General features: G+C 46.5%; 1 protein-coding gene across 1 annotated transcript; it reads left to right on the top strand.

The window, feature by feature from the left end:
- The first annotated feature begins 31,409 nt into the window (after positions 1-31,409).
- UPB1 (beta-ureidopropionase 1) lies at positions 31,410-65,547 on the top strand. The gene is made up of 10 exons (XM_010376309.1): positions 31,410-31,770; positions 39,373-39,544; positions 41,390-41,477; positions 49,378-49,472; positions 51,954-52,115; positions 53,845-54,014; positions 59,224-59,305; positions 60,822-60,864; positions 62,564-62,718; positions 64,675-65,547. Exons 1-10 carry the CDS (start codon positions 31,661-31,663, stop codon positions 64,756-64,758), a joined length of 1,161 nt encoding a protein of 386 aa, XP_010374611.1. The 5' UTR covers positions 31,410-31,660; the 3' UTR covers positions 64,759-65,547.
- The last annotated feature ends 6,136 nt before the right edge of the window (positions 65,548-71,683 follow it).

Raw genomic sequence — 71,683 nt, 5'->3', positions numbered from 1 at the left:
CATCATCATTTATTATCAAGTATTATGCACTGTATATAATTGTATGTGCTATACTTTTATATGACTGGCAGTGCAATAGGTACGTTTACACCAACATCACCAAAAGCACGTAAGTAATGCGCTGCAATAGGATGGTATAATGGCCATGACATCACCAGACAATGGGAATTTTTCAGCTCCATTATAATCTTATGGGACCACCATTAGATGTGTTATGTGGCACATAACTCTAAAACTCTTTGGCCTGGCATTGAAAACCCAGTTCAGTCTGGGCCCAGTTAACCTCTCTAGTTACCTCCTACCCTCCTTATTTAGATGTCTTGTTCCAACCAAATCATCCCCAATCAAACCTTTCAAATCTCCAGTTCCCTAACTAGAATGCTTACTATGCCTTATTTAAATCCTATCCATCCGGCAGGTATGGCAGGCAGCCTCTAAGATGGCTCCCATGATCTCTGCCTCGTGGTATTCACATCCTCGTATGTGGGCTGAACTTGGTGACTCACTGCTGATAACAAGAATACAACAAAAGTGATAGGATATTGCTTCTGAGATTAGGTTGCAAAAGGAATGTGGCTTCCATCTTGGTCATGCTTCCTCTCTTAAACCTCTCACCCTGGTGAAGCCGGCACCAAGTCTTGAAGCAGCCCTGTGGAGAAGCTTGTGTCAGGAGGGACTGAGGCCTACCAACAACCACTTTAGTGAGCTTGAAACTGGATTCTTCTCTACCCTCTGATGAGCCTTTAGGCTGAGAGCTTGACTGAAACCTCATGAGAGACTGAGCCAGAGGCACCTGGCTGAGCTACACCTGGATTCTGACCCATAGAAACTGTTGGATAATAAATGTTTATTCTTTTTTTTTTTTTTTTTTTTTGAGACGGAGTCTTGCTCTGTCGCCCAGGCTGGAGTGCAGTGGCCGGATCTCAGCTCACTGCAAGCTCCGCCTCCCAGGTTCACGCTATTCTCCTGCCTCAGCCTCCGGAGTAGCTGGGACTACAGGTGCCTGCCACCTCGCCCGGCTAGTTTTTTTTTGTATTTTTTAGTAGAGACGGGGTTTCACCGTGTTAGCCAGGATGGTCTCGATCTCCTGACCTCGTGATCTGCCCGTCTCGGCCTCCCAAAGTGCTGGGATTACAGGCTTGAGCCACCGCGCCCGGCCAATAAATGTTTATTCTTTTAAGCCACTAAGTTTTAAGGTAATTCGTCATGCAAGAATAGACACTAGGCTACGCGTGGCAGCTCACACCTGTAATCCCAGCACTTTGGGAGGCTGACGCAGAAGAATCCCTTCAGCCCAGGAATTCACAACCAGCCTGGGCAACATAGTGAGATCCTATCTCTATTAAAAAAAAAAAATAGACAACTAAAACACAAAGTGGAGCAGTATGTTACACAGCAATAGATAACCGATATACAAGACCAGTTCAAGTTGCTCTCCTGAATTTTTCTTGACCTAGCTTAGCCCAGAGCAACCTCTGCCTCATGTGAACTTGATGTAGAACTGTTCTCATTGGTCATTTTGTACAAGGGCAATATTAGTTACCTTCTGTCCTCTGTGTCTCTTGTCTTTTCCAAGTAACCTGAGGTCAGTAGCTGCTTAAATTTCTTGTATGTCTCTGGAGCAAGTGTTTGTACAAGTAGAGAAAGCAGTAGGCTTTGAGAGGCTAGAACTGTGTCTGAAGGGTCTTTTCATTCATGTTTGGTGACTGACTGAAAAATGACTTGGTGGTGGGAAATCAAAGTGTATGTTAGAAGAGGGACCACAGCTTAGAAGAGCTGATTTTTGATCTTCATCAAAATGAGGCTTCAGTGGCAAATACTAACAGCCAATCCTTCTTGTAAATTCTTTCTGTTGATTTCCTTCTTATTGTGAGGAGTTTAACCTTCTGTTGGCAGTTGTGTTGTGACAAGCAGCAGAGAGGGGGTGTCTCTGGGACACTGGGGTCACTTCAGAGGAAGGGAAGTTGATTGTTTTCTCAGGGCCCCTTCTCTCACGTTTATTCTTTCCAGGGCCTCTGTAGCAGGACTGTGCTGAAGCCCATTTCCTACACGTAGCACCATTTATTTAAAACACACACTACATATACACAACAGACCAAATGCAAAGGAAAAAAGGGAAAAAAGGCTGCTGAAGACCAGAGTCACTAAAAGTTCAGGCTAAGAATAGACAAGGAACTCTGAGAGCTGCTCAGCTATGTGACCTCCTGCAGGGGCTTGGCAAGAAGCCCAATTCAGCTTTGTTTTTTTCTGTGCTTTTACAAAGAAAGAGCACTAGCTTGGGAGTCAGAAGACCTAGGTATCGGGCTTTGCTTTGCCAGTGCCTCTTTCTGTGGCCTTGGGTAAGTTTTTCCCCTCTCTGGGCCTCAGTTTCCCATTTGTAAAATAAAAGGGTAAGACTAGGTTCCAAGAGTTTCCAACTCCAATGCTGAGAGGATACAGAGGAAAATAGAACGCTGGCTAAGGAACCAGTAGACTTGCCTTCTTGTCCCAGCTCTGCCACTGACCTGACCTCTTTGGGCCTCTGCTTCCTCATCTATAAAATAAGGTGCTATATTCATTCATCCAGTCCTTCAACAAATATTTCTTGAGCACCTACTATGTGCCAGGCTTGGTGCTGGAGATATGATGATGAGTCAAGCCAGACACAGTCTATGTTCTCATGGAATTTCTAGTCTATTGGGGGTGAAAGGGAGGAGGAAAAGATGAACCGTAATCAAACAATCACATAAATGAAGGTGTAATTAATGCCAGGGTAAGAAAAACAGGGAAGGGTCACACTTGGTTCTCAGCAACTGAGGGATAGCCACAGTGTCCACCAATTCCAATGTTCTGTGACCTAGTATGTTGCTCTGCAGGGAGGTGCAGAGAAGCCTTTGGAATAACTCATATCTAAAATCATAGGGTTTTTTTTCAGAAAGGCACAGCTCAATTAATCCAAGCAACCAACAACCATCTATTGGGGACCTTCTAGCAGGAATCAATCACCCACCTCTCGCCTCCCTGGAGCTTTACAGTAGTGGGCAGAATGGACTCATAAATGGATACAGCTATAAAATGCCTCACATCATTCTCTGATGGCTAATTACATGTTTCAAATAATAATGTATATAAGAATTAGGTAGAAATTGGATGTGGTAGGGCAATCAGAGAAATTTTCTTACAAGTAGAAATTGAGATAGACCCTGAAGGTTTGCTGCATAGTTTCAGATAAACAGAAACAATAATATCAGGGCACAGTGGGCCCATTCCCTCCTACTAGACAGTACAGGTGCATGGGACATATGAGAGATATTTGGCCAGGCGTGGTAGCTCATGCCTGTAATCCCAGCACTTTGGGAGGTTGAGGCAGGTGGATCATGAGGTCAGGAGATCAAGACCATCTTGGCTAACACGGTGAAACCCTGTCTCTAGTAAAAATACAAAAACTTAGCCAGGCGTGGTGGCAGGCACCTGTAGTCCCAGCTACTCGGGAGGCTGAGGCAGGAGAATGGCGTGAACCCGGTAGGCAGAACATGCAGTGAGCCAAGATAGCACCACTGCACTCCAGCCTGGGTGACAGAGCGAGACTCCGTCTCAAAAAAAAAAAAAAAAAAAAAAAAAAATCTCAAGTAAGAGATTCCTAAATTTCATTTTGGGGCAGGGGAGATTCAACCCCTACTTGTTTTGTCAAAGAGCAAAAGACCTCTTCTGTGACCTACTCTAAATCCTGTCCCTTGGATTAGGAAGCCTGCTACTGATGGGATTCCTGACTTGGGGTTGCCATCTCACCTCAATGAATCTGTTATCTCAGTTGTAAAATGAAGGGGTTAGATGATACCCAAAGTCCCTTATAACACCCACAAAGATGGCTAAAACTTCATTCTTTGTAAGAATTTTTATTACTTTATAATAAAACTGGTGGTTGCTACTATGGAGTATGAGCTGTGCGATCTTAGGCAAGTTACTAAGTTTTCTAAACTTGTTATACTTTCTTTTTAAAATTCATTTTAATTTTAAAATATTTTATTTTCCTTTATATTTTTGAAACAGGGTCTTGCTCTATTGCCTAGGCTGGAGTACAGTGGTACAATCACAGCTCACTGCAGCCTCAAACTCCTGGGCTCAAGCAATCCCCTCACCAGCCTCCTGAGTAGCTGGGACTACAGGCATGTGCCACCAAGTCTGGATAATATAAAAATGTTTTTCGTAGCAATGAGGTCTTGCTATGTTGCCTAGGCTGGTCTTGAACTCCTGGGATCAAGTTATCCTCCTGCGTCGGCCTCCCAAAGTGTTGGGATTATAAGTGTGTGCCATCTCACACTTATATTTTTAATTTTAAAAATTAGTTTTAAAAATAAAAAATGTAATACATATGTACTATTTTTAAAAAATCAAATACTATAAAAGACTACACTATGGTAGTTAAAGTTTCTGTTTGGGGGATGAAAACATTTGGGAAATAGTGGCAATGGATATACAACATCATGAATGTAATTAATGCCAATGAATTATATACTTAAAAAGGGATAGGCCAGATGTGATGGCTCACACCTGTAATTCCATCACTTTGGGAGGCCAGGGTGGCAGAATCACTTGAGTTACTTGAGATTATGGAATCTGAGACCAGCCTGGGAATAGTAACACCCTATCTCTACAAAAAAAATTTTTTTTAATTAGCCAGGTGTGGTAGCGCATGCCTGTAGTCCCAGCTACTTGGGAGGTTGAAGTAAGAGGACTGCCTAAGTCCAGGAGTTCAAGGTTACAGTGAGCTATGATCTGCCTCTGTACTCCAGCCTAGGCAATAGAGTGACACCCTGTCTCTTAAAAAAAGGAGGGGGGCAAGGGAGGGAAAGGGAAGGGTTAAAATCGCCAATTTTATGTTATATATATTTAAACCATAATCTTTAAAAGTAATAAAATATACCAAAAGTAATTCACTCATATAAAGTGAATTATACACTTTAAATGAGTGAATTATATGGTTTGTGAATTATACCTCAGTAAAAGGATATTCTCCATCCCAACCTAAAACTTCTGTCCCCTCCTCAGAGGCAACTATTTCTTAGCTTTCTTTCTAGAAAGAGTCTAGGCATAAACAAGTACATCTGAAAATCTATCATACTTTTTCTTTTCATACAAATGAAAGGAAGTGATACACCATTTTACACTCTGCTTTTTTTTACTTAATCTCTCTTAGGTTATTGTATATCAGCACATGCAGATTTACTGCTTTCTTTTCCACTTCTACATAGAAGCCCACTGGAAGGACCTATCACACCTTGTTTAATGAGTTATCTGACTGATAAGTATCTCGTTTCTAGTCTTTTTTTTTTTTTTTGAGACAGGGTCTTGCTGTGTCACCCAGGCTGGACTGCAATGGCATGATCATGGCTCACTGCAGCCTCCAACTCCTGGGGCTCAAGCAATCCTTTCACCTCAGCCCCTCAAGTAACTTGAACCACAGACAGGTGCCACTATGTCTGGTTATTTATATACTTGGTAGAGATGGACTCTCACTGTGTTGCCCAGGCTGGTCTTGAGCTCCTGAGTTCAAATGATCCTCCTGCCTCGGCTTCCCGAAGTGCTGGGATTATAGGCATGAGGCACCATGCCTGATACCCATGGTTTTAGGCAGACGCACGAATACATCATCTATAGGATAAATTCCTAGTTCTGGTGTTGCAGGGTCCAAAGGTTAGCGCATGCTAAGTATTACTATTGCCAAACTGACTTCCTTAGAATCTATACCAGTTTACTCTTACCAAGAATTCATTCACTCACTTTTTTCATTCAACCAACACTGAGTACCTATCATGACCCAGGCACAATTCTAGGTCTTGGGGACACAGCAAATGAGCAATAACAGTAGGAATAAAAAGATAAAAATCTATTCCCTAATGGAGCTTATAGTCTCACAGAGGGAGAGGGCAAACCAAAAAGTAAAATATGTAACATCTTAGGTGGTAATAAATGCTATGGTTGGCCAGGCGTGGTGGCTCACACCTGTAATCCCAGCACTTTGGGAGGCCGAGGCGGGCGGATCATGAGGTCAGGAGGTCAAGACCATCCTGGCTAACACGGTGAAACTCCATCTCTACTAAAAATACAAAAAAATTAGCCCGCCGTGGTGGTGGGTGCCTGTAGTCCCAGCTACGCGGGAGGCTGAGGCAGGAGAATGGTGTGAACCTGGGAGGCGGAGCTTGCAGTGAGCCAAGATCACCCTGGGGGACAGAGTGAGACTCCATCTTAGAAAAAAAAAAAAATGCTATGGCTAAAATAAGGCAGAGAAAGGAGTGTTGGCCATGGGTAAGGGCTGGTAATTTAAATAGGATGGTTAGGGTATAAAAATTCTAAGCCTCAGCTTCCTTATCTGTAAAGCAGGACAATAATAGTACCTATGCTGGCCAGCAGCTGTGGCTCATGCCTGTAATCACCGCACTTTGGGAGGCTGAGGTGAGTGGATCGTTTGAGGCCAGGAGTTCAAGACCAGCCTGACCAACATGGTGAAACCCTGTCTCTACTAAAAATATAAAAATTAGCTGGGCATCGTGGTACACACCTGTAATCCCAGCTACTCGGGAGGCTGAGGCAGGGAAATTGCTTGAACCCAGAGGCGGAGGTTGCAGTGGGCCAAGACAGCACTACTGCATTCCAGCCTGGGTGACAGAGCAAGATTCCATTAAAAAAAAAAAAAAAAGCCGGGCGCAGTGGCTCATGCCTGTAATCCCAGCACTTTGGGAGGCCGAGATGGGCAGATCACAAGGTTAGGAGATCGAGACCTGTCCGGAGCCGTGAGGCCCGGAAATTGCCGCGGCCTCTGTTGCTTAAGCTCCGCATTGTGGAGACAAGATGGCGCACTTCCTGGTTCTTCATCATCAACTTTTCCCCTGCGCGCGAACTTTTCCCGCCCACGCGTAGATAACCTCCCGCGCCCAGGAAAGACTAAGTCTACCGAGCATGTGCCTGGTGACGTCTCTCATTATTCTCCTCCCCGCCTGCTCTGAGCCCTTCCTCTTCCCTGCCAGCCTATATAAGGCATTGCACCGCCGCCATTAAACGAGACTTGATCAGGATACTGTCTTGTCTCCATTTCTTGTGTCTCTTGTCTCTCTAAATTCCCACCCCCTCCTCCAAGGTCTGTGTTAACAATCCCGCTGGACGGGACACAGAGACCATCCTGGCTAACACAGTCAAACCCCATCTCTACTAAAAATACAAAAAATTAGCTGGGTGCAGTGGCGGGCACCTGTAGTCCAGCTACTCAGGAGGCTGAGGCAGGAGAATGGTGTGAACTTGGGAGGCGGAGCTTGCAGTGAGACGAGATTGCGCCACTGCACTCCAGCCTGGGGCACAGAGCAAGACTCCATCTCAAAAAAAAAAAAAAAAAAAAAAAAAGTGCCTATGCCATGGGATTGTTGAAAGAATTCAATGATATTGTCTGGTATATAGTAAAAATTTCCTAAATGAAAGCTATTCGTATTATAAACAACTTTATAGCTACGGAAAGTGTGGCCCAGGAATGAACAGTTTGCCTACAGTTTCAGGGAAAATTAGTGGTTGGGTAAGAACCAGAACCAGGCCTCCTGACCCTCCATGCAGTACACTTGCAAATATACCAAGGGATCAAAAGCACTAAGACGCCATCCTTCTGGGGCTGCTAACAGGCAATGTGGTTTTTAGCTTCAAGAGTGTTCTGAGAATGTGATTTTCAACATGCAAAAGAGGGGAGGGGAGATGTGAGAGTACACAAGGTTCATCAAGGAGAAGCAGGCCAACTTCACTCAGGCCTAAGGCTGAGCCTGCTGGGGTTTGCTCACAAGATAGTCAGATCCAGGATAGTGTTCTCAGCCAAAGGCAACAAGCGTTCTGGCTGCTGCTGGCCCATCTGCTCTGATGAGACTCTCCCAAACCCTGGACTCCCATTGGTTTCATTCCAAGGAATCTCCTGGAGGAAAGATAAGCAGCAGTTAAGTCACAGCTGTAGAAATAAGATTTGGAGGGGCACTTTTATCTGTTTGGCCGAGTTAGATTTTCAAGCAGGCCAAATATGTGGTGGTGGTGGTCTCTCAACTCTCTCTGTGCCGATTTTCCTCACCCCATGGCACCTCCTCTCCCTATCCACAGCCAGATACTCACTGTTTCCCCAGGCCTTCTGCCTACCCAGAACTCTTTCCTTGTGTGGGTTCTATCCTTCCTTTAGCCCTATCCTTTCTTCAGTGAGCGTTTCATTCCCTCCATTCCTCCTAACCCCTACTTTGGAAATACATATTTTTAAAAAGGCGAGACTTACTGGCTTAACAGAGTCACTATGGAACAGGATTCAGGGAAGTCAGTGTTCTGGGCTTGACCTCTGTTAATGAGTGGGTGCCTATATGACCTTAGGAAAACCAATTACCTTTTCTGGGCTTCAATTTCTTCATCAAAAAAATGTATGTTGGCTGGGCACGGTGGCTCACACCTGTAATCCCAGCACTTTGGGAGGCCAAGGCGGGTGGATCACCTGAGGTCGCATTTCGAGACCAGCCTGGCCAACATGGTGAAACCCCATCTCTACTAAAAATACAAAATTAGCCAGGCATGGTGGCTCACATCTGTAGTCCCAGCTACTCAGGAGGCCGAGGCAAGAGAATCGCTTGAACTTGGGAGGCGGAGGTTGCAGTGAGCCGAGATCACACCATTGTACTCAAGCCTGGGCAACACGATGAGAATCGGTCTCCCCCCGCAAAAAAAAAAAGTATATCATGGCTGGGCTTGGTGGCTCATGGCTGTAATCCCAGCTGTTTGGGAAGCCAAGGTGGAAGGATCACTTGAGGCCAAGAGTTCAAGATCACCCTGGTCAAAATAGCAAGACCCTGTCTCTACAAAAGAGAAAAAAAATTAGGCGTGGTAGTTGTACATCTATAGTCCCACCTACTCAAGAGGCTGAGGTGAGAAAATTGCTTGAGCCCAGGAGTTAAAGGTTTTAGTGAGCTATGATTGTGCCCACTGCACTCTAACCTGGGCAACAGAGGGAGACTCTTTCTCAAAAAAAAAATTTTTTTTAGATGTATATCATGGCATTTCAAGTACCACAGTGTAGATTTTTCTGCAAAGGGCAGATCCCAGTGATCCACCTGAAGACAAAAAGGTATATAGAGAAGTAGGAGGGCCAAAGGGAGAAACATTCAGAGTGGAGGTGCCAAGGCCACTAAAATGCAGTTAAGAGGGGTGTAATACAAGCCAGTGTTTGTTGAATGGCATCCAGTATTCAGTCCTGTGGCAGCCATAAGGAATTCACACCTGGGTGAGAGATTTAGGTTTAAAATCAATTCTTATATTGGGTAGACCTCAATGCAGGGGAAATTCCAGACCAACTTTGGACCATGGCATCTCTACTCTTAAGAAGGGAAACATAAGAAAGAAAAGGCTCTTTGTCCCAGATCACTAGCCCCTCTGTTACTTGAACATCATGGTGTAGATCTGGCCATGAGGTTTCTCTGCAAGGCTAGAAAGAGGAAGATTGAGAAACATTTAATCAGGTTGATAAAAAGGGTTCTTGAACTCAAATTTGAGGAAGGACCTAAGAAGATTTCAAAAGATGTTAGAATTATAAGCAAATTATATGGATGTTTCCACTTCTGTTTAAACTGTGGACAATTACATTAACAGATGGAGCTTCTACTGGGGCAATCTGAGCAAACTTAAAAAAAATTAGTGATTATCACTAATGTATACTATCTTTCAAGGTGGCATCCATAACCTTATTTTTTATTTTATTTTATTTTTGAGACGGAGTTTCACTCTTGTTGCCCAGGCTGGAGTGCAATGGTGTGATCTCAGCTCAGCGCAACATCTGCCTCCCGGGTTCAAGTGATTCTCCTGCCTCAACCTCCTGAGTAGCTGGGATTACAGGCATGCGCCACCACGCCCGGCGAATCTTGTATTCTTAGTAGAGACGGGGTTTCCGTCATGTTGGCCAGGCTGGTCTCGAACTCCCAACCTCAGGTGATCTGCCTGCCTCGGCCTCCCAAATTGCTGGGATTACAGGCGTGAGCCACCGTGCCCGGCCATCATCCATAATCTTAATTTCATCCACAGAGAAAGGTAGAGAGCACCAAGGGGAATTGAGACATGAGATTCTGAACTCTGAAATAACCTGATAGTCACTACATCATTGTTTCTGCCTGGAAAAACAATTCAGACCCGAAACTTTTCTTATTTGATGCCCTGCAGTGGGGTTGACAATAAACTCTCACAGGCTTGAGCCTTGTGGCATCATCAGTACAGGAGAAACAGTTGCAGACATTTTGGGTGAAAAATCAACCAAGCCTGCTTAGACCCCTCTGCCTGCTAGGACAAAAATATAGTCAGACTTCCAGAGTCAGCAGTGCATCCTAGCAGAGAAACACTGAAGGAAAGATGGCACTGTTTTCACAGAGTCTTCAGTGACTTTCCACTGAGCTGTGGGAAAATCTGACAGTTGACTGTAGCTGAGTCATAACCCAGAGGTCCTGACCACTCAGATCTTTGAAGATTCCTTTCATTCCTTTCCCAAATGGGGAACCTGGCAGACTCCAATTGGTTAATTCCATTTACCTCCTGTTCCTTGCAACTACATGTAGGTATAGAGTAGTGTGCTCTCAGCGGTAGCAAAAGGGTATCAGAATAACAGCATATACACTTTGTAATTATAATAGCTTATATTTATCTTCTACTTACTGTGTGTCGGGCACTTTCTATAGATTTATTTTTTCATTGAATCTTTACAACTGCCCAGCAGGATATTTACAATTATTATCCCTAGTCTACAGATGAAGAAACTGAGGCTCAGAGAGGCTAATAATTTACCCACAGTCACATAGCTTGGGTGTGAGGTGCTGAGGTTTAACCTAAACATTCTAACTCCAGAGTTTGTGCTCTAATTACTATGTTGTACTGTGGCCGAACACCAGCATGGATATCCCAAGCTCAAAGGCACTTCAGATACCACAAATCAATCAATTTTCCAGCTGAGAAAACAGGCCTAGTGAGATTATAGGAATCACCTAGTGACAAAGTCAGGGTTCCAGGCAGATCTCTTCACTCCAGAGTTCTACACTCTCTCCACTGCATCAGAATACTTCAGGTTCGTAGCCAAGCATGTGGTGCACACTTGTAGTCCCTGCTATGATTGCGCCACCGCACTCCCGCCTGGGAGACAGAGTGAAATCCCATCTCTAAAAAAATAAAATAAAATAGAAAAAGAATGCTTTGGGTGCTCTCCATCATCTTGAGAATCTGGAGCTTTTCTATATCTTATCCCTTATTCTTTAGGGAATGGAACTTAATTTTATATAAACATAAAATATTTTCACATAGTTTTTCTACAATATACTGATTTCCCAATCCTTCTCCCCTCAACTATTTTACATAGACTTTTTTGAAATGGCATCTTACTGTGTCATCCAGGCTGAAGTGCATGGCGCAATCTCAGCTCACTGCAACTTCCACCTCCAGGGCTCAGGTGATCCTCTGCTACAGCCTTCTGAGTAGCTGGAGCTATAGGCACACACCACCACGCCCAGCTAATTTTGTGTTTTTTTGTAGAGATGGAGTTTAACCATGTGGTCCAGGGTGGTCTTGAACTCCTAGGCTCGGCTCAAGTAATCCACCTGCCTCGGCCTCCCAAAGTGCTGGGATTACAAGCATGAGCTACTGTGTCCAGCCTATGTAGACTTTTAAAGGGCATTTTAAGTTCACAGCAAAAGTGAGTGGAACATATAGAGCTATCCCACAGACCCCCTGACTCCACCCACAGCCTCCCCTGCTATGGACATCCAGCACCAGAGTGGTGCTGGATAACAAGCAATGTGTTACAACTAGTGAACCAACATTGACACGTCATTATCACCCAACGTCCATATGTTTGGATTAGGGTTCACATTTGGTGTTGTATATTCTATGGTTTTAGCAAATGTATAATGACATGTATCTATCATTATGGTATCATATGGTACTATTTCACTGCCCTAAAAATCCCATGTGCTCTATTTATTCATCCCTTCCTCCCAAAGCCCCTGACACCCAGTGATCATTTTACTATCTCCATAGTTTTGCCTTTTCCAGAATTACATATAGTTGGGATCATATAGTATATAGCCTTTTCAAATTATTTCATTTAATAATAAGCATTTAAGGTTCTTCCATGTCTTTTCATGGATTCATAGCTTGTTTATTTTTAGCACTGAATAATATTCCATTATATGGATGTACCATATAGTTTATTCACTGATTTATCTACAGAAGGACATATTGGTTGCTTCCAAGTTTTAGCAACTGTGAATAATGCTGCCATAAACACTCATGTGTAGGTTTCTGTGTAGACATAAGTTTTCAACTCCTTTGACTAAATACAAAAGGACAATTGCTAGACCATATGGCAAGAGTACGTTTAATTTTATACAAAACTGTCAAACTTTCTCCCAAAGTAGCTGTACTGTTTTGACTCCCACCAGCAATGAATGGGAGTTCCTGTTGCTCCACATCCTGATCACCATTTGGTGTTGTCAATGTTTTAGATTTTAGCCATTCTAATAGGTGTACAGTAGTATCTCATTGTTGTTTTAATTTGGAATTCCCTAATGATGCACGATCTTAAGCATTTTTTCCTACGCTTATTTGCCATCATCTTTGGTGAGGTGTCTGTTCAAATTTTTTGCCCATTTTTTTTTTTCTTATAGAGATGGGGTCTCACTATGGTGCCCAGGCTGGTCTCAAACTCCCAGCTTGAAGTGATCTTCCCACCTCAGCTCCCCAGATGCTAAGATTACAGGTGTGAGCACAAGCCTGGTCACCTCCCCCCTTTTTTTTTTTTAGACAGAGTATTGCTCTGTTGCCCAGGCTGGAGTGCAGTGGCGCATCTCGGCTCACTGCAACCTCCACCTCTAGGGTTCAAGCAATTCTCCTGCCTCAGCCTCCCAAGTAGCTGGGATTACAGGTGTGTGCCACCATACCCAGCTAATATTTCTGCATTTTTAGTATAGATGGGGTTTCACTATGTTGGCCCGCTGGTCTCAAACTCCTGGACTCAAGCAATCCACCTGCCTCAGCCTCCCAAAGTGCTGGGACACCATACCCAGCCTTCAGTTACGAACTTTTTTTTCTTTCTCCTTTTTTTTTTTTTTTTTTTTTTTTTGAGACAGAGTCTCACTCTGTCGCCCAGGCTGGAGTGCAGTAGTGCAATCTCGGCTCACTGCAACTCTGCTTCCCGGGTTCAAGCGATTCTCCTGCCCCAGCCTCCTGAGTAGCTGGGATTACAGACAAGCATCACCATGTCCAGCTAATCTTTTGTATCTTTAGTAGAGACAGGGTTTCACCGTGTTGGCCAGGCTGGTCTCAAACTCCTGACCTTGTGATCCGCTTGCCTCAGCCTCCTAAAGTGCTGGGATTATAGATGCGAGCCACTGTGCCTGGCCCCAGTTATGATTTCTAGTAGTCAATTATCGAGTGTTTCCTGATCTCTGCATAATGCCCTCCTCTACCCCTCCCTTTTAGGAAATGACCAGTTAAGGCTCCAGTATGTTCCTTTAGTTCTCATCTCTAGGGAAGCTTTCCATCTCTAGGTCTTACTGTGTGTAGTTTATTCCTTATATCCTGCCTCCTGTCATGGGGACAGTGTCCCTATTCCTCCCATGCAGTTTGTCCACAGTGACCTTGGCCCCACTAACCTTTCCACCCTCTTCTGTATCCAGACCAACAAATTATCCCCTTTCTTTAGTGAAGGATTAGAGATGAATAAGAGCCTGGAAACAGCCACATGTAGTGGAAAGAGTTTAGTTTTAGTAGTCAAACAATTCTTGACTCCTCTGGGCAAGTTAGTTAACCATGCTGTCTCATGCCCAGTGGATAGGACACTCCTGCTTTAAGGTGATAATGAAGATCAAACATAAAACATGTGAAGGGGTTAGCCCATATCCTAGAACACAACAGATACTGCTTTCTCTCTCTCTTCTGGCCTTTTTCCCACTTCTCACAAAAAATGTTCAAGAAAGCATCATTTTTAAAAAGCCCAGGCCAGGCACAGCAGCTCATGTTTATAACTCTAGCACTTTGGGAGGCTGAGGCAGGAGGATTGCTTGAGCTCAGGAGTTTGAGGTCAGCCTGGGCAAGATCTTGAGACCTTGTCTTTACAAAAAATTTAAAAATTAGCCAGGAGTAGGTGACATGCACCTGTGGCTCCAGCTACTCAGATGGTTGAGGCGAGAGGATCACTTGAGCCCAGGAGGTCGAGGCTGCAGTGAGTTGTAGTTGCACCACTACACTCCAGCCTGGGTGACACTGCAAGACCCTGTCAAAAAAAAAAAGGCCCTATTTCATCTTCAAAGACCCTTTCTTGCCCCCTATTCAATTCATTCTTATCACTATTTACTGAGCCAAGGACCACCTTTTCAATACTCTCACAAATGCTGAATTCAACACATAATTACAAATTGGTCTCACTGCAGCATTAATACTGCTGGACACTCTGACACTGGGGGCCTGCTGATTCCTGCATCTCCTCTAACTTCTCTGTACATTTCTGTCTCAGGTACTTTATACTTCTCATCTTTCCACATCCTGGTCTCTTCTATTCCCATGGCTTCAACAACCACTATTTGCTACAATTTCCAGTTTTTTCTCTCTCTAGTCCAAATTCCAATCCTTAGGCCCCAGACTTGAATTTCTAGCTATTCACAGGGATCTCTTTCTGGAGGTCCCAGGGGCATCTTAATGTCCAAACTGGCTTTTTCTTCTCATGGCTCTTATTTCCTAAATGGCTTATATTATTAAGCCAATGCTCAGGCAAGAAGCCAGAATCATCCTGAATGTCCTTGTCTTCTACATTTCATATTCTATGTTGGAATCATCACAATCCCTTTGATTTTCAATTCCAGAGTGGCTCTTGAATCCATCCCCATGCCATTTCTAGGGCTTTAGTTCAGTCCTTTATCATGTCTCACCTCAGATACTGCTGCAGACTGGGAGCCCTTATTGCCAGGCACTCACCCTGCTCATACTCTGCTTAGATCCCAGATTTATGTAATTAATAGATCTGAGAATATTAATCATCTGCTACAAAGTCTTCCATAGCACTGACTAAGTGAAATACTAAATATTAGTATCTCTAGCTCCCATTAGAATGGAAGTACCTCAACACTGTTAAAGACCTTGTCTTATTAATTATATATTCCATGGCATATTATTGTACATTAAATATTCATTAAGAAATGTTTATTAAATGAATGAATAAAATCCCAGAACTATGCCATGTATAGCAGGGCATATGAAAGAAATATAGGATGGTCACTGTCCTCTAGGAGCTAACACTCTTATTGGAGAGACAAGATAAAAACAAGAAACTGGGCCAGGCACAGTGGCTCATGCCTGTAATCCCAGCACTTTGGGAGGCCGAGGCGGGCAGATCTCTTGAGTCCAGGAGCTCGAGAGTAGCCCAGGCAACATAGGGAAACCTATCTCTACTAGAAATGCAAAAACTAGCCAGGCGTGGTGGCACACGCCTGTAGTCCCAGCTACTTGGGAGGCTAAGGAGGGAAAATGGCTTGAGCCCGGGGGGGCAGAGGTTTCAGGGAGCCAAGACAGCATAACTGCACTCCCACTCAGACATCAGAATGACACTCTACCACCAAAAAAAAAAAAAAAAAAGTAAGGAAAAAGGAGTTTGCCTAAAATAAGAAAGCAGTAACTTTTTTGTTTGTTTGTTTGTTTTTAGATGGAGTCTTGCTCTATCGACCAGGCTGGAGTGCAGTGGCGTGATGTTGGCTCACTGCAAGCTCTGCCTCCTGGGTTCACGCCATTCTCCTGCCTCAGCCTCCTGAGTAGCTGGGACTATAGGCACCCGCCACCACGCCCGGCTAATTTTTTGTATTTTTAGTATAGATGGGGTTTCACCGTGTTAGCCAGGATGGTCTCGATCTCCTGACCTCATGATCCACCCACCTTGGCCTCCCAAATTGCTGGGATTACAGGCATGAGCCACTGTGCCCAGCCAGAAAGCAGTAACTTTTTTTGAGAGCTATAATAACATAAAAGTGGCCAGGTGCGGTGGCTCATGCTTGTAATCCCAGCATTTTGGGAGGCCTAGGCAGGCGATCATTTAAGGTCAGGAATTCAAGACCAGCCTGGCCAACATGGTGAAACCCCATCTCTACTAAAAATACAAAAAATTAGCTGGGCCTGGTGGCACGTGCCTGTAATCTCAGCTACTCAGGAGGCTGAGGTAGAAGAATTGCTTGAACCTGGAGAGCAGAGGGTGCAGCGAGCTGAGATCGTGCGACTGCACTCCAGCCTGGGCAACAGAGCAAGACTCTGTCTAAAAAAAAAAAAAAAAAAAAAATGAACATATGCAAAAGCTATAATAGAAACACTACCTTTTGATACACACATATACATACTCTTTTAATGAAACAATCCTTTGAGAAAGATATTATCCCCATTTCACAGATGAAGAAATTTTGGCAGAGCCATTAAGTAACTTGTTTGAAGTGACGCAGCTACATGCAAGACCCTGTACTAAGCACTACTGACATAGATTAATAAAATAGTTCATGCTTTCAAATATCTCAAAATCTAATAGAAAATTCTGAAACATAAATGATTAATGATTCTCTTACAAACAATTACCTATACATCAATGTTGGGTATTGTAATAAATATACACATAAGATGGGAGTGTTATTTTAGGAATATTATTATTATTTTTTTTTTAAGGCGGAGTCTCGCTCTGTCACCCGGACTGGAGTGCAGTGGCCGGATCTCAGCTCACTGCAAGCTCTGCCTCCCGGCTTTACGCCATTCTCCTGCCTCAGCCTCCCAAGTAGCTGGGACTACAGGCGCCCGCCACCTCGCCCGGCTAGTTTTTGTATTTTTAGTAGAGACGGGGTTTCACCGTGTTAGCCAGGATGGTCTCGATCTCCTGACCTCGTGATCCACCTGTCTCGGCCTCCCAAAGTGCTGGGATTACAGGCTTGAGCCACCGCGCCCAGCCAGGAATATTAATCTTAAACTATTACGCTGAAAAGGCTCTACTAAAAGACAAACACACTGAAATAGGAGAAATAGCTTCCTAGCTAATACAGCTTGCTTGCTAATACAATGATGCAGGCAAGATCCAGGTAGGCAGGTGATGATGGTGGATGCAGTAAGACTGGAGAAGGGGCAGGATACAAGACATTTCACAAACAGGAATGACAGTAACAAGTTTAATGTAAGAATAAAGAATCAGCCTTAAGTTTGTAAGTCTTGGAAACTCAAGGATATTAGCAAAGACAAAGATACATTTATTTTAAGGTATGGTATACTGAGCTGAAGACTGCTTTGCTCTGAGAGAATATAACATAGATTCAGAAATGAGACTTTAGAAATTGTTGGCAAGCAGGCTTGAGTTGTATCTAAAGAAAGAATTTAAAAATATTTCAAGTAGGCTCTGTGTCAGTGGGATGGCCTCTACATGTTTTCTTTGGTTTTATTTTCTCCTCACTCTCCACTGGTCTCTATTATCAATTCTGTTTGCATCACCTTTTCCTGGAAATGAAGTGTGCTTATAAAGTAACAAAGCTGAAGTGTAAGCATACAAGAATTTATCTATCCAAAATTGATTCCAAAAATGTTGTTTTTGCTTTAACACTTTTCTGGAACTTCTGTGTTGGAGTTGCTTTCAGAGTCCATCTACGATCCCAACAAAGAAGCCAATTATTTCACAGTCACACTTTGTGAACATCTCTAACCTGATCATCCATTAACTTAGCTCAGAGTTAACTTCTGTTTTTTAAAAAGTAAAATCTACCCTCAAAAAAAAAAAAACACACACACACACACACACACAAAAACAGTTTCTTGAGTAACCAACACTAAGGTTATTCCAAGGGTTGTGCTCCTTAGGCAACTTCATGAGAGGCTTTCCTGTAGGGGAGATATGGAGAATTAACATGTGTGAGCCCCTACTGAGAGCTGGGCATTGGACTGCTAATTATTTCCCAGACCTGCTTTTCATGTAATCCTTGAAGCAACCATTCAAGCAAGTACTGTCATTTCATGATAAAGAAGAATAAAAGAAAGTTCAAAAAAGTAACATATAACTAATACATAGCAGAGTTAGAACTTAAAAAACATGATTTTGCTACTGTACCATGCTGCTTCTAATAAAATAAGAACACTGTTTCCCAATGAACAGAAAAATGATCAGTTAAACAGTATCATTACTATATAATCCTATATTATATGCCTATAGCTTTAATACTCTTTTAACTTCATTTGGTTCCCTGCCACTTTCTGTAGTGATTAACTCAGTAAAATACTGAGAGAAATATGAGCAACCAGCCATGACAGTCTGTCACAGATTTTGAGTTAGGTCTATCTAATAGAAGCAGAATGTAAGAAACAGAAATGTCTTTGGAGCATCAGGCTTGACTCTCTCTGATTATACTAGAATAATATGGGTTAATTACATTATAATCCAGGTTAACAAGCAAATAGTATTTCCTTTCTCTTATACATCTTCAGATGGAAGCTATTGTGTATTTACCACCAGGGCTTTATTCATGTACTCTTAGTTGAACACAGACAATACGTTTTACTTATTCCTTCTTTGAATTCTACTCATTTACCACTGGAACAGTATCCACATTTATATATAGCAGACTCAAACTATCTTAAACTGAATTGGAAGCCTGCAGGCTTGAATTATTTAAAAGAAAAACATTTCCACTTGTCCTGCCAAGTACTTGATCAATGCTCACTTAAGTGATGTAATCATCTCCTCTCATTTTGTAAGCTCTATTCTCTCTCTTCAGGTGACTAAGCAGTCTGCAATCTTCCTTCCTTTAATTGAATAATTTTCAGGCTTGTGTCTTATCCTTCCGGTTTTTACAAATTCATGTAATCATTTTCTCCTGTAAAGGGTTTTATGGCTACGGTCCTCTCATTAGCACACACGTCTCTAGAACTCTCTAGATCTGCTACACATATGCTGTCTCAATGCGGCCTTTTATCTACTCTTGTGTTCCAGATAGACTAGCTACTCTGCAATGGCTATCTTTTTCTGCTTGTGGTCTTGCTTTTCTTTCTTTTTGATTGACCTTCCTGTGCCCTCCACACATCCCTCTGGCTCAGATATTTTTTTTCTCCCACCTCTGGACCTGCACAGTACTTTTGGTAATGTTATCACCTGCTATTGTAAATACAGCTACTGTTTATCCCACCTCTGGACCTGCACGGTACTTTTGGTAATGTTATCACCTACTATTGTAAACACAGCTACTGCTTATCCCACCTCTGGACCTGCACGGTACTTTTGGTAATGTTATCACCTACTATTGTAAACACAGCTACTGTTTATCCCACCTCTGGACCTGCACGGTACTTTTGGTAATGTTATCACCTAATATTGTAAACATAGCTACCGTTTATTAAGCACTAGCCATGTGCTGTGTTTCCAGCCTTATGTATGTAACACAAACTATCCGGCTTTTCCCCCTACCCCTCGCAATGCACTTTCCAGCCCCTATAAAGTCTGTCACTTACAGGCCTGGCACAGTGCCTGGCACACAGCAGGTGCTCAAGACATGGAAGGCATTATTATCATAATTATGAGCAGCACCATATGACTTATTCATGATTGACCCCAATGTCTGGTTCATTTAATATTTGTTTACAAAACTAGGCAGTGGGCTGGGCACGGTGGCTCACGCACTTTGGGAGACCAAGGCAGGCGAATCATTTGAGATCAGGAATTCAAGACCAGCCTGGTGAACACAGTGAAACCCTGTCTCTACTAAAAATACAAAAATTAGCCGGGTGTGGTGGCACATGCCTGTAATCCCAGCTACTTGGGAGGCTGAGGCAGAAGAATTGCTGGAACCTGGGAGGCAGAGGTTGCAGTGAGCCAAGATCGCACCATTGCACTCCAGCCTGGGCGACAAGAGTGAGACTCCGTCTCAAAACAAAAACAAAAACAAAAACGAAAGCAAAAACAAAAACAAAAAACACATCTAAGCAATTAAGAGAATAAATGTTGAATTATTCTCAACATGTGTAAGGCATCTGTAAGACTGTGCAGCTTGCCATGGACTACTGAAACTCTTTCCAGAGTCTGGACAGGACAAGTACATAGTGGGGCTGCGTTGCCCAGATGCATGGCCTGGAAGTCCAGCAAGAAGCTCTTTTTGGCTAGTGACTTCAGAGGCTGAGTATAGCAAAGGGCCTTCAGTGTGTTGCTCCAACACAGGCCAGTATCAATTTGGCTCCCTAGGTGCAGAATGTTTGGTCAGACCAACTTACTGGGATCAGAGAGAAACATGAGACTGTAAGAGAGGATTCTGACAAGGAAGGGATTCCTGATTCTTAGAACCGAAGGCTGTAATTGTTGCACTCACAGAGGCCCAAAGGTGGGGCTCTGGGGCTCTGGGATTTAGGAATAGCAGTCTAGGAAATAGCCTATGTTAGTTTGGCAAGATGTAGCAGGACATGCCAGTCACAGTAGTGTACTCCTTAGTCCCAGCTACTTGGGAGGCTGAGGTGGGAGAATAGCGAGAGTCCCAGAGTTTGAGACCAGCCTGGGTAATATAGCGACAACCCATTTCAAAACAAACAAACCAAAAAACAACTCACAGAAAAGAGGTAGCAGGACACAAAATTCAGATTCCAGATTCAAGTCTTTGGCAATGCTAAGTTTAAAAGGGGGCTGTGCACTGAGATATCAGAAAAAGACCTGAGTTTAAGGAAACAAGAGATTCAAGATTAAATTACTGAACTTAGAGCACAGAAAGGTTTTTTTTTTGTTTTTTTTTTTTTCTGAGACAGGTTCTCACTCTGTCACCCAGGCTGGACTACAGTGACGCAATCACGGCTCACTGCAGCCTCTGCCTCCTGAACTCAAGTTATCCTCCCACCTTAGCTCCCCAGGTAGCTGGGACTATAGGCACATGTCACCATGTCCAGCTGATTTTTTTTTTAAAGATGGGATCTCATTATGTTGCCCAGGCTGGCCTCAAACTCCTGGGCTCAAGAGATCCTCCCACTTTGGCCTTCCAAAGTGCTGGGATTACAGGTATGAATCACCATGCCCAGTCACAAAAAGGTTTAATGCCCTAAACTAGTTATTAGATTTGGGACATTAATTCAGGCAGGGCTAGCAGCAAGCAAGGTTGAGATCTGAAGTAGGACTCAGGTTCTGGGACTAAGGGCAGAACTAGTCTAGTGTTTAAGGTGGGGCTGAACTTGCCAGTGGTGAGTTTGTTGCTGGGACAGAGAACCCGGTCAGTTATTACAATACTGTAAGCCTTCCACAATGAATCATTAGTACACCTTATAGCTTCTCAGAGTACATAATCTACTTTGCTTCAGTATAAAGTATTTTAAGAAGCCAATTATCTGCAGACGGTGAAGTACAGAACATAAGTCTGTTTGGCCTAACTTAACAAACATATAATTCTTTCTATACACTTGTTTCACCCCTGGGCTGTGTACCTACTTGATCTCTTAACCCCCATCCATTTTTGTCCCCTTATGATTCCCCAGATACAACCACTTGCAATTTGAAATTGCTCTTTGCAACCATGAGATAGTTATTTCATCCCCAGATTCTGGGAGTAGAACTCTTTTCACCATTAGGTTCCAGAAACTAGGGTCCATATACTCTTGCAATAAAGTGCTTCCTTTAAACCCAATCCAACCAAACACACTTTTAAAAAAGTTAATAATAAAATCTTCCCATCATCTGGTTCTTCAGTAAGCTCACACTTACTGACTTTTACTTCATCAAATACCAAACTGTCTTGTATTGTTCCATGGCTTATTTATGATTCTTTGGATTTGACATCCCTAAGGTTTTCTTGGTTCATGTTACAGCAATATACAGAAATCAGAGACTCTAATTCAACTACCCATCTGATGATTGACTATCTTCTACAACACTCCCACCAAGTGGTCATCTGGACCATACCTGAACACCATGAATGAGAACTCATCATTTTTTTTTTTTTTTTTGACATCACCTAATGAAAATAACTGCATTGGCCTGAAATACACCTACCTTAGTTTCTTGAGACAGAGTCTCGCTCTGTAGCCCAGGCTGAAGTACAGTGGCATGATCCCAGCTCACTGCTACTCACTGCTACTCACTGTTACCTTTGCCTCCCGGGTCCTGGTTCAAACAATTCTCCTGCCTCAGCCTCCCAAGTAGCTGGGATTACAGGCACGTGCCACCATGCCCAGCTAATTTTTGTATTTTCAGTAGAGACAGGGTTTCACCATGTTGGCCAGGCTGGTCTTGAACTCCTGACCTCATGATCTACCCGCCTTGGCCTCCCAAAGTGCTGGGATTACAGGCGTGAGCCACTGCGCCCGGCCTCCTCCCTTAGTTTCTATCCACTGACTCCAGCTCCTCTCCTTAGGGACATGTGGAACAAATAAAAACTTCTTATATGTGGCCCCTTCACAAATCTGAATGAGGCCGGGCGCGGTGGCTCAAGCCTGTAATCCCAGCACTTTGGGAGGCCGAGACGGGTGGATCACGAGGTCAGGAGATCGAGACCATCCTGGCTAACACTGTGAAACCCCGTCTCTACTAAAAAATACAAAAAAACCAGCCGGGCGAGGTGGCGGGCGCCTGTAGTCCCAGCTACTCGGGAGGCTGAGGCAGGAGAATGGCGTAAACCCGGGAGGCGGAGCTTGCAGTGAGCTGAGATCCGGCCACTGCACTCCAGCCTGGGCGATAGAGCGAGACTCCATCTCAAAAAAAAAAAAAAAAAAAAGAAATCTGAATGAAGTGACAATATCCTTCCTGAGTTTGTTTGCCTTGTTTTGCTAAATAAATGTTCCCAGTGCCTTTAACATTTTGTTAACAACATTTGTTGTTGTTGTTAGATCTCTCTTTTCTGCATATTCAAGATGATCTATATGTCGTATATCTAGCCCAGAGCTAGATTAATTTCAGGTGTGCTCTGGTCAGCACAGAACAGAGTAAGATAGTCGTCTTCCTTGTGTTCTGCACACTATACTTTTCATAATGCAACCTCAGATTGTATCAGCTTTTTCTGGCAGCCACAACACACTGTTGACTCACATTGATCTTTTAGTCAACTCAATACCCCTAAATCCGCCAGACATACTGCTGCTAGGCCCACTGCATACTTCTGCAATTGTTTTAGGAGTGGGATAAGGAGGTAAAGAGAAAGGTTTATTTATCACATTGATACTTCATGAAATTTGGGGCCCAAAAATTTGACCTGGGATTTTGCATTCCTGTCATACATAAGCCTGTGCTTAGTTTGCTATCCTAAATGATTAGACAAACTAGTGATGAGTCACGGACTAGAGTTCAGCTTAGGCTAGTCAGCTTTGCTTTGTTTCACGGTCTCATGCAGCCTTCTCAAAATCATCCATCTTTCAAGTGTATGCTATTTATCCCAAGAAGAACTGGTGGAAAGACTATAAATGATTCAATGCAAAGCCGTTATCACCACTGAAAAAGTAACTCAAAGATAAGTATCCAGTACATTAAAGATGGCATATTTATAATTTGCCATGGAAGAATTATATCTAAACACCTTCTCCTTGATTAAAAATAGCATCTTTTAGAGATAATGCTTTATAGATTTTCAAAGATATTTCAACTTAGTTTATTCCATTCCTTCAAGAAAGTGGGGAAGGTATCATTATCCTCTTTTCTAGCCCAGTTCAGTCCTTATTGTACCCATGGTATTCCAACACAAGTGAGACCCAGCCCGTGTGATTAAGGCACTCGTATCCAGGGTGTTCTCATTTCTAGTCCAGTTCAGTCCTTATTGGACCCATGGTATTCCCACATAAGTGAGACCCAGTCCATGTGATTAAGGCACTCATATCCAGGGCGTTCTCCTCTAAGTGTCAGGCAACATCTGCTCTTCTTGCCCTTGCCATCTGGATTTTAAAAAGGATCTCATACTCTGGTAATCATAAAATCATAGCATCTATGAGAATTAATCTAATATCTTTAAAGATTAGGAAGAGGTATCAAATAATGCACCTAAAGCTGCAGTTACCTAATAGTAAAACCAGGATTAGAAAATATTTATATTCTCATCAGTATTCAGACCAATCTTCTTTTTCTTACACTACAATTTCTCAAGATATAAGTAGATAACTGTCTGTTATCTACAGCAAGGACATTTCTGAAAATGGGATCTGATACAAATTCTCTGTAACTCAGGAATGTTATGGCTAAGGATCCCACCAAACTCCTAATCCAAGGGAATATGGGCCAGGAAGCTAATCAGAGAGGGATGAACCATGAGATGCTGAACCAGCAACTTCCCAGTAAACAGATTTGTGCTATATGAAGCAGCTCCCTCAATATTTACCATTGTTGGAGCCACTCGAGGATTTAGACTACTTGTGTTCTAGATAATCAGGCTGCAGAGACAGCTAGAAGTCATGTTGAAAGGAAATAATTATAAATCTGCTACAGCCAAAGGTGGTCTTTTTCAAAAGCAGGCTAAAAAAGCAGCTGAGTTAATATAGCTAAAGGAACCCGGTAAGTGACTATGATTGCATCAGTGCACTCCAGCCTGGGCAACAAATTGAGACCTTGTCTCTAAATATTTATCAGTACTGATATGGTGTTCAATTTGATTCAAGAATCATTTATTGAGTGCCAGTTACATGTAAATCACTGTAGACTCAAAGACATGCCATACCTTTATCCTTAAGAAACAACAGATTCAGGTTGGACATGGTGGCTCGTGCCTGTGGTCTACTTGGGAGGCCGAGCTGCGGGGACTGCATGAACCCAGGAGGTTGAGGCTGCAGTGACCCATGATTGTGCCACTGCATTCCAGCTCAGGTGACAGAGTGAGAGACCCCACCTCTAAAAATAAATAATAATAATGACAACAATAATAATGCATTATTTCAAAATAGCCACAAAGAAATGATAAATATTTGAGGTGATGGACATGCTAATTGGCCTGATTTGATCATTCCACAATATATACATGTATCAAAACATCACATTGTGCCCCATAAATACATACAATTATTATTTGTCAATTAAAAATAAAATTTAAAAAACATTTTTAAAGGTGTAATATGAATAAAGAAGGTTTACTATGAGTAAAGCAGAGCTGGTCATGAGAGGAGAAGAAACCCACAACAAAAACAAGGGACAAAAAAGAGGCTGCTAAAATGGAGGCCACAAAACTTTACATGTCACAATTTTGGCTGAGTTGGCCTTGCTCTGCTGCAAAATCTATTTTCGGTAAGTTTAGGTGGGTTACTCCAAGATTTTTTCATCTGAGACACTTAAGTCTACATAAGGATAATAACAATAAAAAACGTTAGTGAAAAAAGAATTGTGACTTCTGGGCTAAGGAACGCAATGTAGGGACAAATTAACTCAGAAATTGGGTTTTAGAATGTTGCTTAGAAATTGGATCACCTCAGATCTTTTTTCCCTTGACTATAAGTAAAACATTGGCTCTTACAGTTTCTTTCCAGTAAATACCACATTTAACTTGGAAATCTGACAAATATCAAAAACCCTGTTCCCTTACCTCACAGTATTATTGGATGATCAAATGCGACAAGATGATGCAAAAGCCTTTTGTGTGTTATAAAGTGCTACATGAGGGCATAAACAGACCCTCTGGGTCATAGGAGAAGACTGGTAGGATCTCCATGTCATGGCCCTTATTAGAATTGCTCACCATTGATCATCATAAAATTTTAGTCCTTCAAATGTTAATGAGTAAAAATAGTACCTTACCGTATGATCCAGCAATTCCACTGCTGGGTATATATACAAAAGAAAGGAAATCAGTGTATCTAATGGATATCTGCACGCCCATCCCATGTTTGTTGCAGTACTGTTCACAGTTGCCAAGATTTGGAAGCAACCTAAATGTCCATCAACAGATGAATGGATAAAGAAAATGTGGTACATATACACAATGAAGTACTATTCCGCCACAAAAAGAAATGACATCCTGTCATTTGCAAAAACATGGATGGAGCTGGAGGTCATTAAGTGAAATGAGCCAGGCACAGAAAGACAATAAGTGAGACATGTTCTCACTTATTTGTGGGAGCTAAAAATTAAAACAACTGAACTTATGCAGATGGAGAGTAGAAAGGGGGTTACCAGAGGCTGGAAAGGGTAGTTGGGGGTGGGGGAAAAGTGGAGATGGTTAATAGGTACAAAAAGTAGTTAGAATGAGTAAGATCTAGTATTTGCTAGCAGAACAGGGTGACTATAGTCAATAATAATTTAATTGTACATTTAAAAATAACTGTAAGAGTATAATTGGATTGTTTGTAACACAAAGAATAAATGCTTGAGGGGACGGACACCCCATTTACCATGACGTGATTATTACACAGTGCATGTCTGTAGCAAAGCATCTCATGCACCCAATAAATATATATGCTTACTATGTCCTCACAAAAATTAAAAATAAGAAAATTTAATTTCCTATACATATTACTTTTTAAAAAGTACTTTAAATACCTTCCCTAGGGATTAAAATAAACACATATTGTGAATTTAAAAGTAATACCTAAAAACAGACACTAATACATTTTTAACAAATAAGCTCCTTCTGCAGAACCAGCTTCTATAATGAAACTGTCTTCTCACAAATAAGCATATAAATAGAGGAATTTATACATAGCTAGATTATTAGAATCATACTTTATTAGAATTAGGACAAGACTTACATCATCTCTATAGACTGTTTCACCAGTTCCCTCCCCTCCCCAATCTTTTTTTTTTTTTTTTTTTTTTTTTTGAGACAGAGTCTCGCTCTGTTTCCCAGGCTGAAGTGCAGTGGCACGATCTCAGCTCACTGCAACCTCCACCTCCTAGGCTCAAATGATGCTCCTGCCTGAGCCCCCCAGTAGCTGGGGTTACAGACATGCACCACCATCCCTAGCTAGCTAATTTTTGTATTTTTAGTAGAGATGGGGTTTCGCCATGTTAGCCAGGCTGGTCTCCAACTCCTGACCTTAAGTGATCCACCCACCTCGGCCTCTCAAAGTGCTGGGATTACAGACGTGAGCCACCGCGCCTGGCCCCTATCTTTTTTATAACAGGAAAACTAAGGTTAAAGTAGAACCCAGACTAAACTGCAGGTTTCCTGACTCCTGTTCTAAGTCCCTTTCTTCTATAATTTTTTAAAAATATATTTCAAACATAAAAGTATTGGTAATAATAAGCACCCAGGTTTTTTAAATGTTAATATTGTCATATGTCTCAGATCTCTTAAAAAGAATTAAAATATTATCTATCAACAGATAATTCCCATTCTTCTATCTCATTCCCCTATCTCCCTCTCCAGAGGTATCCATCATGTTGAGGTTGCGTGTATTCTGTCCTTCCTGCCCATGTTTGTATACACTTACCAAATTATGGGTTATAGATCCTTAAACCACACCATGTTGCCAGAGAAAGAGTTGTTCTGCCAAACAAGGAAGAATCCCTCACTCTAGTATGCTTGCATGTAGTTATAACCTTTTGGGTTGGCAGGATATTTCAGAAAGAAACTAGGGCAGAGCCTTACGTCTTTTTAAATGATTACCACAGAGCCGGGCACGGTGGCTCACGCTTGTAATCCCTGTACTTTGGGAGGCTGAGGTGGGCAGATCACCTAAGGTCAGGAGTTTGAGACCAGCCTGGCCAACATGGTGAAAACCCATCTCTACTAAAAATATAAAAATTAGGCAGGCGTGGTGGCACATACCTGTAATTCCGGCTACTCTGGAGGCTGAGGCACAAGAATCACTCAAACCTAGGAGGTGGAGGTTTTAGTGAGCTGAGATCGCTCCACTGCACTCCAGCCTGGGTGACAGAGGGAGACTCCATCTCAAAAAAAAGCAAAAAACAAAATGATTACCACAGAAAGAGCTAGTGAAGTGTCTTGGTATCATTCAGAGTAAAAAGTAAATTGGGCAAATATAAACATTTTTAATACAACTTTTTATTTATGAAACACTGGTTTATAACAAACTAGTATGAATGACCTGTCACTTAACAACTGGGAAAGATGAACTAAATATTTTAACTAGTAATAATAGTTTCTACTACTGCTTCGAGGTCCAGCTCAGTGTTATCACCTTAATGAATTTGTCCATGATCCCAGAGTTGATGCCTTCAATAATCATTTATTGAGTGCTAAAGTCCTCTGGATACAAAAATAGATCCGGTCCATTTTCTGAGGAGAGCACAGAAATAACTACACAATACTGTTTAATAAATATAACAAGAGAGCTATCTATGAAGGCCTGGGGGAGCCTAACTTTTTCTGAGGCAATTCGAGAAGTCTTTACAGAAGAGGTGATGTTTCAACTGCATGGTAGAGGATGAGAAGGCGGTCACAAAATGAAGGATGAAAGGTGATTCCAGGTAGGGATACATTGAATGAGAGGGTACAAAGGATGGAAAGATACTAGTTTTAGAAAGACAACTAAGGATAGACATTGGAGGTGGAGAGACAAGTTAGAAGACTGGCAACAATTCAAGTAAAAGATGACAGGAGGCAGACATGAGGAGGGAGGAGGAAGGATATGAACAAAATCCAGGAGATAAATTTAGCAGAACTTGATGCCTGATTGTATAGGGGAAAGAAAGAACATGGAGGAGTTGCAGATAACTCTTAAAAACTTGGCAAATCAGTGGGTGGTGAGGCCATTACTGAAATAGGGAATACATGCAGAAGCTAAGAGGCTGGGCGCAGTGGCTCATGCCTGTAATCCCCGCACTTCGAGAGGCCGAGGCAGGAGGATCGCCTGAGGTCAGGAGTTCGAGACCAGACTGACCAACATGGTGAAACCCCGTCTCTACTAAAAACATAAAAAATTGGCCTGTGTGGTGACACATGCCTGTAATCCCAGCTACTCGGGACGCTGAGGCAGGAAAATTGCTTGAACCCAGGAGGAGGCTGCAGTGAGCCAAAATCGCGCCATCGCACTCCAGCCTGGGCAACAAAAGCGAAACTCCGCCTCAACAACAACAACAACAACAACAACAACAACAAAAGAAGATAAGAGCCTGCTTGAGAAAGGAAGTGAAAGTTCATTCAGTTTGAAGCATTTTGAGTTGGCTTTGAAGCCTCTTCCATGAGACCTACAACAATTTCTCTAAGCCAGAAATCACCTCTTTGCACTCCATAGTATATTGTATCTTTTTCATCTCAAATTATTTCAATCTGCTGTATTTACAAATTTGTTTTTACTTTTTTTTTTGAGACAGAGTTTTGCTCTTCCTGCCCAGGTTGGAGTACAATGGCGCGATCTCAACTCACTGCAACCTCCACCTCCTGGGTTCAAGCGATTCTCCTGCCTCAGCCTCCCGAGTAGCTGGGATTACAGGCATGTAATCCTGTAATTACATGCCTGGCTAATTTTTGTATTTTTAGTACAGACAGGGTTTTACCATGTTGGTCAGGCTGGTCTCGAACTCCTGACCTCAGGTGATCTGCCCGCCTCGGCCTCCCAAAGTGCTGGGATTATAGGCGTGAGCCACCGTGCCAGTCTTTACTTTAAATCACAAAGTACTAGGTCTTATCTGTCTTTATATGGCTCTCTTGGCAGTGCCTTACACATAGAAAGTCCTCAGAGTTTGCATTCTTGAAAAGGCAGCTCCATCAGACACTAGAAACTGTCAGTTAACATTTATCAAAACAAGGAACAAAACTTTTGAATTAGTAGCCTAAACAAAATACCTGAAGTATAGTATGTGGCCCTACAGCACCTTTTTTGTTTGTTTGTTTGCTTGTTTCTGGAGACGGAGTCTCACTCTGTCACCCAGGCTGGAGTGCAGTGGCACAATCTTGGCTCACTGCAACCTCTGCCCTCTGTGTTCAAGTGATTCTCCTGCCTCAGTCTCCCGAGTAGCTGGGATTACAGGCGCCTGCCACCGCACCCAGCTAATTATTTATTTATTTATATATTTTGTATTTTTAATAGAGACGGGGTGTCACCATCTTGGCCAGGCTGGTCTTGAACTCCTGACCTCATGATCCACCCACCTCAGCTTCCCAAAGTGCTGGGATTACAGGCGTGAGCCACCGCACCCGGCCTTACAGCACTTATTTTTAATGTTAGTAGTTGATTCTAGATATAAATTAGCTCCCTTTGTGCTCATCTTACTTGCCTTTTTTCTTTGAGATTGGGTCTCACTCTGTTGCCCAGGCTGAAGTGCAGTGGTAAGATCACAGCTAGGGAGACTTGAGGTGCTAGGCTCAAGTGATCCTCTCACCTCAGTCTCCCAAGAAACAGGTGCACACCACCATGATAGGCTAATTTTTAAAAAATTATTTTGTAGATACAGGGTCTTGCTGTGTTACCCAGGCTGGTGTGGAGTTCCTGGCCTCAAACAATACTCCTTTCTTGGCCTCCTAAAGTGTTGGGATTACAGGCATGAGCCACCGTGCTGGCCTTTTCTGACTTTTAAACAACCCCGCAGCGGAATCTTTGCATTCCTATTTTACAGATAAAGCAACAGAAGCCTCCAGTGACTAAATAACTTTCCTGGGGGTCACAAGGTTTACAGGTGGCTAAATAGGATTTCTACGGACTGGTTCCTTCACCTGGCTGCCCACCGAGGTAAGCGGGCCTTACTGCCCTAACTCTCAACAGGACCCCAAAGAGGACGCTTCTTTGGTAATAGCAAACGGGGCTCTCACTCCTACCATCTCAGTGACAGTCTAAAGCGCACCCTACCCCAGGAAAGTGCCCGTATTTGCGCGCGCACACACACGGCAGAGGGCAGGGCTGAAAGGGGGTCCTAGGGTGCAGGGGGCGCGCCCTTGCCCGGGGACCCCGCAATTTACAGTATTAGCTCCACGGAGGTGCATGTAACGGCAGGCGAGCAGCTACCTTCGGTTTCAACGCGGCCCCAAAGCCGGGAGTGGAAACGCACAGCCCAGGTAGTGGCCTGGAGTCCGAGCCTGGCCCCTCGTTAAAACTCCCCAGACATAAAGGCTCCGGAGCGGACAGAAGTGCAGCCGCCGCGTCCCCATGGGTGACTGAAACTCTCCTGTACCTTCCTCCGTAGTCCTGTGCGGGAGGCTGGCCCGGCCGGCTGCCCTGTGCCTCGGACTGGAGGTCGCGGTCCGGAGGGGACCTGCCCGGCGGTTGCTGCTGGAACCATTTACCTCAGACTCGCGCCGCAGCCCCCCGATGCCGCGCCCAGGCTTCCCTCAAGACCTCTCCAGGGTCCGGCCCCGACACCAAGGGGCAGGTGAGGGGTGGAACCTGGAGGCACCCGCGCGAGGGCCCCTGAGGGAGGCGGGAGGGGACACCGCAGTCCCGCCTGTGGAGGGGCGTGTCTCATCGCGTGCCAAAGGAGAGGCGAAGGGCAAAGGGCAGAGGGCAAGGAGCAAAGGGCAAGGGGGAATCCCTCCTCCCCCTACCCACGCGAGGCCCTGGAGCGCTGATTGGCGGTGTGCTGCGGAAGCGGCAAGAGGAACGTGTCTTGGCACGTGCCGAAGGAGCGCTAAAGGCCAGGGGCGGTCCCACTCGCGAAGCCCTGGAGGGCAGATTGGCTGCGCGAGGAAGGGGCGTGTCCCTACGTGAGCTGTCCGGGAGCGAGAGTAAGAGATAAAGGCCAGAGTGCCTGAGCAGGCTTGGGTACCTCCTCCCACTGCGGGCAAAGGGCAAGCAGTTCGTGCGGGGACACAAGGCCTGGCGGACCATGGCCATGGCGGGCGCTGAGTGGAAGTCGCTGGAGGAATGCTTGGAGAAGCACCTACCGCTCCCCGACTTGCAGGAGGTGAAACGCGTTCTCTATGGCAAGGAGCTCAGGTCCGCAGCCCAGAGGCTAACTTATGGGATCTTGGGGCCACAGAGTGTGGGTCTCGGGGAGCAGGCAGGGAGGGCCTCAGGGTCTGAAGGGCTCAGGGGAGGCAGTGAGAAGTCCTGAGTTGGCGGGTAGAGACCATAGTAGGTCTTGATGGGACAACCCTGGGGTCCTTGGGGGTTGCAGAATCCTGGCGTGACCTTTACAAATATCTTCTCCCCCACGTTGCCCGGAACTGGAAGGAAAAGGACGGGATTTTACTCTCCAGGGCTTTCTCTGTGGCCATCCCAACCCTCCTCCATGGAGCCGGGCTTGTCTTCTGGGTGTCTGGCTAGATCACTGTCTCCAACCACAGCACCCAGCAGGTGTACTGATGGTCCGGCCCAGACCATCCTTCCTGCTGTGACCCGACCTCTGGCTGACTCTTGGAAATAGAGGGTGTCTGCATTTAGTTGGCGAGGGAACGTTTCCCACTGGCAAGCTATGGGCGCTAGTTTTTCCACTCCCTGCAAGCTGTGTGCATCACCAGGACTTTGAGGGCTGTGTACTGCTGGACACTGTGTCCACAAAGCTGAAAAAGATACTTTCCGGCCGGGCTCAGTGGCTCACGCCTGTAATCCCAGCACTTTGGGAGGCTGAGGCGGGCGGATCACGAGGTCGGGAGATCGAGACCATCCTGGCTAACATGGTGAAACCCCGTCTCTACTAAACATACAAAATATTAGCCGGGCGAGGTGGCGGGCGCCTGTAGTCCCAGCTACTTGGGAGGCTGAGGCAGGAGAATGGCTTGAACCCGGGAGGCAGAGCTTGCGGTGAGCAGAGATCACTGCCACTGCACTCCAGCTTGGGTGACAGAGTGAGACTCTGTCTCAAAAAAGAAAAAAGAAGAAAAAAAGAAAAGAGAAAGATACTTCCCCTTCCACTCTTGTTTCTCTTCAGTGCATTTCTTACCTGCAGCAACCAGAAGATCCCTTTAATATGTAAATCATATCCTGTTGGCCTGGGGCGGTGGCTCATGCCTATAATCCCAGTACTTTGGGAGGCAGAGGCGGGTGGATCACAAAGTCCAGAGTTCGAGATCAGCCTGGCCAATATGATGAAACCCTGTCTCTACTAAAAATACAAAAATTAGCTGGGCATGGTGTCACACACCTGTAGTCCCAGCTATTCAGGAGACTGAGGCAGGAGAATCGCTTGAACCCAGGAGGCGGAGGTTGCAGTGAGCCCAGATCGCGCCACTGCACTTCAGCCTGGGCAACAGGGTGAGACTCCGTCTCAAAAAAAAAAAAAAAAAAAAAATCGTATCCTGTTGTTCCTTTGTGCATAAAACTCTGTAAGGAATTTCCTGGGCTCTTAGGATGAAATCCAAACTCTGACTGCATGCAGCCCCTGACTAACTCTCCTTCCACTTCCTTGCTCATTTGTGGGCTCCCTATTTCCCCGAGTCCAGCCAGTCTGCGGGCTCCATGACCTTGTGGCAGTGACCCTGCAGCAGGAACCAGAGCAGTTTACCGGTAACTGAAGGTGTTGATTGGATCGGTGGTTCCCAGCCACAGCTGCTATGGAGTTACTGCAGGGAGGCTAGACCTCAGATCCAAGGGTGTTTTCACAGCTAGTGGATGATGAAGTTAGAACAGCTGCTTTTTGGGAGTGAGGTAGTAGAGAACTTTGTCAGAAAGGGCTCTTCATATCCAAAGGGCTGGGTGACCTTTAAGGCCCCTCCCAGTGAATACACTCATGCTCCTATTTCCACTGCATCTGTAAAGACTAGTCCTTGAGAAGTGTCTTAGATTTGAGACTCCTAAGGAAAATGTCTTAAATAAAGCAAGGGGTGTCTTATGCTTCTAGGGATGGGAATTAGTTTATTCTAAGAGTGGGGTGGGCATGTCTTCCTGGTAAAAAAGACAGCATGTGGGTGCCAGGGAGAGATAAAGGGGAAGAGTCTTAGGAGAAGATAAGTCAGTTTCCCATAAAGGTGATTGGCTGGGGCACATTCTGGAGAAGGACTGAGGTCAGCCCATGCAAGAGGGATTTTATCTAAGCATTTGGGTCACTCCAGAGCAGGAGGGATGATGATAATGGCTGGTGAAATGGGAGACAGCTGTCTCTCTTGACCAATCACTGCCAGGCTTCATCCTGGGGCTCACAATAACTAAGTGGCTCCTTTTCCTACCCCCTTTTCTTGCTCTGTTCTACTCAGCATTTAGCCCTTTCAGCTTTTATCCCTAAGGTATAAACCTTTGTACTTACTCTGTCCTTGCTAATGTGTGGGATTTGGCCATGAATGGCATTTCAAACTGAAGATAAAAAAATTACGGCTCATTTAAAAACTCTAATCCTATAAATTCCTATAAACTTAAATTATAAACTTAAATTCCTATAAACTCCTCTAAGTCTGATTTGGACATAGCTACCTCTGTGAAGGTCCAGTGGACCTGAAGCCCTTAAGCCCCTCGGATCTGACTCCCAATGTGCTCCACACAAGACCACCTCTTCGCCCACTTACAATGCTTAGTAAATGTTTGCTCAGTGAATTAGCCAAATGGGCCTTTGCCTGTGGCCGATGAAATCCCCAGAGAGCATCGACTTTCCATTTTAAGACAACCAGAACCAAGAAGCAGTCATTCAGTCAGCAAGCATTCATTGAGCACTTAGTCTCGGCCACTGGCACTGGGATAAGTCATGGTTCCTGCCCTTGAGGGCTTTCCATCTTTTGATGGTTGCCTTACACTGTGAGGAGGAGGCAGGGAGAGCTTGAGAGAGTTTGTGTGTTTGGGGTTGGAGGGACATCAGGAAGGCTTCCCAGGAGCATCATGCCTGAGCTACATCCTAGGGGAGACAGGAAGGGTACATGTCCCTAGATACCAGGGGACATGCCCATTTAGAGACTGTGTTTGTGAGAGGGTTAGTCATTGAGTGCTCTCCTGAGGAAGACCTGAGAGAGGAGGCAGGAGTGGCAGGTAGCTCTTAGGGTCTCTGAGACAGCAGAACCGTGTCCCGATAATGGCAGAGCCTTTGAAGAGTTTGACCTGGTGGCTGAGCGAAGAATGACCTGGAATAACGACTGGATAAGCTGAAATTTAAGGAAAGGAAAAAAGACTAGCCTGGGAAAAAGTCGGTGGAAGATGAGAGGCCTGATGTGAACAGAGTACCTGGGAGTGGAGAGACAGAAGGCTTCCAGAGGTTTCAGGGAGGTCAGTGGACAGTGAGCCAATGAGGATAACAGCTGTGGCAGTGAGGATCTTGCCGGCTTCTGGCTTGGACTCTCAGATGGCCAGTCGACTTATGTGATGGGGAGCATCTTTGGACAGGTTGCGTTTGAGTGTTGTTTAGTTCCTAGGGCTGCTGTAACAATTTATCACAAACTGGGTGGCTTGAAACAACAGAAACTTATTCTCACAGTTCTGAAGACCACAAGTATAAGACCAAGGTGTCAGCAGGGCCGTGTTTCCTCCAAAGATCCTAGGGGAGAATCCTCCCTTGTCTTTTCTAGCCTCAGGTGGGTCCTGGCTTTCCTTAGGTTGTGACAGCCAGTCTGCCTCTTTCTTGGCCTTCTCCTATTGTCCCTGTATCTCTCTTGTGGTGTCTCTTGTCTTTGAGGAGGGTGCAGTGGCTCACACCTGTAATCTCAGCACTTTGGGAGGCCAGGGCTGGAGGACTGCTTGAACTCAGGAGTTTGAGACCAGCCTGAGCAACATGGTGAGACCCCATCTCTATAAAATGTTAAGAAAAACATAGCCAGGCATGGTAGCATGCACCTGTAGTCCTAGCTACACGGCAGGCTGAGGCGGGAGGATCACTTGAGTCTGGGAGGTTGAGGCTGCAGTGAGCTAAGATCTGTCCTCTGCACTCCAGCCTGGGAGTCAGATCAAGGCCCTGTCTCAAACACACACACGTCTTTGAATTTGGAGCTTACTTGGATAATCCAGGATGATCTTGAGATCTTGATCTTAATTACGTCTGGGAAGACCCTTTTTCCGAATAGAATCACAATGACAGGTTCCAGGTGTCAGGATGGAGACACAGCTCAACCTGCTACAGTAGCTTCAGGGTGTGCAGGTGGAAATAACCCAGGGGCTATTCGCTATGTGGAGATGGGCCTCAGGTGGGAGAGGCTGGGCTTGTTGAGCTGCCCTGGAGATGATCATTCCAGGTGGAGGAGGAGCAGATACAAAAGAGGGCACTGGAGAGAATGCTGGAAAACCCGGATATTCAAGGAGTCAGAGAAAGATACTTTGTGGGAGATTCTGGAGGTGAGGACTGTGGGGCAATACAGGGAAAGAAGCATCAGATGGCTCAGAAATGTCTAGCGGGTGAGGACAGCTGGAAGTCTGCTGGATTTAGCCATGATAAGGCTGGTGGCAGTTCCCGAGATGGGGCCAGGAGGTGAGACCTGAGCTGACAGGGAAGCATGTGTGGAAGCTCCCTAGGCAGCAGGGAGAGAGAGCAAGTGAGTAAACAAGTGGACATGTGTGGAGCACTGTCCCTCTTTCTCTTTCTTCCTCTCCTTCTCTCCCTCCCCAGTCCCCTTCTGTTGTTCAGTGGGAGAGACTCTTTAACAGCTTCAGTGATGGATGTGGAGGTCTATAGGTACTAGTGAGGAAAGACGTCCAAGCTGTGTGTATTAAGTGCAAAAGGCAAGTTGAAGAACAGAAAATACGGAATGATGCCATTGTATTTGTAATGCATACACATAGGAAAATAGGAAAGAAACATAAAACATTGTTAAGAAGGGTTGCCTCTGAGTTTTGGGACTAGGGGTGGGATAGAAAGGGGAATTTATTTTTTATTTTATACCCTTTCCCACTATTTGATTCACCCCCACCATGAGCACGTGTTTCTTTTGTAAAAGAGCTCTAGTTTAATTATTTAAAGCACTGATGGTAAAGAGCCATCAGAGGTACAAAGATGAAGTTCCAGAATTGAGAGGTTGCTGCGGAGGCAGGAACTTGGTCCTCTGGTGAGATCTGCCTGACCCTGGGTAGGAGAGGTGGGGGCCCTGAAGGGCATGGTGGGGCTAGGATGGGAAGTGATGGGCTTTACTCCTTGAAGTTTGAAGGAAAGCCCTGATGCGAGGAGGCCTCAGTAGCAGGGTAAGGGATAGAGGGTCTGAAAGCCAACTATAGGGACCAGGGCGGGCAGTGGCAGCATAAGGCCATCTGTGAGGTTGTGACTCATTTGCTGGTCTTGTCCTCCTGGGCAGTGGCTGATTGACTGATGCTTGTTTTAGTACTTTTGAGCTGCTATAACAAAATACCACAGACTTCCCAGTACTTGTGGGCAATCACAGGGAGAAAAAGGAGAAGGGTCTGTGTGTCTGTTTCCCCAAAGGCCTGTGGGCCTGGTAGCTGGACAGCCTTTTGGGAATGTCCTAGTGAGCCCTGTCCTCAGCCTGTGGTCTCACATCAGGAAGATGTCAGGTGGGACAGCTCTTGTCTGAGTGTGCAAACCTGGCTGTAACCAACACCTGGCTGCGGTCTCTCTCCCCGTCTTAAACCACGTAAATTTATTCCTCACGGTTCTGAATGCTATGAAATCCAAGATCAAGATGCCACAGCAGATCTGGTGTCTGGTGAGGACCCACTTCCTGGTTCGTAGATGGTGCCTTCTCACTGTGTGCTTACATGGTACAGGAAGCAAGCACCCCCTCTTAGGGGGTCTTTTAAAAGAGCACTAATCCCATTCATGAGGACTCTACCCTCATGACCTAATCACCTCCCAAAGAACCCTATCACATTGGAGATTAGGATTTCAACATATGGCTTTGGGGCAGACATAAGTATTCAGTCCATCTCAGTGGTCCACTGCATCTCCCGTACCAGGCCTTTTGGTGGACACAGCACATCATTGACTGCGTCTGCACAAGGTATGGCTTGAGAGTTGGTTAGGTTCTCCAGATGAAGCTGTGTAGGATGTGGTGATGGACTGTCTTGGATAATGAAAGGGCAGAGAGACCTAACAGGTGGTGCCCAGATAGTAGACAGGAGTGGCTGGGAAGAGGTAGAGCCCCAAAGGTGGCTGTCCTGGAGGGTGGAGCGGCCTCTCCTGTATCGCCTTGGCTTAGAATGAGCTTGCAAGGAGCTGGGGATGAGGAGGTGGGCAGCCTCGGGGCTGGCCAGGCGGAGACACCACTTGGGGGAAAAAGGGTAGGTAATGGAGGTTATGCATGGTGGGAAGATGGGGAGAGAGCCTTCAGCTAGGTGATGGTTATAGCCATGTTTCCACACCCAAGACGAGCTCTTCACCTGACATCTTCCTGCTGTGAGACTACAGGCTGAGAGGCCAGGCAGAGTTCACCAGGACACTCTCAAAGGGCTGTCTGGCTCCCAGGCCCACAGGCCTTCGAGGAAATAGACACATAAACCCTGTCCTTTTTCTCCCGGTGTCTACCCACACACACATCCTGGAGAGTTGCGTGATTATGTCCACCAGAGGGGATTTGCCCTGAGGCTGAGGCCTGCAGGAGCGCCATTCCGCTGGAGGGTGGGAGGGCTGTCTAAGGCAGTCACAGCAAGGAGAGGCACGGTGTGGGCACTGCTGCTATTTCTAACCTGCTGGAGTGAAGGGAACCTTGACTACTTGAAAAGCAGGCTGATTGTCAGGGGCGGAACCGAACTCAGAGCTGTCAGGGCCATCACATGGAAAGTGCCTGGCAGGGGGCGGCGACAGGGGGCTTGGGCTGACAGGGCTGTGATTTTGAAAGAAACGTCTCTAAGAAAGTGATTTAAAGTAGGAGAGAAATATTATTATTAGATAATGGCTGTCAGGTTATTTTTTGATGTGTTTTCTGGGTATTTCATAATCATCTTGCCCTTAGATGGGAAGCTCTTCCTGGTCAGGGACCGTGTCCCATCGCATGCCTCTATGGGTTTCACCTCTGGGTGTGCAACAGGCATCAGGAGTTATTTGCTGTTCGGCCAATGGTCACTTCAGTGAAGTGTTTTATAACTAATTCTCTAGCCTTTGTTAATAAACTACAAATGTGGATGAGCATTTAGGGCTTCCATCTGAACACCTGGGCCCCACCAAGCCCACCCAACTCCAGGTGTGGAACTGGACTCCCCCAGCAGAAGCAGCAGGACAGAGTGGCCAGGGTCTTTATTCACCACAAGGTCATCCATATGGTCCCAGGTCGTGGCCTCTCCAACCAGCCTGTCTCCTGAGCCTCATTTTCCAAGCCCTTCTCTGCTCCCACAACCTGCCTCACACTCTAGGCTCAGCATAGCCCTGATTTTGGTTCAGAAACACTTTTGAGAATCTATTCCCTCCTTTCTGTGCTGACTGCCAGGACTTTAATTCCTACTCTGATTTCAGCAAGTCTAAAACACCAACCTCTTGACTGGCTTCCCCGTTGCCAGGCCTAACTGTGCTGCCTCTCTGCTGAGGTCTCCCTGCCAACTGCAGGTAAAGTCCAGGTTCAGTGTAGTGTTCGGTCATGGCTGGACCCCCCCTGCTCCCCAGCTCCCTTGGGCCCTGGCACTGATCACCTTCTAGCCAGGACATCCTCACCTCTTTGACTGATAAATAACTACAGGAAATGGGAGAGGGATTTTAAGTGGAACAGACTGCATCAAAATCACCTTCCCTCTTCTTTCCTGCCCATCTAGGAAGCTTGATCTGCCCAGGGAAGCTTTCGAAGCCGCCTCCAGAGAAGACTTTGAACTGCAGGGATATGCCTTTGAAGCGGCGGAGGAGCAGCTGAGACGACCCCGCATCGTGCATGTGGGGCTGGTTCAGAACAGAACCCCCCTCCCTGCAGATGCACCTGTGGCAGAACAGGTACAGACTCTTTTGACCATAATAAATACACAAACGGGGTTGTGGCTCGCCCTTTGGAGCACACCTGCAGACCCTGGCTGGCCACATACTCCAGGTCTGCAGGCTTGGATCCCTTGAGCAGTAGCAGAGACGCTCCTGCCCTGGCCTCCCCACAGCCCTCCAGCCTGCATCTCTGGCTCTTCTGCCTTCTTGTTCTTATTCTGTCTCTCCCTCCTCCTCACTGATCTTTCCACTTCTCTCCAGCTATTGATCTGAAGCTCCATTTGCCAACCAGGAGGGTGCCCTTTTGGCCTGCTCGTGCTCTCCATGGGACGCTGCCTCTCAGCTGCCTGCCAAGAGGCAGCCAGCCAGCCCACACTGGTCAGGACCGTCTGTCCATGTATTCTTCTGCCTTAATCCTCAGGGCGGGGACTCGCTATACCCAGAAGTTTGTGAGCCTGCAGGCTTACAGGAATAGATAGGCATTTGCTTATGACCTCAGAGTTAGTAAATAAAGGTGACAGCATCTTGTATCTCCCTAAAAAAAATATTGTCACAGGCACAGGTGGTTTGTTTTATACACTTCTCCACAGCATTCCTCCAGCTGCTCAAACTTTCAGGGATTTCCCTGTACAGGTTTCCTCCGGATACAGGGTGTTTGAGGATTCTTATGGATTCTGGAGAAACCTAAGGTCTCTTGGATTCCAGGTTTGGTTCTGCATCATGATTCACATTGGTCCTTCTTTTGCTTTTGTTGGATTCACAGATGTCTGGTTCTCAGTTCTCTCTCTTTTTGTGTCTGGATTCTTTTTTTGTGGATATGTCCCCTCTATCATCCCAGACTGTCAAGTCGTAGGACCAGCTATGTTTTTTTCACCCACACAGTTAGCAAAAAGCTTTGCTAACGCCAAGCAAATGTGTATTTGTGGGGCTGATGCTGTCAGCAAATATCCACAAAGCCGTGGGGGTACACAGCCTCTCAAAGGAGGAGACCATAGGCCTTGTAAAGAGTTTGTGCACTCTGGGTTTTCAGCCTGGTTCCTTTGGTCTGTCTTTGAACAAACACTTTTGAATGTCTCCTGGGAGCCAGGCATTGTGCCAAGGACAAGTAGATGATGAGGTTGCTTTCTTCCTATCCCTAAGGAGCCTGTGGGGTCCTGGGAGTGACAAGACACCAGAGGAAGAGTGGCACACAATGAAAGCAGTGGCACACGATGGCTCCCGAAGGCCAGGGGATGCCGAGTTACCTTGACACTTGGCCCACAACTGTGAGAGTCTGCAGAGGCCCACAGAGGGGCGACACGTGACATAGATAACACCTCCAGGAAGATTAGGTGGGAGGAGGGAAGTACATTCCTGGCCCAGGGCACAGCACACACCAAAGCACAGGGATTTAAAAGAGCTAGAGAGGCGAGGCATTCCATGATACGATACACACAGGATAAGTAGAACAAGTAGGATAAGTGCGGGACAAGGCTTGCCTCTGAAGGCAGGACAGTGGAGAGCGGAGTCCTGGGCCAAGGGGATGGTTGACCTGGGAGATGGTGTGAGCGTGGGTCCTGAACCAGAAGCAGCACCATCCTCATCCCTGCCTCTCAGCAACCTCACAGGTCAGGTGGCAGTCTCCCCATTACCAGATGAGGAAACTGAGGCAGTGTCAAAGTGTCTGTGACCCCAGAGCCTCTGCACCTCCAGCTTTTCATGCAGATTTTGGACATCAGGAGATAACCAAATATAGAACCTCCCCACCCTACTCCTCATACCTGCACAGGTGGGCATTGATTGTTCCATATGCATTAGGATGAGATCCTAAAAATTGCCTTACCAATAGAACTAAATGGATTCTAATCCTTTTTAAATTCTCAGGTCTCTGCCCTTCATAGACGCATAAAGGCTATCGTAGAGGTGGCTGCAATGTGTGGAGTCAACATCATCTGTTTCCAGGAAGCATGGAGTGAGTCTTTTTTATGGTGCTTTCTCTGCTGCCTTCAAACAATTGTGTATTCTCTCCATGTTGCCAAGAGTGTCTGCTGCCTGACTTTTAAAGAATCTCCTTTGTTTTCTCATCCATGGAAAGGTTTTCTGTCCACATCACCAGGAACCCCAGCCTTCCTACTGTTATGCACCAGGCTGTTGTCTGAGCCCATCAGTTTTCCCACGTCGTTCTGAATCCATTCACTCCTCCCCATCTCTCTACCACCACCTGGTCCAAGCCTCTGGCAGCCCACCCCTGACTTTTGTAATTCCCTCTGGCTGGTCTCCTGTGCCCTCCTAACCAGGACTTCTTTACCTTCAGATCTCAACCCAGAGCCAGCCCCCCTATCTAAACATTTATTGCACCATGTACTTGTGTGGTTTTTATTTTTATCAGTTATACATGCTCATGGTTTGGAGTCAGGTGGGTCTACAAGGTCTGTTACCAAAAAATAGCTGTTATCCCCAGCATCAACAGTGAGCTAGTTCCTTTGGAATTTACCTTTGTTAGTGTTGCTACTTCCTAATTTTTTAGTTTTGCATCACCTATTGACTTCCCCCATGGAAGACGTCAGTGTTAGCCCTTTCCTGCCTCCTCCTGGCCTTTCAACATACATGTGTCCCCCAGCCGTTTTGTCAACTTTGATTCCTTTTTCTTTTTTTTTTAAGACAAGGTCTTACTCTGTCACCCAGGCTTGGAGTGCAGTGGTGCAATCATAGCTCACTGCAGCCTTGATCCCAGGCCCAAGCAATCCTCCCACCTCAGCCTCCCAAGTAGTTGGGACCACAGGTGCACACCATCATGCCCAGCTAATTGAAAAACAAAACAAAACAAAACAAACAAACAAAACTTTGTAGAGATGGAGATCTCACTATGTTGCTCAGGCTGAACTTTGATTTCTTTTCCTGGATTATTTTCTGTTTTCCCTAGAGTTTGCTTCGTTTTCTACTTGCCACGCATTCAACCCCAAACTTTCTATCAATTCCTAAATCTCCTTAATGTGTTTTAGACGCATCAAACAGTCTATCAGTTTCATCTCCTCCAAGGAATCTGCCCCGGAGCCTTGTGACTGCTGTGGGCTGAATCAGGTGCCCCCTCTGCTGGCCACACAGTTGTCCTGGGATCCCCCCTCACCATCACTCTGGGGAATCCCTTTGCCTTGCTCTTGTGTTTCTCTGTTCCCACAGCTTCCTCTTCCTTGGTTTATGCCCTCATTTTAGTAGTGTAGTGTAGTAGATCCTTATAGATTTATGTTGCCTCGGCATTCATGTTGAATACAAGTTTAACTCTGTCATACCAGAGGCAGGGCTCAGTCACCCTGGACACAGTTTCCAGTTCTACGCCACACCCAAATGGCTCAAGCCAAGTGGCCAGAGGTAAGAACTTAAGAGACCTCTCTCCCGCCAGCCGACTGGGCTGTCCACTTTCCTGCTGCTTCCTTTAAATGGATCATCCAGGCATTTGGCCATTAACTTAAGGTGACCACATCTTAGTCATTATGTGTACTGCTAGTTGGCCCACACTCTCTCTGACTCTTCATTTCTGCCTCATCTGACCTGGGGACAGAGGACTGCCCTTCTGACTCATGGCACTCTCCTTGCCCAGGATCTGTAAGTAAAAATCTTCAAACTTGTTTCCTATTGCGACGGTGTGTTGAATTTGCACCTTCCATGAGAAGAACCAGGGGCTGCCCCGGGCTGGGTTTTCCCTGGGATACCGGGGGAGACACAAAGTTGGACTCCTAGTGCCAGAGTGGTAGTCAGGCAGGGACAGGTCAGGCAAGAGCCACACAGCATCTACCAGTATAAACAAGTTTCACGTATGAGGGACCCCTGGTCACGGGTTGGACAGACAGGCATTAGGCTGTCCACCATGTACGAGATGTATCCTGTGAAAGGCACACTGTAGAGACCACGTCCAGCTCCCTTCATTTCCTGTTACTGCTGGGTTGCCAGCCGCTCTGATACTGGAGCCCCCATTTAGCTAGGGACTCTCAGAACCAGTAGTTCCCTGAGGAAGAACACATCAGAGGTAAACTTTTTGAGGCCTTGCCCATCTGAAAATATGTTCCTTCTACAATTTTCTTGATAGTTTGGTTAAGCATCAAATTTTAGGTTAGAAATCATTTTCCTTCAAAAGTTTGAACACACGTTGTTCCATTGTCTTCTAGTTTTGGGGCATTGTTGAGTAATCCACAGCCATTTTAATTTGTGACCCATTGTCTATGATTTGTTTTTCTCTGGAAGACTGGAGGAGTTTCTCTTTTTCACCACTACTCTACAATTTCATAATGATACTCCATTGTGCATATCTATTTTAATCCACTCTTGGTACTTAGTGGGTTCTTTTAGTCTAGAAACTTGGATTCTGACGCTCTAGGAAATTTTCTTGCATTATTTCATTCATTCATTATTTTCTCCTCTTTTTTCTCTTTCTAGACAGTCCTACTATTAGGATATGGGAACCCTGAACTAGTATCCTAATTTTGTTGTGTATTTCCTCCTTTTTTTTTTTTTTTTTTTTTTTTGAGACGGAGTCTTGCTCTGTCACCCAGCCTGGAGTGCAGTGGCCAGATCTCAGCTCACTGCAAGCTCTGCCTCCCGGGTTCACGCCATTCTCCTGCCTCAGCCTCCCGAGTAGCTGGGACTACAGGCGCCCGCCACCTCACCCAGCTAGGTTTTTGTATTTTTTAGTAGAGACGGGGTTTCACCGTGTTAGCCAGGATGGTCTTGATTTCCTGACCTTGTGATCCGCCCGTCTCGGCCTCCCAAAGTGCTGGGATTACAGGCTTGAGCCACCGCGCCCGGCCTTTTTTTTTTTTTTTTTTTTGGTACATGGTCTTACTCTATTACTGAGGCTGCAGTACGGTGGTGCAATCACAGCTCACTGCAGCCTCGACCTCCCAGGATCAAGCAATCCTCCTGTCCCAGCCTCCCGAGTAGCTGGGACCATAGATGCATGCTACCACACCTGGCTAATTTTCTTGAATTTTTTTTTTTTTTTTTTTGGAAAGATGAGATCTCACTGTGTTGCCCAGGCAGGTCTCAAATTCCTGGGCCCAAGCAATCCTCCCACCTTGGCCTCCCACAGTGCTGGGATTACCGACGTGAGCCATTGCGCCCGGCCCTTAACTGCTTCTTAAATAGACCTTTGACCAGTCCTTGTTTATCATCCTTCCCTGCTTCCCCACCTTCAGAGGTACCTGGTGCCCCTGGGTCCTGAGCTTTGGATAAGCCGGAGACCTTCTCTACTGCTAGCGGACTCTGTTTTCTCTAATCTGCTGAGAGATTTGCCTGCATCTCTCTGCCTTCCTGTTTCCCCTCCCTCAGTGCCCGGTCCTTGTGGGTATATGCCTTTGCATGAACATTGCTTTCCTGTCATGTTGATAGGGTTTCAGGAAAAAACATGTGTCTGTGTCCCAGAAGTTCACGTCGTTTTCCTATTTTTTGTTACCTTCGTACTCTCACTCTTCATTAGACCATGAGCTTCATGAAGATAGTACCTATGTTTGTTTTTCCCAACTCTCCACCCACCCCTGTTTCGTCTTTAGTGGCAAGAATAATCCCTGGTGCATGACAGGCACTACACATTAGTATTGACTGGGTAGTTGAACTAACATCTTCCCTTTCTTGGATCTGGAACTCCCCTTCATTTATCAAAGTCTAGCACAGGTACCCCTCCTTTGTGGGGCCCTGGGGACTCCGCCAGGCAAAGCTGACCACTCTGTACTGCCAGGTTTTGTGGCCGCACCAGGTTCTAATTCATCTCCTTCCCTCTAGGCTGGCAGTGCCTGAGGGCCAGGTGTTGGGTCAATGCATGTGGAATCCTGTCCCCTCTAAGTTGAAGAACTGTAGTTGGGACTTTGCAGCCAGCCTCACCCAACCCCCCTTTCACATCCTTCTTTTGAAAGTGTGTTTACATTAGAGTGGTTGTGTAAACAGGAAAAGAAGCCGTTTATTCTCTGGGGGCAATTGACTCACTCCTAATGCTCTGAAAGCTGAGAATTAATGGTCATTAAGGAGCATTTTTGTTTTCAACAGCTTTTCTGTTGGCTTCCTTAAAATAATTCATCTCTCTTCACAGAAGGCGAGCCTGGGGAGCCTTGAGCGTGGTACCAAGGCCCCCAGGGCTGTTGCTGGCAGTGCCTACCGCCTGCTTGGCAAGGTGGTGGTGGTGCCATTGGCGGGATATTTACTGTGGTGCTCTTAGGACCAGGCTTCCTGGGACTGGAAGGAATTGAGAGGCTGAGGCTTCTCTTCCTTCTCTGTGAAATAAAGGGGGTGACACCTGCTTAGGGATGTTGGAGATGAGCTGCCTATTATAAATACAAGAGTTATAAAGAAATAATTTTTAGGCAACTAGAAAGGAGTAAAAGGAGTAAAGGTTCTCAGTGGAAATTTTCCTGTAATAAGAAGCAACCCCTGAACCATTTCTTTTCTAACCGAACAGGCGGCTTAAAGAGCCATGCCAGCAAGCTTTGATATGCAAATGCAAGCAATTGGAAACTAGGTCCACCCAACATGGCCAACATGGCGGTTCCTGTCCTCTTCTCCTTGTCACCACCTGTGCCAAGTATCATGACCACCTCCAGATAACTCACACATGTTCAGGACATCATGGCAGCTCAGCTCACATTTGCATATTAAAGGACTAAGGTGGGAGGGCTAGGTTTTTTGCAGGCTACTTGAATGTCGCACCTGGTCAAACCAATCCCCTGGGCCCTATGCAAATCAGACCCCACCTCCTCCAGCCTCCCAATATAACCAACGACAGAGGGAAATCCGCTGGGGTGGGCCCTTGGAACCTTTGGCTATGTTCCCAGTGCTGCTCTACAGCCCAGCCACATGTGGATATCTGCAGCGTGTGGAGTTACCTTTAGTACCTGCCAGTCTGCTGGTGTGAACCGTGCCTCACTGTGAGTAAATGTCTCCCATAGCCGAGATCGCGCCGTTGCACTCCAGCCTGGCAACAAGAACAAGACTCTATCTCGAAAAGAAAGAAAAGAAAGAAAGAAAGAGAGAAAGAAAAGAAAGAAAAGAAGAAAGAGAAAAAGAAGAAAGAAAAGAAAGAAAGAAAAAGAAAGAAATGGACTTGGACTATTGTGAGGTGGGAGATCTACAGAGTATACTGAATTAGTCCAGACAAGGAATTCAGTTCTCCAGATCGAGAAAGAAAAAGACGAATAGCGGCCGGGCGCGGTGGCTCAAGCCTGTAATCCCAGCACTTTGGGAGGCCGAGACGGGCGGATCACGAGGTCAGGAGATCAAGACCATCCTGGCTAACATGGTGAAACCCCGTCTCTACTAAAAAAAAAATTACAAAAAAAAAACTAGCCGGGCGAGGTGGCGGGCGCCTGTAGTCCCAGCTACTCGGGAGGCTGAGGCAGGAGAATGGCGTAAACCCAGGAGGCGGAGCTTGCAGTGAGCTGAGATCCGGCCACTGCACTCCAGCCTGGGCGGCAGAGCGAGACTCCGTCTCAAAAAAAAAAAAAAAAAAAAAAAAAAAGACAAATAGCCCAGGAGGAAATAGGCAAAGGGTATGAACAAAAAAATGTAGGGAAAGGAATCCAGACTGGCTGGTGAATGTGTGGTGAAGGACTCGGCCTCACTGGGGATATGGAAGACATTTAGTCACAGTGAGGCACCGTTCACACCAGCAGACTGGCAGGTACTAAAGGTAACTCCACGCGCTGCAGATATCCATGTGTGGCTGGGCTGTAGAGCAGCATTGGGCACACAGCCAAAGGTCCCAAAGGCCCACCCCAGCGGATTTCCCTCTGTCCCTTGCATAGGAGACTGCTCTGAACCTGGTGTGCATGGAGATGACCGGCATCTTTGAACTGTTACTCTGTGTCTATGTACCTACTGTTTGGAGAAAAAAAAAAAAGTCAAACAAAAACCAATGAATTGAATGAAATTTTCTACCAAATTAGCGCCCTGGTGGGGCCTGGCCAGGGATCATGAGAATAAGAGCATTAATCCTTGCAAATGTTCATCCTGTTCAGTGGTTCCCAAACTTTTTGTGGGATCATTAATGAGTAGCTTTTTCTATTTCTGAAGAAACCTCCTTGTCACTAGGAAGAGGGAGGGTCCCAGTGTCATCCCCAGTGGCCTTCTGATATTTTCCCCAAGGAGTTAATGGAGCTCCTGCCACCCTGCAGATTGGCCAACAGCAGGACATCTACTGGTTGGGAACTTTGGCAATTTAAAACTTTTTGTGTGTGTGGCATATAGATATACATAACAATATTTACCATTTTAACCATTTTTAAGTGTATAGTCTGTGGCATTAAATACATTCATGTTGTTGTGCAACCATCATCATCGTGATCTCCAGAACTTTTCTCATCATTCACAATTGGACACCCCTACCCATTAAACAGTAACTCCCAATTATCCCCTCTTCTGACCTCTGACAGCTATTCTACTTTCTGTCATTAAGAATTTGATTACTCTAGGCCGAGTGTGGTGGCTCACACCTGTAATCCCAGCACTTTGGAAGGCTGAGGCGGGTGGATCACCTGAGGTCGGGAGTTCCAGCCTGACCAACGTGGAAAAACCCCATCTCTACTAAAAATACGAAATTAGCTGGTCATGGTGGCGCATGCCTGTAATCCCAGCTACTTGGGAAGGCTGAGGCAGGAGAATGGCTTGAACCTGGGAGGGGGAGGTTGCAGTGAGCCAAGATTGTGCCATTGTACTCTGGCCTGGGCAACAAGAGCAAAAACTCTGTCTCAAAAAAAAAAAAAAAGAATTTGACTACTCTAAATACCTCCTATGAGTAGACTCCCACAACATTTGTTTTGTATCTTAGCATATTCTTAAAGGTTCATCCTTGTAAGCATGTATCAGAATGTCTTCCCTTTTTAAGAGGGCTGAGTACTACTCCATTGTGTGTATATACACCACATTTTACCTATCAGTTCATCTGTTGATAAGACACTTGGGTTGTTTCCATCTTTTGGCTATTGTGAATAATGTTCCTATAAACATGAGTGTGCAAATATCTGTTCAAATCCCTGGTGCAATTGTTTTTAAGACTTTGGGAGGCCGGGCGCGGTGGCTCACGCCTGTAATCCCAGCACTTTGGGAGGCCAAGGCGAGCGGATCACGAGGTCAGGAGATCGAGACCATCCTGGCGAACATGGTGAAACCCCGTCTCTACTAAAAATACAAAAAAATTAGCCGGGTGAGGTGGTGGGCGTCTGTAGTCCCAGCTACTCGGGAGGCTGAGGCAGGAGAATGGCGTGAACCCGGGAGGCGGAGCTTTCAGTGAGCCGAGATTGCGCCACTGCACTCCAGCCTGGGCGACAGAGCAAGACTCTGTCTTTTTTTTTTTTTTTTGAGACGGAGTCTCACTGTGTCGCCCGGGCTGGAGTGCAGTAGCCGGATCTCAGCTCACTGCAAGCTCCGCCTCCCGGGTTCACGCCATTCTCCTGCCTCAGCCTCCCGAGCGGCTGGGACCACAGGCACCCGCCACCTCGCCCGGCTAGTTTTTTGTATTTTTTAGTAGAGACGGGGTTTCACCGTGTTAGCCAGGATGGTCTCGATCTCCTGACCTCGTGATCCGCCCATCTCGGCCTCCCAAAGTGCTGGGATTACAGGCTTGAGCCACCGCGCCCGGCCAAGACTCTGTCTTAAAAAAAAAAAAAAAAAAAAAAAAGACTTTAGGAAAGACATTTGGCCCAGCCCCTTGTTTTGCCATGAAGCCCAGAGGTAAGGGCTGCCTAGTGCCCACAGCCAGGAACAGGACCCGGAAGCCAGGCCGTGGTACTCCTGAGACTGTATTCTCATGCAGTGACCACCTGCTGCTGGGCTGAGGAGCCCCCCTCAGAGGCTGTGCATGTTGGATATAGTTCTGCCTTTTCTCCTATTTATAGCTATGCCCTTTGCCTTCTGTACAAGAGAGAAGCTGCCTTGGACAGAATTTGCTGAGTCAGCAGAGGACGGGCCCACCACCAGATTCTGTCAGAAGGTAGGACATTAACTGCGCCTCTGGCAGCAGCTGCCAAATATGTGCAAGTCACAGAGCATGACCACAGCTGCTGGGTTTGGCCTTTCACCATGGAAAATGCGCCTGTTTGGTGCTTGTTTTGCTAGATGAGATTAGATAAGACTATTTGCCACTTTTTTTTTTTTTTTTTAGCGTACTCTTAAAATTGGAGAGTGTAAGGCTCCAGAGGGGCCATTAGTAGCGTTTTCAGGCAAGGGAGCTGCAGCCCAGGGAGGGTGGTCGGAGGTGACTTTTGTAGCAAGTCCCGCAGCTGGCAAGTGGCAGAGCTGGCATTCAGGGACCAGAGAAGCCAGTTCCTCATTCAGAGCTCTGCATGCTGCACTGCAGTTTGCTTGAGTCACAGAAGCTTCGATGCATGGCCTGTGTCTCATCAGCGTACAAATTGGTTTTGATTTTTCTTCATTAAAACCTCATAATATATGTCGTATGATCCCATTTATATAAACTGTCCAGAATAGGCAAATCCATAGAGACAGAAAGCAGATTAGTGGTGGCTAGAGGCTGGGGGTGAGGGAGGAAGGGAGTGACTGCTAATGGGTACAAAGTTTCCATTTAGGGTGATGAAAATCTTCTAAAATTAGATGGTGGTGAAGGCTGGACAACTCTGTGAATATCCTGAATACTACTGAATTGCACACTTCAAAAGAGCGACTCCTTGTTCTGCTTTTTCCCACCTCTCACTACTGTACTTGACCAATCTTAAAGTGAATCTTATGCTGTGTGAATTATATCTTAATAAAACTGTTACCAGAAAACCCATGAGGTGACGAATGGTCATTTATCCTTATTTTCACCTCTAACAAAAGAACTCTTTTCATTTCTTTGTATTCTCTTTCAGGTTTTATACATATACTTAGGGGCTTTTGGAGCAGAGCTATAATCATGGTGACTTTATCAATACTCAGTTGTGATTCCAAATATCGGTGTTCTTAGGCTGTAGAGGAAAAAAATCTCTCATTCACCAGGTTGTTGATTTCTTGCTATGGAAAAAAGAGGAAGGAGACTGGTTAGGGGACTTTTGCAGATGATAAGCCTGAGCCAGGGCTGGAGGAAGGGGGTGAAAGAGAGCCGGTGCCAGAGACACTCTGCTTCCACAGGGACCTGAGGCTGCCCTTAGCGTGGCTCCTAGTGTTGCCTTCGGAGCATGCCTATCCCCTGTCCTGTTAAGGCCAGAGATCATGATGGCTAATTAGAGTAGAGGACAAATGACCCGCTGGGCTGCTCATCCTGTGGTCACCAGGGATTGATGTTCTTACTTGAGACAAAAGGAATTTGATGCCAAAGAAATTTATTTTTGGTATAGATAAGAAGTTTGAGGCCGGGCGCGGTGGCTCAAGCCTGTAATCCCAGCACTTTGGGAGGCCGAGATGGGCGGATCACGAGGTCAGGAGATCGAGACCATCCTGGCTAACACGGTGAAACCCCGTCTCTACTAAAAAATACAAAAAACTAGCCGGGCGAGGTGGCGGGTGCCTGTAGTCCCAGCTACTTGGGAGGCTGAGGCAGGAGAATGGCGTGAACCTGGGAGGCGGAGCTTGCAGTGAGCTGAGATCTGGCCACTGCACTCCAGCCCGGGAGACAGAGCGAGACTCCGTCTCAAAAAAAAAAAAAAAAAAAAAGTTTGATTATTCTTTTTACTCTCTTTTAAAGTGGTGATATATATGTATATATAGTACCATTTTAACCATTTTTAAGTGTACAGTTCAGTAGTGTAAAGTATATTCACGTTGTGCAGATCTGCAGAACTTTTGCATCTTGCAAATCTGACTCTATCTCGTTAAACAATAGCTCCCCGTTCCCCCAGTCCCTGGCAACCACCATTCTATTAATATTGTACTTTCCATTTCTGTGAATTTGACTACTCTAAATACCTTACACAAGTGGAATCATACAGTATTTGTCTTTTGGGGACTGGCTTGTTTTATTTAGCATAATATCGTCAAGGTTCATCCATGTGTAACATAGAACCATGGCATCTAAGGCTGGATGATACTCCATTGTATGGCTGTGCCACGTTTCGTTTATCCATTCACCCATTGATGGGCACTTGGGTTGCTCCCACCTCTTTGCTATTGTGAATAATGCTGCAATGAATATGCGTTTGCAAATCTCTTTGAGACCCTGCTTTCAATCCTTTTGGATATATACCCAGGATTAGGATTGCCAGATCAAATGGTAATTCTTGTTTAATTTTTTGAGGAACTCCCATATGGTTTTCCAGAGCAGCTGCACCATTTTACTATACCACCAACTGTGCACAGGACAATGTGATTCTTATTTAGCAAAGCATGGACATCAGGGTATTTAGTGTTCCAAACAACAAATGCAAGTGATTGCTTTGACCCAAGCCTAATGATTTAGTAGGATCATTAAATTCTTCTTCAATAAAAAAACAACAATTGGTTTGAAAGTGGGACTCTGCTATATTTATCATTTTTCCAGCTGGCGAAGAACCATGACATGGTGGTGGTGTCTCCCATCCTGGAACGAGACAGCGAGCATGGGGACGTTTTGTGGAATACAGCCGTGGTGATCTCCAATTCCGGAGCAGTCCTGGGAAAGACCAGGAAAAACCACATCCCCAGAGTGGGTGATTTCAATGAGGTGAGCCACCCATAAGATGAATAACCAGCCCTGCTCACTTGCCCCTCTGTGTGTTGTAGATCTCTGTGGGACTTTCCATGGGGAAGTTCTGTGCAGGATCATACTCCATGTCATGCACACTCCACTGGAGCACAGTGTGTGGCTGCGGTATTCAGAGGGTTACCCGACATTGCTCTATATCACACAGGCAGACCGGATTCAGGCGGGACTCTCAGAGGAGTCCCAAACACCTTTAGCACAATGGGGCATATATTTTTTTAATACAGCCTGATTTGGCCTCCTGAATTCTTTGAAGTAAGTGGTATATAAATTAAAACCAAAAATAAATATTGCACAAACATGAAATGATTCCCATGGCCCCCTTCAGGCTCAGAGCCTAGCACGCCACAGCCCTGTCCTTGTTTGGTTTGGAGCGTGGCATTCCTTGTCTGTGACTTATGGGGGGTCTGAGGTGGCCCATGTTTGTGTGTCAGGTGACAGTGGGAAAATGTGCACGTCTGTGTAGTGTGCATTATGTGAAGTTTCATGTGCCCGTGATCAGGGCACAAGTTGGGGGGGCCATTTTTGTTGGTTAATGCCAACCCCTAGGTGGGTAAGACGGGAGCAGGTGGATGTTTGAAGGAGGGAAATGAGCTCTGCCTAATGCCTAAGATATTAAATCTGAACTTGATTTGCCGTTATACAGTTGTTCAGGATGTGATGTCCCCAGTTCTCACTCCATGATTGTGGTGATCCTGGCCATTCTCAGGCTGGTCAGGCAGACAAGAAATGGCCTGCAGAGCTAGAGGAGGTTTCCCAGGGAGAAAGAAGAGCCCAGTGTTTCTCAGTAACAGCTGGAGGTGGGGTGGAAAGACGCACCCCTCACCTGTTTGCCCTGGGATTAATCTTTAGCTCCCTGCAGATAGCACAGGGCTTGTCTCAGCACAGCAGGATCTGCTCCAGTGTTCACCACGTACACACATCCTGGTTGCTGCCTGACCATGGCCAATTTTGATGGCCAGAGTCAGGAGGAGGTGGAAGGCTCCCGGAGCAGATCTGTTTGGGACCTTGATTTGCCCTCTAGCTTCCCTCAGTGCTGTCCAGGACAGTGTCCCTGCCCTGGTACCCTTAGGAACAGACAGAGAGGCAGGGATGGGAGAATGGGGTCTGGTCCGCCTGCCCCACAGGGACCTCCTTAACCCTAGGCAGAATGGAGAAGGTGTGCTTTCAGGGTGTGGTTCTACTAGAAGCTTTGGCTTTAATCATTTGGGTGAGCTATGCCCCCTCAGGAAACAGCTTTCTACTCTGACCAGGGAGAGAGTTGCTTAGATGTGCTCCAGGTCCCTGGGGCTCCACTGTTCTATATGATGGTGTATGGTTGCTGAGGGCATTGACCAACTCGTGTTAACACCGACCAAACCTGAGCCTTGAGTTGGACCGTGATTGAAACCTCACCAGAGTTTGAAATAGTGTGGAACGTCGTTGTGGGGATTTTTTGACATGTCAGAAAGGAGACTGGGCAAATGCTTAAGCCACTGTGATTTCCCCCGGGGGCTGGCTTATTTGGTGTCAGGGGTTTTTTTTTGTGTGTGTGTTTTGTTTTTATCCTATTGAAATTCTGGAACTTAGAGTCACACTCAGGAGTGTAATCACCTCTGGACCATTGGTGATGTTTCAGTTTCTCTGCCGAGTCTAAGAAAAGGGAAATCTTAAAGGTCAGAGGCATCATGTATGGCCCTTTGCTTTTCAGTCAACTTACTACATGGAGGGAAACCTGGGCCACCCTGTGTTCCAGACGCAGTTTGGAAGGATCTCGGTGAACATTTGCTACGGGCGGCACCACCCCCTCAACTGGCTTATGTACAGCATCAACGGGGCTGAGATCATCTTCAATCCCTCGGCCACCATTGGAGCATTAAGGTCATTCAGTTGGTGGGGTCTGGGGGGCTTCCTGGGGCCCAGCCAGCTGAAGCCCAAGGCTGGTCTGTGGAGCTCCAAGGTGGCAGCAGGCAGACGCAGCCACCAGGATTGTGTGTCGTACATATGACCAGCTTTTCAGTGAAAAGAATCCTCAAGATGGCAATGAGCAATCCCCCACCCGCAGCAAGAGCTAATCTACAGTAAAATACCAACCTCTGCTGTGATTCTGAACACTGAGATGAAAATAATTCCCCCCTTTCCCTATAGTCACCAGGGAGCTTCAGAAAGCCCCACATTGGGCTGGGCTCAGTGGCTCACACCTGTAATCGTAGCACTTCAGGAGGCTGAGGCAGGTGGATCACTTGAGGTTAGGAGTTTGAGACCAGCCTAGCCAACGTGGTGAAACCCTGTCTCTACTAAAAATACAAAAATTAGCCAGGCATGGTGGTGTGCGCCTGTAGTCCCAGCTACTCGGGAGGCTGAGGCAGGAGAATCACTTGTACTTGGGAGGCAGAGGTTGCAGTGAGCCAAGATGGCACCACCGCACTCCAGCCTGGTGACAGAGCGAGACTCCGTCTCAAAAAAATATAAAAAACAAAACCCACATCTAAGTCCTTGGAGCACAGTAGGTGCCTAGCCAGCATTGGCTCCTGGTTGGGGGACTGTGGATTCCTAGTCCTCACATCTGCAGCATCCTGCACAGGTAGGGCAGACATCTGGACAAGAGAAGCCACAAATGAGGGAGTTGGAGATCAGTCAAGGAAATTTGTCTTTAACCAGAGAAGGATTTAATTTTTGTAATACATAACAAGTGTTTTGGTGTTAGCCTCACCCCTAAACAGATAGAACTGCCCTTGTCAAGGCAGGGTTGGGGGATGAGGGGAGGGTGGCCCTGGAAGCTGGAGAGCTGGGCAGTACCCCACCCCTGGGGCCCCTCATTTAGGAGGGGCATCCCGCAAGCTGATCTGATTGCATGACTATGCTGCTGCCTCTCTCTTCCACAAAGGCTGAGCATTTGGGTGGTTTCCAGTTTTGCATCACTGCAAGTAACAGAACTCTAGGAATTTATGTGCAAATACTTTTCTCCCCAACTCACTTCCTTCCAAGCAGGGTTCCTGCAGCAGGAGGTGCTGGCTTTCACTTTCTGTGGTCTTGGCTGCCGGTGTCCCCTGCAGGACGGGTGTGCCCTGTCCTGCCATGGGTGGGCAGCTTTGAGTCTCTGCCAGCCTTCTCCTATCTCTCTTGTCTTCATTCTTGACTAAATTTCAGTTTAATTTCTTCTTTTTCTTTTTTTCTTTGAGACAGAGTCTCACTCTGTCGCCCAGGCTGGGGTGCACTGGTGCAATCTTGGCTCACTACAAGCTCCGCCTCCCGGGTTCACGCCATTCTCCTGCCTCAGCCTTCTGAGTAGCTGGGACTACGGGCGCCCGCCACCACGTCTGGCTAATTTTTTTGTATTTTTAGTAGAGACGGGGTTTCACCGTGTTAGCCAGGATGGTCTCGATCTCCTGACCTCATGATTTGGTCTCCCAAAGTGCTGGGGTTACGGGCATGAGCCACTGCCCCCAGCCTACTTTCAGCTGAATTTCTTCTAAACGTCAGGGTGTGACATTTACCTTTTCTTTTCATATAGTGCCCCTTTCTCAAGAGTAACATCCCCTCCGCATTCAACATTTATTTGCATAGCAGGTTCCTTCTGGAGCCAGAACGCAACCCCTCATCTGTTACCTCAGATCTACCACCCTGCCCATGTACCTGGAGATCTGGTCCATGTCCAGGTGGGGTACTGTTGGGTAGAAGGGGAAAATCAGGCCTCCATCTTCCCTCAGAGAACATACTGGAGTCTCATGGTGGCCAGAATACCACGAGCATTCATTGGTGGTCGTCAGTAGAGTTATTACTGGTCATCCAGCTACCAGGCCTGGGCAGAACTGTGGGGCCACCCCCTGGAGCAGCCTCCTCTGCTGGCTCTGGGTAAGACACTTGGCAAGCTCCATCTCTCCACTGGGGTCCCTAGAGGAACCCGAAGCACTAGGGCATCTGGCTTCTGGGCCAGGGCAGGCAAAGTTGTGGCCATGGATTCAGATGGCTCCTCGCCTTGTGTGCAGAGGGCCCTCCCTGACCCTGCTATCTCGGGCTTTTATTAGCTCCAGTTAGGCAAACAGAAGCACCCCAGTGCAATATGCATATAATTGCTATGTCCTCAGCAGCCTATTAGGCTTATTAAAAATGATTGATTTTTCTTTCCTCAGCCAAGAATCATCCAACCCTTGGCTTTCCAGGCTGTGGTGGGGCTGGCAGTAAAAACTAACAGGTCTTTTGGAAAGCAGTATATTTCCTGAGCTCCTAAAATGCTCATGCCCTTTGGCCTGATAATGATATTCCTAGAATTGTAGCCTGAAGAAACAGTCTAAAAGAGGAGGGAAGGCCAGGCACAGTGGCTCACGTCTGTAATCCCAACCCTTTGGGAGGCCAAGTCTGGCAGATCACTTGAGGGCAGGAGTTTGAGACAGCCTGGCCAACATGGTGAAACCTCATATCTACTAAAAATACAAAAATTTGCTGGGCATGGTGGCCGGTGCCTGTAGTCCCAACTACTTGGGAGGCTGAGGTAGGAGAATCGCTTGAACCTAGGAGGTAGAGGTTGTAGTGAGCTGAGATTGCACCACTGCACTCCAGCGTGGGTGACAGAGCAAGACGGAAAAAAAAAAAATAGGAGGGAAAGGCAATGCATGTGAAGGTGCTCACAACAGCTTACTTTACAATAACGGAAAAGCTGACAGCGGGAGAAGTGTCTGGGCTAAGTACATTGCAGCCCACCTCTTCCACAGGTTATTGTACAGCCACTAAAAAGAGTCATGATGAAGGTAATGCAAAGTGACGAAAGCCTGTGAGCAAGAAAAAGACATGTTCAGGCTGTGGTCAGAACTCTTGGAAAAAAAAAAGAAAAAAAAAAAAGTTTGCCTATGGACAAGGATAGTCATAGAGTGTGGATAAAAGGCAACAGGTGGTTTATTAGGATGGTAGGATCCTGGGTGGTTTTCTTAAAATGATGAATGATGGAATTGATAGTGTTTTTCAGCACAATGCTGGGCAAATCCCCACCAGCATTGGATCACAGCATCCAGAACCATCCATCCCCTTTTCTGGCACCTTCTGCCACCTGTATCAGAGACAGACATACACATGTGCACGCACACACGTGGGTCAGCAGGGTGTCCTCATTCATTTTTTAGTCCCACAGTTCTAAGTACACAGTAGTGTCTGAGTGCTTTTGATTAGGTTATCCTCATAATCCTATAAGGATGTGTCCCTTACGGCTTGGGTGACCAAAGATTTCTACTACCTGTGTACATTCACTGGCAAGTCACCATCCTGTCCTCTTGCTGCATCTTACCTTCCCACTGCGATTATTTTTAGGGATTTGTGTATACTGCACTGGAAATACGGCAAACGTCCCCACTCCCCCATCAGACTTCATGATTCCTACACACACTGGGCTCTCACTCATCCCAGCTTCCTTTCCCCTGGTGGCTTTGAGAGCATAAATTTTATTGCCAGCTGTGGGTTTGGGTCCTACACAGAACACCTCCCTGGAGAACTGCAACTAAGATGTTTATGGCAATTGCCCTGCAAGTGTCTATTTAATTCCTGAAAATGTCATTTACTGGTGTGTTTCTGTAAAAATCATTTCTGAAAAGTTTTGTCAGCTTGGCTTAGCAGCTGGGGGAAAAAAGCAGCAAAATGAGTCCCCTCAATCAAGCCTGTGATTTTTCATTTTTTCAGACTTGTGAATCCTCCTGAGAATTAGGCTTGTGACAAGCACCCACCCCCTCCACCTCCTCCCTGGTTTAAACCAGGTGCATGCTGTCAGGAAGGAAGATTCCAGGGCATTTTGCTCCCAGTCACACAGTGTTTCTAAGTGGGCATTACTCCTCTCAATCCAGAGTCTTTTTTTTTTTTTTCTCTGAGACGGAGTCTTGCTCTGTCACCCAGGCTGGAGTACAGTGGCACGATCTCGGCTCACTGCAAGCTCCACCTCCCGGGTTCACGCCATGCTCCTGCCTCAGCCCCCCGAGTAGCTGGGACTATAGGTGCCCGCCACCACACCTGGCTAATTTTTTTTGTATTTTTAGTAGAGACGGGGTATCACTGTGTTAGCCAGGATGGTCTCAATCTCCCGACCTCGTGATCCACCCACCTCGGCCCCCCAAAGTGCTGGGATTACAGTCATGAACCACTGTGCCCAGCCTCAATCCAGGGTCTTAAAGATGTTACTCAGACAAAAGATAATTGGCAACAAGAAGGCCCACTAGATTCCACGTCACATCTTAGTTGGCGGGCCAGAGAAGGACAGGATCTCTGGTTGGGGCCATGTCTCCCATTGCACTCTCCCTTTGCAGGTGCTGGAGTGAAGAAGGCCCACAGCTCAGCCAAGCCTGTGGGGTGCCTCCCTCCTGGGCCACTCCCGCCCTGGCCAGTAAGAGAACCAGGAAGCCTTTACTTAGAGACTCAGGGTTCAGAAGAGGGAACTGGGAGGTCACTGGGAAATGTTCCAGCTTGGAGGAGGTGACCCTGCTGCTGAATCTGACCCTTTATCCTATTACCTAAGTTCCTTTCTTGTTTACTGGCCCTGAAATCTCCCACTTTGGAGATTGCCTTGTAAGGCAGAACAGCAGGGTAGGAGAGTTAGGGTAGGGTAGGTAGAGCCTGCGCTCAGCCCTCACAGGCCCTGACAAGTCCGCCAGGCCCCTGGCTCCCTTCTGGCATTCACCTGGAGAGGTTCTGCCCAGCCCAGCAGGTGGGTTCCAGGAGAAGGGATCGAGGCGGGAAGTGGTGGTTATGGAACTCCTACCACTTGGATCTTCACCTGCATGGTCATTCAGTCTTCATAGTCTTCCTTTGAGGACATTTCAGAAAAGGAAACTGAGGCTCAGGATGAGGATTTGATCCAGGGCTGCCAATTCTGACAGAGCACAGCCACGTGGCTTATGCCTGCAGCAGCCCCTTCCCAGAGGCTGTTCAGGCCAGGGCAAGGTGCTGAGGACAGGCTGGCCTGCTTGCAGGTTTGGGGTGTGACCAGTGAGTCTCCTGGCTGTCCCCACCACCGGCCCAGGAAAGCCTGCAGCCAGGCCGAGCTCAGGGCTGAGCATCCACTGAGTCTGGCTGGAAAGTCGGCAACCTGGTTCCTCTTGGTCTTCTCTTACAGCGAGTCCCTGTGGCCCATAGAGGCCAGAAACGCAGCCATTGCCAATCACTGCTTCACCTGCGCCATCAATCGCGTGGGCACCGTAAGTCCTGAGGTCTGGCTGGGGGGAGGAGCCGCCCCCTGGTGGCCCTGGTGGGGACACCACGTTCCCTCTGCACACATCCACAAATCCTAGGGTCTGGAAAGGGGTAAAACTGGCTTGGTCTGTTACTTTTTCAAGATCTCTCTGTCCTCCTGTTTTTTCTGTTTTTGTATTTGGCTGAAGCCATTTTGAAAAGATCTTTGACATGGCAGTTCTCACCCTGTCACGTCCAAATGTCCAGTGTATTTTCCCCCTTGACCCCATACACTAAACAGTTTTGACTGCCAAACAGAATGCGCTTATTATATCTCTTCCTCATCCTTATTAATCAGATATCAAACTCTAATCAGAGGATCTTTTCAGTCTGAGATAACCAAGGTTTCCACACTAAGTCGATCTGACTTCTAGCAGCATAAAGAAACCTGATGTTTTGGCTGGGTGTGGTGGCTCATGCCTGTAATCCCAGCACTTTGGGAAGCCGAGGCTGGCAGATCACCTGAGGTCAGAAGTTTGAGACCAGCCTGGCCAATGTGGCAAAATCCTGTCTCTACTAAAAATATAAAAATTAGCGGGGCAGGCTGGCATGCACCTGTAACTCCAGCTACTCAGGAGGCTGGGGCATGAGAATAGCTTGAATGAGGAGGCAGAGGTTGCAGTGAGCCGAGATCACGCTACTGCACTGCAGCCCGGGTGACAGAGTGAGACTCTGTTCCCCCCGCCCCCCAAAAAAGCCAGATGCAGTGGCTCACGCCTGTAATCCCAGCACTTTGGGAGACTGAGACAGGTGGATCACCTCAGGTCAGGAGTTTGAGACCAGCCTGGCCAACATGGAGAAACCCTGTCTCTACTGAAAATACAAAAAATTAGCCGGATGTGGTGGTAGGTGCCTGTAATCCCAGCTACTAGGGAGGCTGAGGCAGGAGAACTGATTGAACTGGGAAGATGGAGGTTGCAGTGAGCCAAGGTCACGTCATTGCACTCCAGCCTGAGCAACAAAAATGAAACTCTGTCTCCAAAATAAATAATAAAATAAATGAAAATAAAAGAAACCTGATGTTTTAGTTAGCCTGTGTAACCCCATCACAGGTTGATGTACAGTTTCCATTAGGCTTTGGGGGAAATACTGAAAGCAGTATGTGTACCCGCCCACTGCCTTCACAGACCCTGGCCCGGGGTTTTTAATTACTTCAGGCCAGCCTCAGGTGCCCACAGCCCTGAGGACCAGTCTGTGCCCAGTGTCTTTCTCTTGTCTCAGATTATAAACTCCCCAAAGGCACCGTCCAGGTTTTTACCCTGCTTGTCAAATTCCCCTCTGGCCCAGGGCTGGCTGTTCAGCAGGGGTGTTTAATAAGCGCTTAATTGCCGGGTGAGTACAGACCATTCCAGCTCGCCTTAACTGTTTCCCGGCTGACTCACCTCTTGGCCTGATTGCCCTGCTCCTCTGACTGAGTGAGCTGGAATGAGTGTAGTGGTGGTGCCACCTATAGGTTCCTCTTACCTTGGTCTTATTTCACAGGAGCACTTCCCGAACGAGTTTACCTCAGGAGACGGAAAGAAAGGTATGTCTCATGAACCATGGTGGCTGCAGTTGAGGAGTGGGCCTTCTTCTCCCCTTCTCTGTCTGCTTCCTCCGGTCAGGATCTGCCACATAGATCATGTCTGTGTGCCTGGCACCTAGGAGGAGGTGCCAACTCCTCTCTGCTTTATTGCCTGCAGTGTGGGAATCAGGCTGTGACTGGGGTGTGGATAGGCAGTCCTGGGCTTGAGGAGTGGGTTGGACTCCATCCATTCCCCGGGACTGGTGTGAAGATGAACTGAGAGAATGTGGGGGATCCTTTGTGAGCTCTCTGAAAGGGAGAGGGGCTCTCATTCAGCCTGTGGATCTCCCTCTCCATTTTTCTTTGTCCTTGTCCCCCCTCCCCTTGCCCAAACCAGCTGTACAGATGCCACAGGGCATTGGCATGGATGCCTCTGGGTTTCTAGAGTCTATGGCTTGTTTTGATCCAAGGGCACATACCACCTCACCTCTGCTAAGAACCCTAAAGACTCCTTTCCCATGTCTCTGGCCAAGAATGAGGGAGGTAGGGACTGCCTCCCTCACCAAGGAGGTATCTGAACTAGCTCAGAGTGTCCTCTAGAAAGCCGGAAGGGGGTCGGGCATGGTGGCTCATGCCTGTAATCCCAGTACTTTGGGAGGCCAAGGCGGGTGGATCACCTGAGGTTGGGAGTTCAAGACCAGCTTGGCCAACATGGAGAAACTCAGTCTCTACTAAAAAAAAAAAAAAAAAAAAAAAAAAAAAAAAAATTAGCTGGGCATGGTGGCCCGCGCCTATAATCCCAGCTACTCGGGAGGCTGAGGCAGGAGAATCGCTTGAACCTGGAAAGTGGAGATTGTGGTGAGCCGAGATCGCACCATCACACTCCAACCTGGGCAACAGGAGCGGAACTCCATCTCAAAAAGAAAAAAAAAAAAAAAAAAAAAAAAAACCGAAAGGTTCTGAGCGGATCTGTTTTCCTTCTGGAATCCCTGATCCTAGTTACTGTAAATAGAGATGCAGAAAGAGCAGGGGAATGAGCATCCACTGGGTGCCTGCTGCATCTGGACCATGCTAGGCCCTGCCCAGCCCCACCTGCTCCTTACATATGTGTGAGGTGGCTGCTAGTCCTCCCTAACTGGTGAAGGGACCAAGGCCTGGAGGGAGGGTGAGGGTGATGCAGGTGGCAGGCAGATGAAGGCAGAGCCTCCAGCTCACTGTGGGGGCCCTCATAGGAAGCCCCCAGAGTGTGACTTTCTGATTTCCTTAGGCTGTGGGTGGGAGCGACACCTCTCAGGAGGGTGACATTTAGACATTTCCCCAGGGGCAAAGGGGAGCAGCATAAGGGGGCCATTTGCAGCAATCTGCTGGGCCTTCAGGCCTGAGGTGAGAGATAGGCCTTTTGGGCCTCAGCATTTTGCCCCTTAGCAGGGCAGGCTGGCACACACCTGTAATTCCAGCTACTCAGGAGGCTGGGGCACGAGAATAGCTTGAACAAGGAGGCAGAGGTTGCAGTGAGCTGAGATTGTGCCACTGTACTGCAGCCTGGGTGACAGAGTGAGACTCTGTTCCCCCCCCCCCAAAAAAAAAGCCAGACGCAGTGGCTCACGCCTGTAATGGCATGGACCCCATGTCCTGGGCCTGCCTGAAGGTGCCTGACCCTCTGCGGAGCCCACAGTGCATCTACACAAGCTCACAGATGTGTTTCTTTGCTCCTTTAAAGCTCACCAGGACTTTGGCTACTTCTATGGCTCGAGCTATGTGGCAGCCCCTGATGGCAGCCGGACTCCTGGGCTGTCCCGTAGCCAGGATGGACTGCTGGTTGCTAAGCTCGACCTAAACCTCTGCCAGCAGGTGAATGATGTCTGGAACTTCAAGGTAGGTCCCCAGGACCCCTGTTGTTGCCTCCTCCTCTGCTTTGGCCCTCATCCTGCTCTCAGGGCTGGGAACTGCTGTTGTGGGGTTGCCCATGGCAGCATGAGGTACCAGCTCCCACCCGAGGTCTCTGTATGAGCTGAGGGCTGAATCTCTGCCTCTTTGTTGGCTCCTGGGAGGAACAGTTGGGTCAAACAATGTACAGGCAGCAGGCTGCGATAAATTCTCCTCTCATCTGATTTAGATTCTGGGTGCCTTCAGACAAATTAATCTCAATTTCATTTGTCCAGGGAATAGAATGGATTGGCTCCTCTAATCCTTTTTCCTTTCCAGGCATTTGCACTTATCACAAGATAAATGTGCATGTCTGGTTCTGCGTGTGGCCAGTCCCTGCAGTCTAGGCCTTGACGATAGCAGGAAATGGGTCATGCAGAGAAATGGAATCTAGTGGCTCTGCCACAACCTTCCTTCCTTGGTCACCTTAATTAAGCCCCTTCTGCTCCCAAGCCTTAGTACTCCCAGTTGTAAAATAAGGGGGTTAACTCGAAGGTCACATGCTGGCTTTGACACCTAATGCCCTGTGATGTCAGGAGTCAGAGGAATGGAGGTGTCTGCCCTCCTGGGATGGGACTCCACCCTAGAAGGGCTCACAGCTTCAGAGTTTGCTGTATTAGTGTCTGAAAGTATTTCCACCAACTCAACACCCCCTTTCCTTTTTTTTGGTGGAATAGGGGGCACGGAGACAAGGTCTTGGCTCTGTCATCTAGGCTGGACCATATGGCACAACCATTGATCATGGCATCCTTGACCTCCTGGGCTCAAGCTGTCCTCCCATCTCAGCCTCCCGAGTAAATGGGACTATAGACATGCACCACTACCATATGCAGCTAATTTTTAAATTTTTTATAGAGACTGAGTCTCATTATGTTGCCCAGGCTGGTCTTGAACTCTTGGCTTCAAGCAATCCTCTCACCTCGGGCTCCCAAAATATCAGGATTATAGATACAAGCCACTGTGCCCTGCCTCAGCCACCTTTTATAAGCAAATCGTATAGCAAATAAATGTCCATTGTTATAACTGACTTTCCCCGGTGTGACTGAGAGACCACCAGGGCCTCTAATCCACCCAGACATGGGCTTTTTTGGTCTTGATCCTGTTTTCTGAGCATGGGTTCCTCAGTCTCGGATCCTTGTCAGACACACAAGGTGTTGGGCATGAGAGAGTCTCCTGACCTCTCTCTCCTCTTCCTGGGCAACTAGGATGAATGTAGGATTCCACCCAAATCAGAAATCGGAGTCAAGAATGCTGGCCAACTCTTTTTAATAAGTATCCCAGGAGCAGTAAACCAAATGTTTTCTCATTAGACACTTCTTAGAAGCAGAAGCCTTCCCAACTTTGGTAATGGGCATGAGCTCCTGTCAAGGCTTTATGGGAGTAGTCCACCTTGGGAAAGGAGGGAGGGAGGGAGTATGTGCTGGGTGTAAGCACCCTGGGTGGGCTTTCCAACCCCACTAGGCTCTGTATCCATGATGAGATGCCACATGGAGTAGACAGAACTCCAGACCCATCCAGGAGCCCCTGGTTCAAATCCCAGCCTTTTCTACAACTGGCTGATGACCTGGAGCAGGTCACTCCTCTCTGGGCTGTAGGCTGCTCTTCTGGGGAGCAACAGGACCACGGGACTCCCCTTCTCCCTCTTGCCTCAGCAGACCACACCTTCCAGATAGACAGGTCGAAGAGGTCACAGCAGCCAAGACTGGGCTGTATGAGTCATCGTGGCATCTGTGAACTTTGCCACAGTACCAGAATCAGTGCCAAGAGGTCACTGTCAACGAGCCTTCCTGATGCATTCCTGTCCCGTGACTGCCCTCCAGTGGCGAGAGGTGGTGGCGTGTAAGCGATGGGGATTTATAAAGCCAGAACCTCTAAAGTACAAAAGTACATCTGTTTTGCTTTCAGATGACGGGCAGGTATGAGATGTACGCACGGGAGCTCGCTGAAGCTGTCAAGCCCAACTACAGACCCACCATCGTGAAAGAGTAGCTGGCTTCAGTGCCTGCCTTGGGGTGAGGAAGACACCTCCGCCCCAGTGGATTAGCAAGCATGGCAGGCTTAACACGTCCAAGTTATCCCCAATAACATTGTCCAGCTTGGCTTTAAAATCCCCAGGCAGGGGGAGGGTGGCTTGGGGAGTGACTTCTTAATGGATAAGGGGTTTAATTCTGGGGTATTGGAAATGTTTGGGGACTAGGTAGAGGTGAATGTACTAAATGCCAGTGAATTTGTGTACTTTAGAATGTTTCAGTTATGTGACTTTTACCTCAACTGAAAAAAAAAAGCCCAGGTACTGCTTGTGCAGGTAGATTTGAGGTTAGGCAGATGATGCTGTCCATCCTGTACACCAGTGGGAAGAGGTTGAAGGCTGATCCAGAGACCCTGAGCCTACAGCAAGGCTGTGGTGAGTGGGATGGTCTTTGGATGTGTCGGCTTAGCTAGACTACAGTCCCGAGTAATTCAGTCAGACACTAATCTAGGTATTGCTGTGAAGGTATTTTGTAGATATGACAAAAGTCCATTCCCAGTCGACTAAGTAAGTGAGATTATCTCAGATAATCTGGGTCAGCCTGACTTGATCAGTCAAAAGGCCTAAAGAGCAGAGCTAAGGGCTGCCCTGAGGAAGAAATTCTGCCTGTAGACAGCAGCCCAGCACTTGGTGAGAGTTCCTGACAGCCTGCCCTTCCTGATAGCCTGTCTTACAGAGTTTAGACATGACTAGCCACTCCTACAATCACTGAAGTCAATTCCTTGCAATAAATCTCAATATATGCCCTACTGGTTCTGCTTCTCTAGTTGAATCTGACTGATACAGATTTTGGTGCAAGAAGTGGTTCTAGACAAATAGAATTTTAAAGATGAGTTTTCTGCATTGGTTCTGGATTTTTTAGAATTCTTCCCTAGTTTGAATGAACTTAAAGGCATTAATGACTCTATTTCCATAAAGTCAGGGTCAAGAGGGTAGTTGGTAGTCCACGGCATGGTGCAGCAATAGTAATTTATGTGCGAGGCCAGCCATCAGCCTGTGCCCAGAGTTCCAGCCTGCCCTTTCTGATGGCTTGTCCTGTGTACATCAGACTTGCCTGACCAGATTCCATCATCATAGAAGGTCATTTGTTGCAGTAAATCCTTTTATATCTCTATCCATCACCTACTAATTCTGCTAGTTCTGCCAACGTGGTTGAGCTCCGTTTTACACATCAGATTACTCACCTCTCTACACCCTGGTTTTTACATCTGTCCAATGGAACGGGGCCAGGGGCGGTGGCTCATGCCTGTGATCCCAGCACTTTGGGAGACCAAGGCGGGTGGATCACTTGAGGTCAGGAGTTCAAGACCAGCCTGGCCAACATGGTAAAACCTCATCTCTACTAAAAATACAAAAATTAGCTGGGCATGGTGGCGCGTGCCTATAATCTCAGCTACTCAGGAGGCTGAGGTATGAGAATTGCTTGAATCCGGGAGGCAAAGGCTGCAGTGAGCCGAGATCACGCCACTGTGCTCCAGCCTGGGCAACAGAGTGAGAGCCTGTCTCCAAAAAAAAGAAAAAAGAAAAAAAAGAAAGGGACCATATTCCTGTTTTATGTCAAGACAGTGGTAAAAGACAGATTAGATGGGCCAGGGAGCCCCTTGGCAGTTTTCAGTGCAGCGCCTATTTAGCCCTGTCCTTGCACAACACAGCAAGACCCCAACCTGCCAAATCTCAAACAGCAGTTGACCAGAGTATCGAGTTGGGGGGTGGGGTCGAGATTCTGTAATTACCCGCTTACTGCTCCCAAATCAGAGAAGGCAGTCTCATCCCTTCACTGGCCCAGCAGCTGTATCATATGGAAACCTGCATGGCAGGGCTATGGTACTCCTGGACAGCCACCAGGGATGAGAAACCCTGATGGAGCTGCCTGGCCACAGCTCTGCAGTAACTTCCTTGAACTCTCTGTGCTGCAGGTTTTCACTTTACCTAATGGCCCTCCTTGTACCTTTAAAAATAATAATAATAATAAATCCAGTCCCACAGACACGGTGAGCTTTTTTTGCCTGGTGCTTTAGCTTTCAAAACCTTAGTGTCAGCCAAGGCAGGCGGATCACAAGGTCAAGAGATGGAGACCATCCTGGCCAACGTGGTGAAATCCCATCTCTACTAAAAATACAAAAATTAGCTGCGCGTGGTAGCACACGTCTGTAGTCCCAGGTACTTGGGAGGCTGAGGCAAGAGAATCGCTTGAACCTGGGAGGCGGAGGTTGCTGCGAGCTGAGATCGCACCACTGCACTCCAGCTTGGCGACAGAGTGAGACTGTCAAAAATAAATAAATAAATAAAATAAAACTTAGTGTCTTTGGTTTCTAGAAAGAGGGTGTAATCAACCTAATACACAAGCCAGCTTAGGTGACAAATTGGTGCATTTGTGAAATAGGCATGAATAAATGCACCACAACTCTTTGATTATCTACAACTCTCATTGCCTGGAAACAGAACAGTCAGGCCCATCTTAGAGTAGGCAGGCCCTGCACAGGCAGGGTCATTTCAGGGTTTAAATCACCCCTGGAACATGTAGATGCTCAGTAAACATTTGAATGAATCTGTGGTGGAGGTTTTTGTTTCCTTGTGATCATTGCTGATGTCACGGGGCAGTCTCTCAGACAAGAAATTGCAATGGTTCAGTGTACATGGCCGGTAGGCCCGTGGGTCCCTGTAATCTTGGATGACGCCTTCTGACCCCTCAGTTTTCTCACCGGTAAGATGACAGGTGGCTGGGCTCAAGAATTTCTCCCTAGAAATTCTCAGTTCTGGCAGGCCACCTTCCTGCCAGGCTACGGCTTTATTGCTGGAATCTGGGGTGGAATAGCTGAACTTCAGTGTGCCCAAAAGAAAAAAAGGAGGCTGTGCACAGTGGCTCACATCTGTAATCCCAGCACTTTGAGAGGCTGAGGCAGAGGGATCGCTTGAGCTCAGGAGTTCAAGACCAGCCTGGGCAACAGAGACCTTGTCTCTATAAAATTAAAAACAAAATTAATAATAGAAAAAAAGAAAAGGGCTAAGGCATTATTAAATATAGACCAGACCACATATTAGACCACAAAAAAGACTCAGTGAATTTAAAGATTAAAGTCATAAAAGTGTATTTTCCCATCACAATGGAACAAAACTAGAAATCAGTAGCAAAGGGAATACTGGAAATTTTTAAAAATTAAACAATGACCGGGCGCAGTGGCTCACACCTGTAATCCCAGCACTTTGGGAGGCCGAGGCGGGTGGATCACAAGGTCAGGAGATTGAGACCATCCTGGCTCACACGGTGAAACCCTGTCTCTACTAAAAATAAAAAAATTAGCCGGGCGTGGTGGTAGGCACCCATAGTCCCAGCTACTCATTAGGCTGAGGCAGGAGAATGGCGTGAACCTGGGAGATGGAGCTTGCAGTGAGCCCAGATCGTGCCACTGCACTCCAGCCTGGGCGACAGAGTGAGGCACTATCTCAAAAAAAAAAAAAAAAAAAAAAAACACACTTTTTGTTTTCTGAGACAGAGTCTTGCTCTGGCACAATCGTGGCTCACTGCAATCTCCACCTCCCAGGTTGAAGTGATTCTTGTACCTCAGCCTCTCGAGTAGCTGTGACTACAGGCACAGGCCACCGTGCCTGGCTAATTTTTGTATTTTTAGTAGAGACAGGGTTTTGCAGTGTTGGCCAGGCTGGTCTTGAACTTCTGGTCTCAAGTGATCTGCCTGCCTCAACCTCCCAAAGTGATGGGATTACAGGCATCAGCCACCCCTCCTGACCAACAACACACTTTTAAACAACCAATGGATCAAAAAAGAAATCATAAGGGAAGTTAGATATCTTGAGACACATGAAAACAAAAACACACCAAAACCTATGGGATGCAGCAAAAGCAGTGCTGAAAGAAACTTATAGCTATAAATGCTTACATTTAAAAAGTAGAGTCTGGGCACGGTGGCTCACACCCATAATTCCAGCACTTTAGGAGGCTGAGGTGAGAGAATCGCCTGGCCTCTCTACAAAAACTTAAAAAATTAGCCAGGGATGGTGGTGCACACCTGTAGTCCCAGCTATTCCAGAGGCTGAGGTGAGAGGATTGCTTGAGCCCAGGAGTTTGAGGCTGCAGTGAGCTAAGTGAGCTATGATGGCACCACTGTACTTTGGCCTGAGCAGCAGAGCAAGATCCTGTCTCTCAAAAAAAAAAAAAAAAAAAAAAAATCAGCAACTGAACTATACACACTATTTACACATTAAGGCACTAAAAAAAGAGCAAATGAAAGATCTAACAGAAGGAAGCCAATAAGAACAGAGCTAGAGAATAGGAAAAGAAAGAAAAAGAGTCAACAAAATCAAAAGTTGCTTCTTCAAAAAGATCAACAAAATTCACAACCTTTAGCTAGATTAAGAAAGACTCAAATTACTAAAATGAGAAATGAAAATCAGGACACTACTACCAACTCTACAGAAGTAGAAAGGATTATAAAGTACTACAGACAGTTGTATGGAAACAAACTGGATAGCCTAGATTAAATGGGCAAATTCCAGCTGGGCATGGTGGCTCACATCTGTGATCCCAGCACTTTGAGAGGCAGAGGTGGGTGGATCACTTGAGGTCAGGAGTTTGAGACTAACCTGGCCAACATGGTGAAACCCTGTCTCTACTAAAAATACAAAAATTAACTGGGTGTGGTGGCGTGCACCTGTGCTCCCAACTACTTGGGAGGCTGAGGCATGAGAATCACTTGAACCCGAGAAACAGAGGTTGCAGTGAGCCAAGATTGTACCACTACACTCCAGCTTGGGCAACAGAGTGAGATTCTGTCTCGAAAATAAATCAATGAATGAGTAAATGAATGACTAGGCAAATTCCTAAAAACAAAACCTACCAAGACTGAGTCATGAAGAAATATTAGAAAGCACAAACTTCAAATCAAAAACTGAATAGTCAGAGATTTGACTCTTTGCAAGCTAAGTTAGCCTACTGCAGTTTCACAGATGCTCACAGAAAACATACTTTTTTTGTTTGTTTGTTTGTTTGTTTTTTTGAGACGGAGTCTCGCTCTGTCGCCCAGGCTGGAGTACAGTGGCCGGATCTCAGCTCACTGCAAGCTCCGCCTCCTGGGTTTACGCCATTCTCCTGCCTCAGCCTCCCGAGTAGCTGGGACTACAGGCGCCCGCCACCTCGCCTGGCTAGTTTTTTGTATTTTTTAGTAGAGACGGGGTTTCACCGTGTTAGCCAGGATGGTCTCGATCTCCTGACCTCGTGATCCGCCCATCTCGGCCTCCCAAAGTGCTGGGATTACAGGCTTGAGCCACCGCGCCCGGCCCTTTTTTTTTTTTTTTTAAGAGACGGAGCCTCACTCTGTTGCCCAGGCTGATGTGCAGTGGTATAATCTCAGCTCAATGCAACCTCCGCCTCCCGGGTTCAAACGATTCTTCTGCTTCAGCCTCCTGAGTAGCTGGGATTACAGGCTCCTGCCACCACACCCGGCTGATTTTTGTATTTTTAGGAGAGAAGGGGTTTCACCATGTTGGCCAAGCTGGTCTCAAACTCCTGTCCTCAGGTGATTCACCTGCCTTGGCCTCCCAAAGTGCTGGGATTACAGGCGTGAGTCACTGCACCCAACCAGACAAGACACTCTTGGGTCAGATACAAAGGACAGTTTATTACAGCAATAGCAATAGCCAGAGTACCAGCATTTTCTTACAGCCATTTCCCAAGCCTAGTTCCCATAGGGCAACACAAAGAGGACCAAGTGAATCCTGCATATGCAGTGGGTTTTATTGAGGAAAGGAGGAGGGAAGAGAGCTAACAGAATTTGTGTCTTTTATATTGGATGGTTGGTATGTCTTCCCTTTGCACTAATGGGAGGCATTATCTCTACCAAGGTCACAAGAACACCTGTCCTTTGCTCTATGGATGCAAAGCACCTGTGTCTGTCTTCCAAGGCCATACCAGCTTCCTTGAAAAGATAGTCCAGAACAAAGGCCTTCATAGTTTTAGCTGACAAGACACGTACAGAAATGTGAGAGACCTGTGGAGAATTATCTCCCAATAATATCCACCCCTCATTTCTATACTGTCTTGGCTTCTGACAATTTTCTTATGGGTATGCCATTTTATCAGTCACTGATTAATCTGACCAATAGGCATAGAGCAAATCAGTTCAGTGTGTCTTACAGAATTTAATTTAATGAACAGCATTTCAAACAGCAGAATGAGTCCAACCTGCAATGTTAACCCCGGTCCCGACCCCAAGGTTTTCTCTCTTTTTTTTTTGTTCTTTTTTTTTGTTTTGTTTTGTTTGTTTGTTTTTGTTTTTGAGACGGAGTCTCGCTGTCTCACCCAGGCTGGAGTGCGGTGGCGCGATTTCGGCTCACTGCAAGCTCCGCCTCCCAGGTTCACACCATTCTGCCTCAGCCTCCCAAGTAGCTGGGACTACAGGCGCCCGCCACCATGCCCGGCTAATTTTGTTTTTGTATTTTTAGTAGAGATGGGGTTTCACCATGTTAGCCAGGATGGTCTCAATCTCCTGACCTTGTGATCCACCCGCCTTGGCCTCGCCGAGTGCTGGGATTACAGACGTGAGCTACCGCGCCCGGCTGACCCCAGGGTTTTCAACTCAACAGGCTGAACAAATCCTATAAATCATCAAGGTCTACCTAAGAAAGCCAGGTGACTTTCTCAAATATTGACCTTTCCACTCAGCCCAAGTCATTAATCCAGGTACAGCAGGATATATTAGATATTACATAATCTCCACTGGTGGTTCACAGGGAGGAAGCCTAGGGCAAGTCTGTCATCCACACCACCTCCACCCTGGCCAGTGAGTTGCCGCTGACATGAATGCCTTCCAGGGCCAATGGAATCAGTGGTACCACTGATCACCCAGCTAAAGTTAGGGACAAATGTTTCAT

This window comes from Rhinopithecus roxellana, chromosome 13 (genome assembly GCF_007565055.1).
Source record: "Rhinopithecus roxellana isolate Shanxi Qingling chromosome 13, ASM756505v1, whole genome shotgun sequence".
In the NCBI taxonomy this organism is placed as follows: Eukaryota; Metazoa; Chordata; class Mammalia; order Primates; family Cercopithecidae; genus Rhinopithecus; species Rhinopithecus roxellana.
Note: the sequence above shows the minus strand (reverse complement) of the source record. Positions and strands in the feature narration are given on the sequence as shown.

What these genes read in the sequence shown, in the direction of transcription:
- UPB1 (XM_010376309.1), top strand. Translation starts at nt 31,661, where the DNA reads ATGGCCATGGCGGGCGCTGAGTGGAAGTCGCTGGAGGAATGCTTGGAG. An exon ending in CCATCAATCGCGTGGGCACC is followed by an intron (nt 59,306 to 60,821) that starts GTAAGTCCTGAG and finishes CTTATTTCACAG; the next exon opens with GAGCACTTCCCGAACGAGTT. An exon ending in CTCAGGAGACGGAAAGAAAG is followed by an intron (nt 60,865 to 62,563) that starts GTATGTCTCATG and finishes GCTCCTTTAAAG; the next exon opens with CTCACCAGGACTTTGGCTAC.